The sequence below is a fragment of the Nelumbo nucifera genome, chromosome 2 (genome assembly GCF_055504915.1).
Source record: "Nelumbo nucifera cultivar China Antique chromosome 2, China Antique-T2T, whole genome shotgun sequence".
NCBI lineage: Eukaryota > Viridiplantae > Streptophyta > Magnoliopsida > Proteales > Nelumbonaceae > Nelumbo > Nelumbo nucifera.
Window position 1 is genome coordinate 36,165,711 of NC_142650.1, and position 72,089 is coordinate 36,237,799.

At 37.2% G+C, this 72,089-nt stretch overlaps 2 protein-coding genes across 4 annotated transcripts in view; both read right to left on the bottom strand.

Moving 5' to 3' along the window:
• The window catches only part of LOC104612388 (uncharacterized), a 4,513-nt gene extending 3,883 nt beyond the window's left edge, over positions 1–630 (bottom strand). The window contains exon 1 of the mRNA XM_088897824.1: positions 58–630. Within this exon, the coding sequence (XP_088753950.1) occupies positions 58–630 (573 nt within the window). The remainder of the gene's footprint in view (positions 1–57) is intronic.
• A 13,473-nt stretch (positions 631–14,103) lies between these two features.
• On the bottom strand, positions 14,104–44,791 carry LOC104612355 (WD repeat protein). 3 transcript variants are annotated; one of them, XM_010279743.3, is made up of 7 exons: positions 44,303–44,790; positions 44,020–44,082; positions 43,663–43,799; positions 43,147–43,184; positions 42,957–43,005; positions 25,754–25,918; positions 14,104–14,498 (listed from the first exon to the last, which is right to left on the bottom strand). In XM_010279743.3, exons 1-7 carry the CDS (start codon positions 44,737–44,739, stop codon positions 14,347–14,349), a joined length of 1,041 nt encoding a protein of 346 aa, XP_010278045.1. In that variant the 5' UTR covers positions 44,740–44,790; the 3' UTR covers positions 14,104–14,346. The 3 variants fall into 3 exon arrangements, with proteins under 3 accessions (XP_010278045.1, XP_010278046.1, XP_088755519.1); XM_010279744.3 differs by lacking the exon at positions 14,104–14,498 and adding an exon at positions 39,593–39,631 and having other exon boundaries at positions 25,780–25,918; positions 44,303–44,791; XM_088899393.1 differs by lacking the exon at positions 14,104–14,498 and adding an exon at positions 39,593–39,631 and having other exon boundaries at positions 25,815–25,829; positions 44,303–44,791.
• Positions 44,792–72,089: the final 27,298 nt, after the last annotated feature.

Sequence of the window (72,089 nt, forward strand, 5' to 3'; positions counted from 1 at the left end):
TGCATATATTCGGTTTAAAAAAGATAAAGGTTTTGTACTCAAAATGTTCGATCTAACAGTACCATAAACTGCACTATCAAGACCCATGAGGAATTGATGAATTTTCTCCTTTTCCCGCTCCAACGTCAGCTCGGTCGCCGCTCCACACTTGCATCCACTACACGTGCATTGTGGGTTCTTCACATACCCAGCCAACTCCTCCCACATGGTCTTCATCTTCCCATAATATGCGGATACAGTCATACCTTCCTGTTTGCAATTGGCCAAGTTGCTCTTCAATTGGTGAATCCGCAGATCATTCCCGATGGCGAACCATACCCGAAGATCTTCCCACAGTTCCTTTGCTGTCTCCATATAGGAGATCGTAGACCGGAGCCCTGGTTCTATGGTATTGAATATCCATGCTACCAACATGGAATTCACACTACACCAATCTTCCAATTCGCCGGCATCATCACCAGGTTTTGTCACATTTCCTTCAAGGAAAGCTAATTTCTTCTTTGCTCGGAACGCGTATTTCACAGCTTTGGCCCATTCATCATAGTTATCCCCTTTCAAGACGATAGGGGTCATGACCAAGCCGGGGTTGTCTTGCAAACCAAGGTAATAAGGAGATTTCGAATCAGCCATAGTGTAAGTATGGCTCTGATACCATAAGGAATTGTATGGATCAAAATTCAAAGGAATGGCTATTCTATCTCGTCTTTCAATGGAGGCAATCGCCCCATATATATACAATTACATCATGATCAAATTAGCAACTCTAGAAATTAGCAACTTCCTAAAACCATAACTTCCTAAACTCTATCCACAATATTAGCAACTTACAATATTAGCAACTTCCTAAATACAATATTAGCAACTTCCTAAATAATATCTTTCTAAATATATACAGTATTTACAATATCTCCATTATAGCAAAATCACTGGGTAATTAATACCAGACACTTGGCCAAAAGCCCTAGATAACTAGTTATATCCATACAGCAAAAGCCCTAGGTAACCAAATTCAAGCACGCAACAAAAACCCTAGATAACCAATCCCAGGTTTTCAACCAAAAGCCTTGGGTAACTAGTCCTAGGTATTTAGCAAAAACCCTGTAACCATTCCCAAGCATTAACAGTTTATTTCATCTCCCTACATCTTGATAAACAGAGTGCAAATGCGAACATAGCAACCACAAATTTTGCCCTAAACCAAAAATTGCAAAAGAGATTGACAATAGTGACCTCCAAATCCTGCCCTTTTCTCCCTATAAATAGAGAAGGCTCAAAACTCCCTAGAAGAGTTATTACTTTCTCCCTACATGAGTTTGGCTTGTTCGACTCCTCTTTGTCCTCCCTCTCTCCAATTCTCTATTGGTTCACCACCATTATCTCTGGACTATCGGAGACCAACTACCAGATTAGAGTCCATGGGGCCAATACCATACAATTCCAAAGCTAATGGAGCCAAACCCCTTTCTTCTCCAACTCCTTTTAATGTTTCTCTCTCCTAGATAGATGGTACCCCACTTTCAAATCCATGCAATAGTATTGTAGGTGCTTTACATTTTGTCACAATGACACGCCATAACATAGCCTTCACTATTAAGGCTTTCAACTTATGTAATCACCTACTAATGTTCATTGGTCCATTGTCAACATAATTCTCCGTTATCTCAAAGGGACCACATGAGACTCTATTTCTCACTGATTAACTCATTATTTCAGCCTTTAGGGATGCCAATTGGGTTGGATGCCCTAATGACTGTTGCTCGACTGGTGGTTATGCAGTATATCTTAGCCCCAATTTGATCTCTTGGAAATAACACAAGCAATCCACAATAGTACACTCCAACATTGAGTCTGAATTTCGTGCACTTATTGAAGTCATGGCTGATGTTGGGATCTCCACTCTTCTACGTGAACTAGAGGCGTGTCTCTCTCTACCCATCCAGTCGTGTGGTATGATAACACCAACGCCCACTTATTTAGTGGTTAATCCCATCTTCCACAATCTAACTAAACATGTTGAAATCAACTTGAATTTCATTCAAAGAGTCCCTTGTACCCAACGCTACTTGTACAACTACATAATTTCTCCATGAATAAATCTGGGCATCAACCATCATTATGAATATTCTTTTTCTTCTTGTTCTCTCTCTCTCTCATTTCTTCAAATTGCACCCTCTGTCATATTTATTGAAAATTTCAGATTTTTTCTTTCGTTCGTCTAAGATAATTGATGAGGGGTAATTTGGCCCTCTAGTGACATCGTGCCATGTGGCACTTCCAAACCGTTGCATGACACCTCAACATCATGTAGGCAATGATGTGTCCTTACCAAGTTAGTTGGAACCACCTCAGATTCATCTCAGAGCCACCTCGGACACACCTCAAATGTATTGAGAGAGCAAGCGCCCAACATCACCTCGGATAGGGCCGATGAGGGCATAGCCTTATGCAGCATACGCACCTTGGCAAAGTAAACTAGAGACCTTGGTAGGAGGGCTGACCTCCTATCGAGCACTCACCAACCTGACCGAGGTCCAAGATGGAGACCTATGTGATGTGGAGACCAGCTTCTGCTACGTGCGACTTATCTTCTTTGATTCCTCTGGGATCACATCCTCTGACCGAAAAACTAACTTTCATACCACCCGCTTCGGAGATAATCAGATAAGCCTTATGGCTATCTACTAAGCCTTAAGCATTAGAGTGTCCACCATGGGTACTCTAACATTGTTTTCTTACAGCTTAACCTGCTAACCCCACCAACCCGACATCCGAGTTGTCCTACAGTAAGGAGCTAACCAGATTGTGCACCATCAATTGGCACCATCTATGGGGTCTGCTACAAAAATCCAAAGTTCTTGTTGTCTTTCTGCTCAAACACACCCAATGGCTTCGATAAGCAACAACAACAACAACATTGATAATGTCCAGATCGATGATACTTCAGCCAGGGGGGTAGAATCTACTTGCCCATAATGCACTGAACCAAAATGTCCAGATAGGGCATATCTTCGTCCCATTGATGATACCAAGTATCTCGATGTTGTTAGGGCTGAGCAACCCAACATTACCCACTTCGACTATGCCTCCCTAGTAGGTCAAGCCCTCAGTTCCTCGAGCGAGCTGGGCAGAGAAAGAAGGTTGTAGGATGATTAGGGAGGAAGCAACAAACATAGGAAGAGAAGTCAATCTCCCCATTGCCAAACGAGATCCTGCCCCAGAAGAAGTAGCAAGTCATTGACCCGATGCTCTTAGACTCCCCTATCAAGATCAAGAACTACATGCCACTAAATTCCAGAAGGGGGTAAATCTTGAGGGAGATTAAGTCGATAGAGTATCTGAAGTGGCCGACCCCTTTGAAGGGAAACCCAACAAACCAAAATCAAGATAAGTATTGCCACTTCCATAAAGAGAGGGGGCATGACATTGAAAACTATTGGAACTTGAACGACAAGATTGAGGAGATGATCAAGAGGGTATATCTGAAAAAGTTCATCAAGAGGGAGGACCATCAAGATGATCAATGAAGGAGGGAAGAGGCTCCGTTGAGGAGAGAACAACCCTCACAGTAGTTGTAGGAGAATCATCCACTGATTCGCGGAGTGATCCACATGATCATAGGCAAGTTCATAGTAGCGGGATGTAGCACCTTTGGTGGTCCAACCTCTGTTTGTGAGCTGACCCATGAGGAGGAAAACCCGTTGAAGTGGCCAAGAGTAGAAGAATGATCTATTTCAGAAATGATGACACGTGTGGGGTCCACTACCCCCATGATGACGCCCTCGTGGTAAAGCTCGTAATCCATAACTATGAGGTAAAGTTTATTTTGGTCGACTCAAGCTGCTCAACAGACATCTTGTTTCTGGAAGCATTCAAGCAGATGGAATTGCATAGGAAGGACCAAATCCAGACCAACATACCTTTAATTGGCTTTAGTAGAGAGGTGGTCCAACCTCTAGGAAGGATAAACCTATCACTAATAGTGGGGTCTACGCTGAATAGGGTCATGTTTAATCATGACTTTCTAGTGGTAGCAACAGTGTCGCCATACAATGCAATCTTGGGCCGCCTAATTCTGCATGCCCTTAGAGCGGTGGTATACACATACCACCTCACAATGAAGTTCCCCACTAACTATGGAGTAGGAGTAGTAGTGTGCAGAGGCCAGCTCAAATCTCGCAAGTCTTACGGGGCGGCCCTAAAGGGCAAAGGAAAGCAAGCGTTGGAGGTAGATTTGGAACCGCTCCTAGAAAACGATGAAGATAGAGCTCGCTCGATGGAGGGCATCATCCAGGTGTTGGTGTCAAATACTAACTCCCAGAAGACAGTGTAAATCGGCTCTCGACTTGAGGAACCTCTATGCACTGAACTAGTAAGTTTCTTGCATTCTAATTTAGATATTTTTTCCTGGTCAGCTGTCGATATGCTCGGCATAGACCCCTTTGTTATTACTCATAAACTAAATGTTATCCCCCCTTATTAGACTAATCAGATAGAGGAAAATGAACTTCACCCAAGAGAGGCTGAGGGTAATTGACGAGAAGGTTAGGAAGCTCCTCGAAGAAGACTTCATTAGGGATGTTGAATACCTGAGCTGGATTGCGAATGTAGTGCTTGTGAAGAAGGCGAACAGGAAATGAAACATATGTGTCGATTACATCGACTTGAATAGAACTTGCTTGAAAGACTATTTCCCATTGCCAAGGATAGATCGACTGATAGATACGACCTTGGGGGTTCAAGTTACTAAACTTCGTGGATGCCTATTCCGATTATAACCAGATCTAGATGCATCCTACCGACCAAGAGAAAAGAGCTTTTGTAATTGAAACTGGCTTATACTATTATAATGTCATGTCCTTTGTCCTAACGAATGTTGAGGCGACCTGCCAGCGTCTTGTAAACAAATTTTCTTCCGATTTAATTTGTAATAAAATTAAAATTTATGTTGATGATATGGTAACAAAAAGCAAGTCTTCAAAATCTTTAATCGCTGGTTTAACCAATGTGTTTGCCATATTAAGTTTTTAACCTGAATAAGTTTGTCTTTAGTGTCACATTGGGTAAATTCCTCGATTACATAGTGAATCAATGTGGCATTGAAGCCAATTTTGAAAAAATCCAAGCCATCTTAGATATGCGACCCCCTAGGTACATTAAAGAAGTCCAAAGGCTAACAAATCGAATAGTCGCCTTGAACTAATTTATGTCCAAGTCGGTCAAGAGGTGCCTTCCCATTTTTAAGGACATTAAGAAAGCTCAAGGCTTTGACTGGACTGAAGAATGCTAGCTCGCATTTGATGAGTTCAAAAGATACCTTAGTTCCTAGCCCTTGCTAACTAGGTTAGAACTCGAGGACAAACTGAAGCTTTACCTCTCCATGAGTGTCAAGGTGGTTAGCTCAGACCTAGTCCAAGAAGTGGATAAGGTGCAATGACTTATCTATTATGTAAGTAAAGTGGTGTATGTTAATGAAAGTAAGTACCCTAACATAGAGAAGTTAGCATTATCATTAATCATAGAAAATCGCAAGTTGCGTCCATACTTCCAAGCCCACATCATTGTCGTCCTCACCGACAAGCATCTACAATAAGTCCTATAGAAGCTTGAGATCTTGAGAAGATTAGCAAAGTGGGCAATTGAGCTTAGCGAATACGACATTCGACTTGAGTCCCATCTAACAATCAAGACGTAGGCCCTAGTTGACTTCGCCACTAAGTGTACATTCAACATGTCAACCCCTGAAATTGGGGAACCTATGACCACCTCGACGGCCTCAACCAATGTGGCACCTATCTAGACCTAGGATGAAGAGCCCTAGATCCTCCATGTGGATGGTTCATCCAACCATAGAGGATGCAGGGTTGGATTGATCCTCCTTGAACCTAGAGAGGTCAAGTTGGAGTATGCTCTTCAGTTCAGGTTTCAAGCATCAAACAATGAGGTAGAGTATGACGCACTCATCACTGACTTATCCATGGCCAAAGAGGTCGACACAAAGCATGTTGTCATCTACCGCAATTCCCAGCAGGTAGTTATAAACTAAGTGAATGGGCAGTATGAAACCCGAGAGTTCGCCATGTTGGCTTACTTAGCCAAGGTGAGGAAGTTGCTCTCAAACATTCATTCGTGGAACATCCAATAGATCCCGAGGTCTAAGAACGCCAAAGATTATGCACTTTCTAAGTTGGTTGGTGTGATAGACAACACTCAGAGGACTATATATATCGAAGACCCGTTGTGTCCAAGCATTGAGAAATCGGTAGAGGAGGTCGCTCATGCCCTGGTAGCAGAGCCGAGCTAGATAAATCCACTCGTCGATTACCTACACCATGGAACTCTACCAACAAGCCACAATGCAACACAGAGGGTTGAGCTACAATAACTCGCTATGTACTCATAGGCGAGCAACTGTATAGAAAGTCATTCACTCTCCCCTACTTGTGTTATTTGTGGCCTATCAAGGCAAATCAAATGGTGGGCACTTGGGAGCAAAGACTTTGCCCAAAAATCCTTATGACAAGGCTATTACTGGTCGACAATGAAGGAAGACGCCATACAGCTCGTGCATAAATGTGATAGGTGTTAGCGGCACGCCAATATACCTCGACAGCCCATGACTATTTTTCCACCAGCAATCAGGCAGAGGAGGTTTCTGGTTGTAGCGGTGGATTATTTCACTAATTGGGTAAAGGCTGAGCCGCTGGTGTCCATCACGGCTAGAAATGTATAAGGCTTCTTCTAAAGGAACATCATCTACCGCTTTGTCCTTCCCCGCATATTGATCTCAAACAACAAGAAGAAAATCGAAGACATCAAGTTCTAGAACTAGTGCACCGAGTTGGGTATTTAGCAGAACTTCATTGTGATAGATCATTCTCAAGCAAACAAGTAAGCTGAAGTAACCAACCGAGCCATTCTGTGAGGTCTTAAAACTTGACTGTCCTAAAGTAAGGGTTTGTGGATGGACGAACTACCCAATGTCTTATGGGCATATCACATGACGCTTAAGATGGTGACTAGCGAAACATTGTTCAACCTAACATATGGTAATGAGGTCATCATTCCTACTAAGATCGAGATATCCACCTTCCAATCTGAAGCATATGAATAGGAGACTAACGATGACAAGCTACACACGAACCTAGACTTGGTGGAGGAGAAACCCCGATATAAAACCACAAGAGAAGTTCCTTCTAGAGTTCTTATATTCATTAATCGTCCCTTATCATGGAAAGGTTGATCTTGCTTTCATCTTCATCTGATCAACTTGAACCCTAAGCAAGTTTATCGCCCCTGTCAACTTTCCACGTGCACACCAAAGCTTGTCGTAGGTTTTGATCAGGTTCTCCTCGAAACCAAGGATTCGCCCATATCCACTTTGATCTATGAGTATGAAGTGCCACAACCTCTGCTCTTCCGGTGGTAAAACCTCAAAAATCTATTGTGATACAATATACTCCACACCAATGAAGCAAGGGCTGAATCATGCTATGTCCTGTGGCTGTACATAGGCTAAGGTGTAAGTGTGTCATATCTGCTTCATCAGCTTCATCCCTTGCAGCAATTTGGCCCCCCACGTTCAGCACCTATGTTCCCAATGTTTACGGCTTCTCTAGTATTAGAGCATTGCTGATAAGAGTACCAACAGATTGGTCACTCAATGTTGATGCTATTACAATTCTATAACAGTTCTCGTCTACTTGCAAAACGTACAGTGGGAAGATAGGAGAGAAGAAAAGACAAAAAAAAAGAAAAAGAATGAGGAAATTAACGAATTGTCATATATTTAACAAAATGGGTAATCTTGTCAAAATGCAATTTACTTTTCCACTCACCGAATTTAGTATTATTTTGAAAACATCACACTTGACTTGCAAATATAGAAAACTCTGTCATCTATCTATATCTATATATTAAAAGGGAATATGTCAAGTTGGCACTTTTCTTTTTGAAAGGCACTTATCTTTTTTTTTCTAATTTTAAAATTAAACAAAATAACTAAGTGGCCAATTAGCTTTAAGACTTTTATCTCCTCTCATTAAATCACCATTAACTGTATCTCTTCTTTCTAGTTAACTCATTTAATTATCTCCTCATTAATTTTGTGTATCTTTCATGGTGGAGGTAGTAATGTGCAACTCGCTCATGTATACCTTTTGGCTTCTTTTATTAATATTAGTAATTAAGCACATGTGTTGCACATGAGAAAATTTTTTTCATATTAATTACTTGAATTTTAGATATATCATAGTTAAGATAGAAATTAGAAATTAACAAAAGTAACAATATGATTAAAGATAAACTTAAATATTTATTATTCAATTATGACATCATGGATTTTTTTGAAAGGTTAGATCATTGTTCCACCATCTCTCATTTTTTTTTTACATTAATCAAATCGTATAAAAGAACATGAGACCAAATCGGTATGGTTCAAAAATTATTACACCAATTTAATAAAAATTCAGAAGAAACTCTTGTCCATGAAATTTACACCAACTGGAGAACAATAGAGATTGAGGGATAAGGAGATATTGACCGAGAGGAAGAGTGAGGGAGAGAGAGAGAGAGAGAGAGAGAGAGAGAGGTTTTAATTTAGCTATAGATCAAAGCTGAGAAAGTGGGAGAACAAAGGGAACGAGAGATCGAGAGATGACTGTGAGAGTGAGAGAGAGAAGGGAGGGAGATCGAGAGATAGAGGGAGTAGGAGAGAAACTTAAAACCTATTTTCGGTATAGGTTTTTTTTGTGTCAAACATGGACTAAGAGTTCATGTTGGCAACAACCACATAAGCCTCCAATGACATGGCGGGGGGGTTTTATAATTTGAAATGTAGAGACGGTTGTTAGAGTTTTGTTGGTTTCTGGACCAACCTGCAACCTAATTTTACATGTACAACCGACTTTAACTATAATTTTTCCTTTAAATTATATATTTTATTTATATTATATAAAATATTTTTTATTTATCACACTTAATTTTTGTTTGTCTATGGTATCATTTGACTCAAACCACTAGCCCACCATCTAAAAATAAAAATTGTTTGATTTCTAGGTTAACATTAAATTTTGTATTACATTTCCATCATTGATAAAATTATTTCTTATGTATAAAACTTATTTTTGTTTAATATAATGAATGCACAATATTAGAGATGTACCCAATATTATATTTTTTATAAATTTGTAACATTAGATATGTGCCCAAAATTTTTTCTATCTTTTTTTTTTATTTTGTGATTCTTTGTATTTTCTATTATTAAAAGTTTTATTATTCGACTATAACATCATTTCATTTCTAGGTAAATTTTGAATTCGGCATTCCATTTTTATCATTAATAAAATTCTTCTTACATTTCATAGTTATTTATTTAAATTTTATTATTTAATTATGACATTATTTATTAATCCATTTGACCCTAAATGGTCGAATTGCTTACTCACCACTGTAAGGGAAGAAAATGGTTTTGTTTTCAAATTACTTCAAAATATTTATTTTTATATTATTAAAATTAATATTATGGACTTAATTACAAGAATTTAATGATGAGAAAAATATATCTTAAATATAGGATTTAATTAGAGAGAATAGGAAAATATTTTTTATTTCCAATTGGTTTTAAATTTTACATTCCATTTCCATCATTAATATAATCATTTCTTATTTATCATACTTATTATTGTTTAATATGTATGTTAAAACTGTTCCCAATTTTTTTTAATGTCTATTTTTTTATCTATTTTATAATTTTATTATTTAATCGTTGCAACATGGATTAACCCATTTAACCCAAAATGATTTAATTTCTTACCACCACCTAGATGAAAACACTATTTTTGCTAGGTAGATTTTAAGAGTATAAGCTTTTATGTAATTGGAAATATTAATTTATTAAGTACAAATTTAATTAATAAAACTTAATGATGAGAAGAAATAAAAAATGACTTAAATATATGATTCATTGAACATGAATGCAAGTTAATAATTCAAATATTGGATTTAATGAGAGAGAAATGAATGCATTGAATATCTTTAAATTACTCCTTTTCAACTCATTTAATATCAAGAACCAATTTATTTGCCCTCATTTTTTATCCATAAATTTAAACATAGAGGGGTAAATTTTGTCCTTAGAAAATTCCAGAAATTTTCTTGAGGCTATTCGTGCTTTTTAAAGTAGTATATATATATATATACGGCGTTAGAGCATTGAGAGGACCGGGAAGGACGCACCTCTGGTGTACCAGTTATCGTGCCCACGGTAAACGCTGGGTAGCCAACTGCGAAGTGGATAACTGCTGAAAGCATCTAAGTGCTCTCCTATTCCGACTTCCCCAGAGCCTCCGGTAGCACAGCCGAGACAAGGGAATCAATCGATTTTCTGGATGACACAATAGAATATAGATTTCTGTAGATGAGACATCATGCAAATCATTTCTATACTAATAGAACAGAACCCTACTCTACTCTATTTAAATTTAATTTAATTTGAATTTATTTCATCAAAGTTTACATTTTTTTTATTAAATTAAATTGAATAAATCTAAACAAAGAGGTTCCGCTAAACACCCTGTCGAAGTAAGGAACCATGGCATATATGTTTGGAACAGATTCCATTTTGAGAGATTTGAAAAAGCACTATCTCGTTGAAAGGTTCTATACATCTGCCGTTTCTCAACGCATTTCTTTAGACAAAGACTCCATTTTTTCCTCTTTTCGGATGGTAAATATTTCTCAGAACATGGAGTGTGAATCAAACCCATGTTTGAATTGAAATTGAGATACTGATGCAAGTTCTTCCCTTCTGAATCAGATAGATTCATATCTAAAAGAGGTTGACAATAAGTTCTTTCAAAATTGACTATTTGTCCCTCTATTAGAGGTGTTCCAGAAATGTCTGCGATCGAGTAAATAGCTCTACGAACGAATGGATCGGATCGAATTGAAAAATGGAAAGATTTATACAAGTATAACTCACTCAGAACGTCTTTTAACAGATTACGTGGTACGATTGGATCGAATAAGCCCTTATGGAATGAATACTCAGCCGCTTGTGAATTATCAGGTATTGTATTCTTTAATGTTTGTTCAACTACTCTTTTACCCGCAAATGCAATGTAGGCGTTGGGTTCGGCAATAATGATATCTCCCAACATACCAAAACTAGCTGTCACCCCACCGGTTGTAGGAGATGTAAGGATTGATACATAGAATAACTTTTTATTTGATTGATAATTATATGAGGCGGAAGATATTTTAGCCATTTGCATCAAGCTCAAACATGCGCGCTCCTCCGGAAGCACACACTATAATAAGAGGTAAAGATCTATTAGTATCATACTCGATCAACCGAAGCAATTTACAAAGCACAAGCCGAAACAGGCGAAATCAAAGGACATTACTTGAATGGTACATGTGAAGAAATGATCAAAAGGGCTGTATTTGCCAGAGAATTGGGAGTTCCTATCATAATGCACGACTACTTAACGGGGGGATTCACTGCAAATACTAGCTTGGCTCATTATTGCCGAGATAATGGCCTACTTCTTCACATCCACCGTGCAATGCATGCAGTTATTGATAGACAGAAAAATCATGGTATACACTTTCGTGTACTAGCTATATATATATCATCAACTCTCTAGTTCAATAACTCATGCCACTAATTCTCTCCCTTCTTTACTCTATTAAATTGCCTAAAATTCATTTAATTTTTATATCTATATATATATTTCAATTTAACTATAATTTTATATACACTAAATATATTTATATTAAATTGTAATTATTAATAAAAATACTTATATTGAAACAGAGATATTCAATTATATATTATTTGGTTAAATAATCTATTTTCATTTAAAAGATAATTAATTTTTAAGTTAATTCAAGTAACTTGCATTTCACAATAAATATTATTTAATTTATTCAACAAATAAAACCAGTGTTTTATAAAGACTTAGGGGACGAATAGTTTTTGCCTCTAGCTTATGTGTCAACGGTCAAATGTTTGGGTTAGGCGAGTCAAACCATGACACATCATCCATTTGTATATGTATAATATAATATAGTATAATTACATTTTGTGTGTATGTATGTAATTTTAGGTCTAATTTGTACTTTTTATTTTAGTTTTAAATTTATTTATAAATTTAAGAGCCAAAAATTGAAATTAAAGGCCATAAAATATTTTTTTTTGTATAATGGAGTTGCAAAGACCATGAAAAGTTACCAAAATAAAAATAAAGATCACCCCAAAATTAGACAAATGAGCACAAAGTTAAGTCCTCAAAAGGTTTTCAATACATTGTATATTTTAACCTATGATCCGATGACTAAGGTCAAAAGGGTAAATGGTTCAATTAGGTCAAACAGAGTTTTACTTTGACCAAATCAATGGATTGTGACAAATAATAGGTTTTAAGAAACCTAGAATTAGAAATAAGGCCAAGTGATGATTTGAATGGTTTAACCGTTCAAGTTAAGGGTAAGTTGAAAACATTGAATGAAACATCATAAAAGTTATAATTCATTTATATTTCATTTGAAAATACTAAAAATTAATTAACCATAGTAAAAATAATTTATTAAAATACTTAAATAAAATTAAAATTAACAATATTATTATTGAAAAAAATATTTTTATTAATATAATAAAAATAAATGAATTAATAAAAAGTAATAAGATAAATTAAAAGTAATATTCATTTAAAATTAATTTAGATCTATTAGAAAATTATCTATCAATTATTAGCTTTATAATAAAAATTAAGAAGGATTAGTAAAAATAATAAATAATAAAAGCTTATTAATATTAAATATAGTTTAATTAATATAACAGCCCTATGAACCTCCCTTATATTTTAACTTTTAACCTTAACAAAAACCTCCCATATTGTTTTGAAAAAATGTGCAAATACTCTCCTTCCATTAGCATTCAAAATAGAAAATGTTGATGTAATGCATTATTTTTCTTAAATATCAAATTCTCCCTTAACCAACTTCATTCACACAAATTACTAAAATAACTTAATAAAAAAATGATTTTCTTTCTTTTACTTCAATTCAGCCAATACCTTACTTTGTCCAAGAAGAGTAGAGATTCTTATTGTTTAGATGTTAGGCAAAAGAAATCAGTGGAGGGTAAAGTTGAAACTTTAGATTGCGTATGGTAACACCTTAACAATGAAAGGGTGTTTTTATAACTTCAACATCTTTGTTACTGAAAAGCTATCGAAAAAGTGGTATTTGCATTTTCTTCAAAACACAAGGTTGGTTTATAGAATTGTTATACGAGTTTTTTTTATAATTTTACCTAAAAATAATTACAGGCCAATAAATTTTAAAAATTAATAAAAACAATTAGCATTAAAATACAAAAAATAATACAAATTTATCCAGAGCATAGGAAATTAGCCACCCTCACTCAAGCGCAACTTGAATTGTGATCTAATAAATTAGACATAACCCAAAAAATAATGCTTGAATTTGATTTAGATGAGCACCATTTAATTAGAAATGTTATAAAGCTCCTTCAAATTTTCTAAATAAAACCCATGCACCACATGGGGTCCGGAAACTAGTTCATTTAAATCTTAAGATTCAGGAAATATGTTCTGATGAAATAACGGATTTATATGTCAAAAGAAATGTCCTATCATCACCTTCAAACTAATTACTGGAGAAATATATGGCATGTCTTGGATACAAAAGTCCACTCAATGAAAATAACATATTTGCTGCCCAAAGCTGTCAGGTCAGAAGTCAGCACCTAGAGAAGAGTGCATGTTTCCAGATTTTCAGTGCAGATTCTCTTGAACACAAACATATGTGTACTTCTAATGCATCCTGATTCCTGTAAAGCTGATAATCATATCATGTGGCTTTGTACAAATCACAAGTACCATCCCTAAGACTAGAATTAGTAAGCATGTAGCTTCTCACTAACAAGAACAAGAAAACTCCTTTGTATTTCCCAAATAATACTAGTGTTTCTTCACTGTATCTCTTCTGCCGATTTTACAATTCCAGGATACGGTTCTGTCTGTAGAAACACTTTCTTGGGTAATTTTAGATTTCATAAAAATTCTCAAATGAATCTCCTTAGATTTGAACTTTCCTTTTTTCCTTTGATTCAATCTTTCAAATGAAGCTATTTTACAGATATTAAAAGTCCAAATTTGAACAATTTAACTACAAAACTATAGTCAGTCGTGACAAACAGAACATTTAATTAATGCAATTTCAGCATAAATTGATTTTTACTCAGCTTCTCTGAACAATGTGTCAAACAAACGAGTTAAATAAGGAAAAGCTTCCTTTCGGGGACTTCCTCTGAAAACTTTATCATCTTTTTACCATTAAAATCTCACCACATAATTTTTTAGGCACTTGCTCCAGTACTTTCCCTTCTTGCCATGCTTGCCCTACCATCACTCCAGGTCCAACATGGCGAACATACACAACAACATGATCATTGAAAGGCCATAGATGCTTAACTGAAAATGAGAAAAATAAGAATGATAAATTAGTGGTTAGAAACAACAAGCGGTACAGCAACAGATGCTTTATTGCTTTACTGCATAGAACAGGAAGGATAAAAGATAATCTATAATGAGAGGGAGTGCCCTGTCATGGATGAAGGAGCCTCATCCTTTACACCACAATTTTGAAAGAAACTATGGATCCGGGTATATGTACTAATATGAATTATGATATAAGAAAAATCTCTTGAAAGACCTTATTCTCCCATTTAACAAAAGTCATGTTTTTCTGCTAATGTATATTTTTATTGAACCTCTAAGTTCAACAAACATTATAGTATTTGGATTAGGATCAGTCCAACTCCCTTTTCGCATAGAGCCATTGGCTCTAATCAAAAGCAGAATGAGCAAATGGTGAAAATTTAAAAGTCATCAGGCTCAAAAGCACTACCCAATGATAGTCCAAGCTAACTGGAACAGACCTCCCTATGATATTGTCAAAGACAACATGCTTAAGACCTAGAGCCAAGTGAGAACCAGAATGGAGAGGCACTAGACAAATTACACATGCCCATATTTCCTTCAAAATTTATCACATTATCCCAGAAATTCAGCCCCAACGGTAGTGAATCAAGATGTAGACATGTGAAGCAGGGAAGATTGATGCATAGTGTATGCCTTTGAAATCCAATAATTGTTGTAACCTTTTCTATCATGAATAAAATATTCCTTTGTACAACCATGTGTCATGGGAAAGGTTCAAAATATCGTTACGTATCAGCCCGTATCAGCCGATAAGTATTAAACCGGGGCCTTCCCAATACGCCCCTAGAGGGGGTGTATCGGGTCAGGCCATTGTTCAGAGGGTAGCCAGGACTTAAACCGATCGCTCTGAACCGGTTTTGAGAAAAATAAATAAAACACAAAAAAAAACACCGATACAGGCCGATATGCCAGTATCAATATTTAGAACCTTGGTCATGGGTACTTGTTTCTGTGAATGCCCTTGATCTGCATTCTAGGGTTATGCCAATTACTGGTTTGAACCATTGACTTGGAGACATGACATAATCAATATGCAAACTAAAATGTTCTCAACCAGTGGCTAGACCTAGGGCCATTTAGCCTGACAAATTTGACATGTGAAACTTCCTTGTACCTAGGGCCGTTTAGCCTGACAAGTTTGACATGCAAATACTTCCTTGTAAGAAGGAACAATGTGTCTCTATCATCGGAGTTGTGACTCTAGGTATGAGCATAGATGTTTTATGAAACATTGAACTAGATCCCTTTCAGCTGACTCCTAGAGTTCATGGTCGGTGGAGTATTTGTATTGTTGCTTATGATCCTCGGACTTGATAATGATGTTTGTTTTGTTCCTGACTTGGTTGTATCTAACATCATTGACCAGTGAAACTCAATTGAAAGATATACCTGTGGAGTATTTGTATTGTTGCTTATGATCCTCGGACTTGATAATGATGTTTGTTTTGTTCTTGACTTGGTTGTATCTAACATCGTTGACCAGTGAAACTCAATTGAAAGATATACCTGGGTGTGTTGATACATCCAAGAAAAGAAGGAAAAAAATGATCATTGTGATAGGATCTACTACATCATTGGAGGGAATACTCTGTTATGTCTTCTCCAATGGATTCCCAATAAATCCTATTGACGAGTGATTTCAAAATGGTTTTGTCATATAGTTTGCAAAATATATATAAATACTTATATTAGTTTTCAACTTGATTGCCAAATGGCAAAGGACAGACATTAGATGTTTTTAAGGGAATAAGTCTTTTCCTATTATTCCCAGTATTGAGAATTGTGAATAGAAGGATCATAATGCAAGTATTCGATTGACATAATACCTGTTGGATACAATTTAGGTCAGACTAACATTGTTAGGCCCTGTGGGTGATTGGGCTTGACACAGCCTAACTCAAGAAAGTCTAGTCTAGAATGGGCCTCAACCAACTTGGACTCAGTACAATACTCTACAACATCATGTCTGTCAACACAATTTTCTTGTCTAAAAATCCAAAGACAGAAAAATGATGACAAATATCAATTCTTTGATATTAAGTAAAATGGGATACAGATCTTTTTTTTTGTATTCGAAACGGTAACTTCATTAAATAACTTTCCAGATTTAGGTACAGCTGTCAACCCCTAAGTAGGTGTTGAGCCCCCAGTAACCTTTCTTACAAAACTGCCCAGGACATACTCTCCCTCACAGTCCCTTGTTTAGCCAACATGTCAGCTAAACCATTAGCTGATCTCCTTGTCCATTTGAAGCATGCACCGATCTCCCTTGTTATATTGTGGATTTCCCTTGTGGACTGTCTATAAATCCAGGTTCCCAACTTACCAGATTGCAGCCACTCAATCAACAATTTAGAGTCTCCCTCAATCTCAATTTGGTGTAACCCCAAATGTTTTGCATATCTTACACCTTGAAGCAAGGCCATCACCTCCGCTCTCAATGAGTCCCCCACTCCTATTGGTCCTGAAAACAAAGCCATTCTGCCATTTTCATCTCTGAAAACTCCTATACCTGAAGGGCCCGGGTTACCTCTTGAACTCCCATCAAAGTTCAATTTCACTCTTTGTTGTGTTGGTGGGGACCACAATTCCTGCATGGAAGTTGTAGAAGCCACCACTTCCCAATTCCTGTAAATGTCTTCAGCTGAGAAGTCTTTAAACAAATCCAAAGTTTTCAATCAATGAATAGTGTCATTATAAGTTTCCTTTCTACAAATGCTTCCTTGGATTTCTCCACGCCTTTAAAGATTCTATTATTCCTTTCTTCCCAAACTGACCATAAGATAGCTGCTCTTGTGGCTCTCCACATTAATCTTCCATGCCTCTTCGGTTACCTGAAAAGGCTTGGGTCAAAAAGGCTTGCCACATCTAGGGGAGGTGTCCACCTACAACCAAAGATAAAAGAGAACAAAGTCCAAATAAAGCAGACAAATGGACAAGAAATCAATAGGTGTGTGATCGTCTCACCAGATCCCAAGCAGAGGCTACAAACATGGGGTGATAGGCAAACATTTGGCCTTTTTCTTTGCAACATATATAGAGTATTGATTTTTTGGATAACCACCTCCCAACAAAAAGCCCGAACTTTTGGGGGTACAGGCTGACACCAAATCTCCTTTGAAGGAAAGCTCCTTACAGGGTTTGATGATTGAATGAGGATATCAAAAAAGGAAGAGCAAGTGAACACACCAGATGGAGAAGGTTTCCAAATTCTACTATCCACACAAGATTGATCCAGGTAAGTTGACCCTAGAAGGTTAATTAATTCATCCACCATTGTCATTTCCAAATCCCTTAGACCTCTCCTCAAACCCAAGTCCCAAGAGTTATCAGTAAAAACTGAAGAGATCACTTTTCTTTTATTTTCAGAAAGTGAATAAATAGAAGGGAACCTTTCATTAAGGGGAATGTCTCCAACCCAAGCATCTTCCCAAAACAAGACCTTATTTCCTGCACAAGCATCAAATTTGACATAAGGAAGGAATGAAGGTAAAATACCATGAATAGCTTTCCAGGGAGAGCACCGGGAAGCCCTAAAGTCGACTCCTGCATCCCAACCATTGTCTGCCAATCCATGAATGCTAATAATCACTCTATGCCAAAGTCTGTCCTGTTCCAAAGGCAATCTCCACAACCATTTCCCAATAATGTTGTATTTCTTAGCCTAAGATTTCCTATTCCTAGTCCCCCTTCATCTCTACTTCTAGAAACCACCTCCCACTTCACTAGGTGGTCTCTTTTGGTGTCTCCTGGTTCCCAAAGGAAGTCCCTCATAATCTTCTCTAGCTGGTTTGCTACTTTCACTGGTATCCTAAAGGTAGATAGGAAGTACACTGGTAAGTTAGCCAACGTTGACTTTATCAGCGTTATCCTACCTCCCAAAGAAAAGTAGTTTCTCTTCCAATTCGCAAGTCTCTTTGTAAATCTCTCAATCATTGGATACCAAAAACTATCCATATTAGGATTTCCTCCCAAAGGTAGTCCCAGATATTGTAATGGCCAATCTCCTACCTCACACCCCAATATTCCAGCTAATCGAATCACCTCTTCACTCCCTAAATTTACTCCTGCCACACAACTCTTGCCCCAATTAATCTTTAGGTTAGAGATCCTTTCAAATTTATGGACTATCCTTTTTAGGTTCATAAGTTCTTCTATTTTCCCTTCACAAAACAAAATAATGTCATTTGCAAATTGTAAATGTGTAACCACTACTTCATCCCTTCCAACACTCCAGCCTCTAATCATATTGTTGGCATCTTCCCTTATGATCAACTCACTCAACACATCAGTTACCAGAGTAAAGAGGAAGGGAGATAGAGAATCTCTTTGTCTTAGGCCCCTTTTGGCAGAAAAAAAATCTCTTGCTGCTCCATTTACCAGAATTGAAAAATGACATGAAGTAATGCAGCCCTTCACCCATTCACACCATCTCTCTCCGAAACCCCTACACTTAAAAATCTCCAACAGAAACTCCCAATCCACCATGTCATAGGCTTTCTCTAAATCCAACTTGCACACCAATCCCTTTTGTTTTTTCCTTCTTCTATCCTCTACACATTCATTGGCAATAAGGATTTGATCAATTATTTGTCTCCCAAACACAAAAGCCCCTTGATTTGGAGAAATCATTGAGGGAAGAACGTATTTTATTCTTAGGGCTAAAACCTTGGAAATGATTTTGTACATGCTACCTATCAGACTTATGGGCCTAAAATCCTTCGGCTAGATTGCATCCACTTTCTTTGGTATCAAAGCAATGAAGGTTGCATTTGCACCTGAGTTAAATTTGCCCCTCTCATAGAACTCATCAAACACCTCCATCAAGTCACCCTCAATTATTTCCCAACAATCTTGATAGAAAGCCATCGTAAAACCATCAGGTCCTAGGGCTTTAGATCTCGCCGTCGAGAAGACTGCATTTTTTACTTCCTGAACCTCAAATTTCCTTTCCAAGGAGTCCAACAACTCTCTATTCCCAACCCTCCAATCCAAGTCCTCTAAGTTTTCTCCAGACCTCGTTGGACTCTCATAGAGTGTTTTGAAACAATTCACAAAGGCTTGAGCTATGTCCTCATCTCTCGTTAATACTTGCCCATTCCATTCCAATTTCAACACTGAGTTTTTCCTCTCTCCCATTTGCCAACATATGGAAAAAACCGGTATCGCCATCCCCTTCCCTAAGCCATTGACATCTAGATTTTTGTCTCCAAGTAACCTCCTCTTTTCTTAGGATGTCTTCCAAATCCTTCTTCAATCCCCATCTCTTTCTCCTCTCTTCTGAATTCAAACTTCTCTTATCTTCCTCACCATCTAGCTCCTCTATTCTACTTAGAATTTCCTGTTTTCTTTCTTCAATCTTTCCAAAACTACTCTTTATTCCACAACTTAATTCTTGCTTTCAACAATTGCAATAATTTCTTATAGAATGTATAGCCCTTCCATCTAAAATCCACTTCATCTTCCTCCCACCACTCCTTCACCTTTGGCAAGAATTCAGGGTGCAAAAGCCACATATTCTCAAATCTAAAAGGGCAGGGGCCACCCCGCCAATCTCTCTTGGGTCAAACTTATTGGGCAGTGGTCTGAAACTGGTCTTGGCAGAGCTATAACTACTAAGCCCCGCCAAGCCACTTCCCAGTCAGTTGTGAATAGACCTGTTCATGGGTCGGGTGGCCCGAAGGGCCGGCCCGGCCCGGCCCGATCCCCGGACGGGCTTGAACATGCTTATAGGCCCGCGGGCTTAAATTCAGGCCAAAAAGCCCGGCCCACAATAAATTCGAGCCAGGCTCGGGTTTTGTCAAAATAGCCCGGCCCGAGCCCGGCCCGGCCCGACCTAATATTAAACTTAAAATTAGTTATGTGATTATGTCCATTTGAATAAATTTTTTGATTTAAGAATGTAAAATTGTGTTTTAAAATATAAAAGAAAGGGAAAAATACCATCTTGTAGGCCCATTGTTCATTTAAATAGAAAAAAAAATACTATTTGAATTTTTAATTCTAATTTGAATAGGGAAAATTGTTTTTTTTTTTTCAATTAGGTCGGGCTTCGGGCTCGGGCTTGGGTTTCGGGCTTTTTACCAGGGCCGGGCTCAGGCTCGGGCCTAGTATATTTTCATTAGTGACAAGTGAAAGCCCGGCCCGAACCCGGCCCGGCCCGGCCCATGAACAGGTCTAGTTGTGAATAGGAATCTGTCTAACTTACAGCTAGTGGGAACCTCTTGAAAATTTGACCCAGTATAACTTGCCCTCTAAATAGGTAAATCCCACAACTCAAAGCTCTCTATGAAGAGGTTAAACTTCCTCATACTCATTGTAATCCGGTGATTTGGGTTGTTCAATTCACTCAAAAATCTTATGACATTAAAATCTCCTCCCAAACATCAGGGTCCCTCCCATAGACCTCTCACTGCTGCTAATTCCTCCCAAAGTCCCTCCCTTTCCTTATAAGAGGTGGGTCCATACACATTAGTTAAAACCCAGTCCTAGTCATCCATCATCCTCTTCAACTTAATGGACACTGAATACCTCCCAAGAAACTCCTCAGTACACTCCATCTCTACATTTTTCCACAAAGTTATAATTCCCCCTGAAGCTCCCCAAGATTGTGCGTATGCCCAACTTATGTCTCTTGCTGACCAAATACTTCTTACCCAAATCCTATCTATCTCAAACAATTTAGATTCTTGAATCAACATAATATCTGGTTTTTCTCTTCGCAACAAATCCCTAATCACTCCTCTTTTTCTTCACTCCATCTCTACATTTTTCCACAAAGTTATAATTCCCCCTGAAGCTCCCCAAGATTGTGCGTATGCCCGACTTATGTCTCTTGCTAACCAAATACTTCTTACCCAAATCCTATCTATCTCAAACAATTTAGATTCTTGAATCAACATAAGATCTGGTTTTTCTCTTCGCAACAAATCCCTAATCACTCCTCTTTTTCTTGAGCTTCCTAACCCTTTACATTCCAGCTAATCAATTTCATGGAGACTGTGACATAATACCCTTTAACCAAATAAACCACTCACCGCTTCTTCTCCTTTTTTGCAACACTCCCTTTATCATAATCCACCTCACATCTTAGCCTTTCCACCTCACTTAATTTTTTCTTTCTCTGCTTTTTTACACCAGTTCCTTTAGAACTAGGCTCCTCTAGCTTCTCTTTCCCCTCTTTCTTTCTATTTGGACCCTTTTTCTTTATTTTCCCCTTTTGTTTTTTTGACCCAGCTTCTGCATTTAATCTACCATCACCCTTTACTTCCTCTTCAACAATAAGATTATGAGTATCACCCTTCTCACCCCATTCGATCTGTTCAGCCATCTCTTCCTCCACCTGAATTCTAAGCAGTTCCATAACCAGCTCCCAAATTCTATCCCCGACAGATCTCTGAGATTTAATCTCTTTACAATGAGAAAAACTTTGATTCTTTTCTTTAAAGATTCAATCTAAGGGCTTGGAAAGCTTGTTCTCTAATGAATCTGGAAGTGTGCACAATCCAAGAGTTAATGAAACTTTTTCTTGAACAGATACTTGTAAATCTTGTAGTGGTTGTACCGTATAGATCTCTTATAGTGAAGCACTAAGCATTTCTTGAGTTGGTGAAGAACTTTGGAGGTCTTCTATAGATGGAGGTCTCTAGAGCTTTCTTTTTGTTCTCCCCAAGAACTCTTGTGAGTTGGGAAAAAGGTCCTTTCCTTGTAAACGAGAGCCTTTTTATAGAGGTATGTTGTTAACATGTGGCACAAAATTTTTATGTGCCTACAGCATCATCTCTTACTTTAAGTAGGACTTTATTGCAACCTAATTTCAAATTAGATGTTTGTCGGTTTGAACTAAGAACCCTACGGGTCCCATACAAACTGAGATTCACCTATCCTCTGCCCATTTTATCTTGAACTATTTCCTAATTAATTTGGATTTGTTTCCTTTTTTGGAATTGAACTGAGATTTGGGAGAAATCCCAATCCCAATTCAAATCCAAATCAATCTATACCCAAGTTGGAATTGGATGGCATATTATGTATAGGGTTTTGGTTTGCCCTTTACAAGAGAGGTTTTTTTATGAGATGAATTAAGTGAAACTATTACCCTAGCATTAAGGTTAAGGTCCAAACTAATCAAAACCTTAATTCCTAACCAGTAGAAACCCTAATTTCATTCTCAGAGCTTTTGAAGTCATTGGAATGAATGGGCAATTGATCTAGAATCCAAGAGAAGGAGTTGTATCACCTAAAACTCGGGTTGATCAAGGGATAACACCAGATTTTGGGTATGAACACCGTAGAGAGCTTCTGCACTTGTGGGAGAATTGTTTCTAAAGTATGATATAGTTTGGCCAATCAATTGATCCTATCCCAAAAGGGATTTTGATTGGAAAACAAGTACGGAGTTTCCTGCATTCATTATCCCTTTCAAAGACATCCAAAAGGAAACATGTTCTGACATAAAAACAAGTAGGAAGCTTCCAGCAAGGCATGACCTATTTCTGCCATATTTTTTCCATGTGAACGGATGATGTTAGAACTCAGAAACATCCATTCGGTGAGGGACCTTCTAGGTTGGGCACTTACCTGCCTAGTATTAGTGTTTTACCCTAGTAATACTGGCCATTATGTTGAGATTCTATGGACTGATCTTGCATTTATAGAGTATTTATGGCATTATTGTAGACTGGGTGTACTACTATATCACAGTACCATACTTTTTATGCACTAGATCATAGATGTATCTCTATGTATTTATTTGTAAGAGGACAGATTAGTCCTTATTCTTTTTTAAATTATATATGACATTCTGTTTTGGGTGATGTCATTCATCAAGACAATCCTGTACAACTTAGTGTCTCTCGTTTTCTCTTCTCAAGCTGCTTCTAACTTGGTATCAGAGCAGGTCAATCTTGTGTGATTTGATTGGAGGTTACATACTGCTATGCTAATTGATAAACTTATAGGCAGGTCTAAGGAGATACTTTGTCCCTCTTTAGAACACTTCTAGGACTGTTTTGATCAACCCTAAACTGCAGGTGTTTTTGAAGAGCATGCAACCAGATTTTCTCTCATCTCTTGATCTCTCTGGTAGGTGATCTGATCTTGATAAAATCTCAGATTTCGTGTTGCAAAAACCTAGTTTAATCTCTGGTTATATTTTATCTAGGATCAGACTTGTATTGGGAAGGTTTTGATCCTTTCTTCCTATTTTTCTCTGCAGTAACAACTTCTTTATATTTTCCCTTTTTGGGTTAGTACAGAAATCCCTTGTTTGGCTGCTTTCTTTGGTGTTGGATCCCATAGGAGTACTTGCTTATCCCTAAAAATTCTATATCATCCAAAAAATCAAGTACATATTTCATCTATGACAAAAAGATGCCCCATTTTGACATTGCCACTTTAATTCCCAAGAAATACTTCAAGTGTTCCAAATCTTTGATCTAGAATTGCAAAGTGTGTTGGAAGAGCAATTTTAAGAGAGGTATTGGAGATACACCTCGGATACACATACAAATCAGAGAAAAAAAATAAGATACACATGGGTACATTATAGATGCTTCAATAAATCATAAAAATATATCAATAACACTAAATATAAGGCTTCAATGAGGTATACATAGATACAAATTACATATTCTAGTGGGTTTCAATGAGGTATAATACATAGAAAAGAGCAAAATATTCACCCCAAGTCAGCCTATTGGAGTATGACATTAAATATGTTTGCCTCAAGTACTCAAATCATTCCATAGTGCACTGTTGATAACAAGGTTGAAGCAGATAACTTGATCCACATTCTCCAAAATCATTCCATAGTACTCAAATCTTTTTTTTTTAACCAACATGCTATCACCACCACCATAGTAAGAAGAGAAAAAGGATGTGGTGTGTGATCATAGTAAGAAGAGTAGAAGAAGGAAGAAGAGTGAAGTGGAAAAGCTGGTTAGTGAGATTGACTATGATAAGGAAGAGAATAGAAGGAGGGGTAGAAGAGGGGAAGGCTGTTAGTTCAGGCTCTCTTCTTTGGGTTCAGTTTTAGAGGAGGCATGAAGATTCTAACTTCTAAGCTGGAACTTGAGAGGGTTAGGGAGCACGAAAAAAAGAAGACTAATAAGAGAGGCTCTTAAAAAGGAGAAACCAGATGTGGTTTTTGCAAGAAACAAAAATTCAAGAACTGGACAGAATATGGATTAGGAGTATTTGGGGTACAAGGGGTCTGAGCTGGGCTTATGCTCCCTCTTGGGGAGATTCAAGAGGAATTCTTACAATTTGGAAAAAATGAGGAACTAGAAGGGTTAGAGGAACTAATAGCTCAACTCTCAGTGTCAATCAAATTTAGAAGACTGACATATGGCAAGGAATGGACTTTGAAAAATGTGTACGGCCCAAACTCTTACAGAGACAGGATTCAGTTGTGGGAAGAGCTAAGTGCAATTAGAGGCCTTTGGGAGGGTTCGTGATGTCTAGGTGGTGATTTCAATGTAATAAAATTCTCTCCACAGACAAATAATCCAATCTAGAGAGTAACCACTAGCATGAGGAAGTTTAATGAATTTGTGGACCTCTTTGAACCGAAGGAGTTTCCCTTGCTGCAAGCTAATTACACTTGGTCAAAATTCCAGTCTTCCCTAGTTTGCTCTAAGCTAGATAGGTTCCTTTTTTCGATGGATTGGGAGATTATGTAGGTGGATCTTTTTTCCAAAGCATTGGTTAGAGTTACTTTGGACCATTGCCCTATTTGTCTAGCTCAAGGAACATCGCTTGGAGGCCCCTTTCTGCAGGGGTTAAGACTAGCCCAGTATTGTGGTCTCCACTATATGTTAAGTTCAACACTTGCACCTAATAAGGCAAAGAAAATGGAAGTGGAAGGAACTTGTCAAATAATAAGAATGTAACATGCAAACAATTTCAAATGCTTGATTCATCAAGCATTCTGTAAGACAAAATTTTATTAGTCTGAAATAGTTTCACCAGTCCTTACCAAAAAAATAAAAATGGAAATAGTTCATCAGCATGGAAAATAATGTATACAATTGAATATAGAATAATAGCACTAATCAAAATAGTATTCATTTACAATAATCCAAATTGAAATAAAACAATAAGTAATCCTTCAAATATATAGAAAACTACCATAATGAAATGTCAGTGCAAGACCGTAATGTAAAATAATCAGCCTGTCCATATCCCTTTCAAATGAAACTTGAATCACAAAGTAGATAAAATACCTGGTTTTGGAAAGCCCAGGGGGTAGTCATGGAGATCTAGAAGTCCATCCCCAAATTCATATGCTAGATCACATGGCTGTTCAGTTGACATTATTTCATTAAGCTGTGTCACAGTGAAGTATAATGGACAAAAAGAATTTGATACTCCTGCTAAAACAGATCCACCTGAATATACATAATGTTGATTAGCTGAGCTATTTTACAAACAAAACGATGTGTAGATGACAACATTAACTGTATAGAGATGCAATCAGGATAAAGCAAGTAATATGCCACACAAAACAACAAATGAGAATTTCATTTAAAATAATTAATAAGCTCAATAGCTTTTCTTCAAGCAATGGGAGGAGTAGATCATCTAGCAGAATGGGACTAAAGCTAGGCTCCATTTTCACCAGAGCTCCATTTCCAAAGAGCACAAAAATAAGCATTCTCTCAGATGCCAAATTCTATCACCTGTAGCATACTTCATATTAATGATCTGTCTCCACAAGCTATCTGGATCCTCATTATATCTCCAGAACCACTTCCCAAGAAGTGCCACATTGAAAGGTTTTAGAGAAGCACACCTTGTTCTAGCTCCAATTTAACAAAGGACATAGCATTAAACAGAACAGCATGGTGAAACAAGATTCATGTAGCCAACCCCATATAGTTGGGATAAGGCTTAGATGCTGCTGATGATGATGATGATGATGACCTTGTTCCAACTCACTTAAGGGTGGAGGTCATCTTTCCATCCTTTCCAAAGGAAGTCTCATTCTTTTTTACATCACCACAGCCAAATTAGCAGGGATAGCAAAGAGAGGCATCATAGAAGTAGGGAGAGAGCCTAAAACACTCTTAATAAGGGTCACATTACCACCTTTAGACAAATATTTTGCCTTCCATCCTGCAAGTCTTCCATCAATCATTTCCATTATAGGGTCCCAAACTGATTTAGAGATGCACCTTCCCTGCCTTGCACCCCAAACCATTTCATAATAAAACTGAGATATTCCAACTACTCTTGAGATGCCTTAAAGAAGAAAAATTATCACCAACAAACTGTAAGAGAGCCATTTCCTCTCTTTTCCAACTCTAAAGCCCTCACTGAAGCCCCCATCAACAGTTCTATGAACCATCCTGCTAAGAGCACCAATTACACAAATAAAGAGAACAGATAAGGGATCCCTTATCTAATACCACTTGAGCTGAAGAATCTCCCTTGTGCTGTACCAGTAATCAAAGTTGAGAAACCTATGGAAGGGATACACTTTTGTCCAAGCATCCAATTCCACCATTTAGGTGTTAGGCCCAAAATTAAGTCTTTTCAACATATAATCAAGAAAGCCCCAGTTGACGTGGTCATACTGTTTCTCAAGATCCCCCTTAAACAGCACCTCAACCTCTCTACTTCTCACCCTTGGGTCCATAATTTCATTAGCCACCAAAATCTACCTTCCATGATGTAGAGAAACTGAGCCAGATGGGCCCTAGTGCTCTATCTTATTTCTTTTTCTTTTATATGTTATGTTACTGTTAATGGGCCTTGTCCATGTGGGCCTTTTAACCATCTTTTTTGTTTCTTTCAAGTTATGTTTAAGAGCTGGCCGCCCCATTAAGGGCAATATTGTAATTGATTCATAATTATTAGTTTAATAAAACAGATTAGCAGAATGGAGAGAGATCAGATGAACTCTCTTCTCCTTCTCCTTCTTCCTCTTCTACTGTTTCTCTTCTCTGCTCTAATTCTGTTTATTTTTCAGATTTCTATTCCAATTTTACAGGACTGAATCACATCTTGTTATCAAAGCAACTCTTTTCTTTTTCTTTTCTCTCTTAATCCCATACAAGGTTTAAAATATTGATACAGGCCGATACGCATATCGAAGCTTGCTCTCCTGGTCTTTTTTTTCTTTGAAACTGGTTCAGAGGGGTCAGTTTAAGGCTGGTCTACCCCCTGAACCAGGTCAGACCCCAATACAACCCCTATAGGGGTGTATCGTTAAGCCACCAATACGATACAATACACCTGATAAACCGTATGTCCTTCTCTTTGCTTCCCATGTTCCTATTAAATTTTGGGGAGATGTTGTCCTTACAGCTACATATTTGATAAACCATATGTCCTCCCAAGTTTTGGGTTTCAAGACCCCCTTTAGCCTCCTTTATCCTGATAAGGATCTCTTCTCTTTCCTCTTCGGGTTTTTGGATGTACTTGCTATGTGCATGTTTATAGCCACCAAAGGCACAAATTTGAGCCTAAAGCTCACAAGTGTATTTTTCTTGGATATGCCCCCACACAGAAGGGATATTGTTATTATGATCCAGTGCGTGGCACCCACTTTGTGCCTAGGGATGTCACGTTTGCAGAGTCTATTCCTTTCTTTGGAATTTCTCCTTAGGGGGAGAATCCAAAGGAGTTGTTTGTAGTGTCTTAGAGACCTTTGCTCCTGTAGCTGAAATGGCATTTGTTCGGGCTTTGTTATCATTGGTTGCTAGTTTTAACTGGGCAATCCATCAATTTGATGTTAAAAATGCCTTCTTGAATGGAGATTTGCATAAAGAGTTGTACATGTCTTTACCTCCAGTGTGTATAGGAAGGAAATGAAGGGGAAGGTGTGTAAATTGAAGAAGTCCTTGTATGGCCTCAAACAACCTCCTAGGGCTTGGTTTGAAAGATCCTGAGTTGCTCTTGTTGCTTTTGGATACACACAGACTCAGTCTTATCATACCCTATGTTGATGACACTATGGTTACTGGTGGTGATACACAAGAAGTGCTTAGCCTTAAGAAGTTTCTTAACTCTGAATTTGAGATCAAAGACTTAGGGGAACTCAGATTTTTAGGAATTGAAGTTGCTCGGTCTAAAGAAGGTATTTTCATTTCTCAACGCAAGTATGTCCTTGACCTCCTTGTTGAGACTAGAAAACTTGGTGCTAAACTGTCCTCCACACATATAGATTTGAATCACAAACTCTCGGCTACTAATGGTGAGCTTTGCCTAATAGGGGAGTGTTCTGGAAAATGCTTGCGAAGTTGTTGTATCTTTGTATGACTCGGCCGGATATTTCCTATGTAGTTAGTGTCATTAATTAGTTCATGCATTCTCCTAGAGACACACATATTGCAACTACTAAGAGAATTTTGTGTTATTTGAAAGGCATTCTAGGGAAGGGCGTTCTTTTTGCTAAGCATGGGCACGTGAAACTAGAAGCATACACTGCTGCAGATTGGATTGGATGTATTGATGATAGGAGGTCTACCTCGAGATATTGTACTATGGTGGTAGGGAACATTGTTTCATGGAGTAAGAAACAATCTGTAATGACCAGATCCTTAGCTGAGGCAAAGTACATGACAATGGCCTATGGAGTTTCAGAACTATTGCTGCTTAGATCCCTTTTGGGAGAATTTGGTATTGACTATGAGAAGCCAATGATGCTATATTGTGTCAACCAAGCAGCTATTAACATTGCACATATTCCTGCCCAGCATGATAGAACAAAGCACATAGAGGTTGATAGACATTTTATACGGGAAAGAGTTGATTCAGGGGAAGTTTGCTTGCCATTTATTGCCTCTGAAGAACAGTTGGTTGATGTCTTGACAAAGGGTGCTCCAAAAGGGAAACTAATACATTACACAAGCAAGTTGGGTATAATTGACATCTATGCTCAGCTTGACGGGGAGTGTAGAGAAACTAGGCTAGATAGGCCCTGGTGCTTTATCTTATTTCTTTTTCTTTTATATGTTATGTTAGTGTTAATGGGCCTTGTCCATCTGGGCATGTTAACCATCTTTTTTGTTTCTTTTAAGTTATGTTTAGGAGCTGGCCGCCCCATTAAGGGCAATATTGTAATTGATTCATAATTATTAGTTTAATGAAACGGATTAGGAGAATGGAGAGAGATCAGATCAAACTCTCTTCTCCTTCTCCCTTCTTCATTCTTCCTTCTTCCTCTTCTACTATTTCTCTTCTCTTCTTCATTTCTGTTTATTTTTCAGATTTCTATTCTGATTTTACAGACTGAACGACATTTGTCTATTATTCTTTCCTTATTTCTTTATTTTGTTCTTGCTTTAAGTTTCTACAGTTACTTTACCCTCTTATATACATTTGTTAACTGCATTACTTTGTTTATGAAATTAACTACTGCAGTTATTTAGTTTACTTGTTGAATCATCTTATATAACTGCATCTTCTAGACTTGGACACACCCCACCTTCATTCTGCAGGATTTAGTTTCAATCTCTTCAAGAAGACTTTGATTTTTGGGGGAAGTTTTCAGTTATACCCAATTCACCTCCCCTCTTGAGTAAAGCCATCAAGTCCAAAAGATGTTTAACAATAGCTACCTGAATTAATGCAATTAGGAGAAAAATAAATACATTGAAAATTTTACATTGCTTGAATGAGCTCTTGTGAAAGTTGATGATGTAATTGTTGAGTTGGAGGGAACATTTGAAGATTTGAACATGGGAGTTCATTGAATGTTTAAAATTCCATGTGAAGTTGAGCTGAGCAGCACTGGGGTTGAAGCACAGGATTTGAAAGTTGGTGCAAGAGATTGAAGATTAAAGCAAAGAGTTTCCTGCTCAAGGAAACCAGAATCAGTGGGAGACCTGCAGTAAAGATTAGATAGTTTAAGGCAGCATTAATGCTATTAGTGGGAGATGCAATATGTTGATTCAAAGATTTTTATGAGGGTATGATTTTGTCCAAAAAGGTTGGTGAATGAAAGGCAGTGAAAGAAATTGACGAAAGAAAATATATTGCCGAAAGAAAGAGCAATGCCATTGTCCTTTTGGAACATTTTTGGGTTGGGAAGAGGTAATTAGTTTGTTTTCCTAAGGGTAGGCTGAGATCAATGTTGGGCAAAAAAACTGAATTAAGAAAAATGCCATGACAAAAAACAGAATGTTTAAGGATTTCTCAGCTGAGGACATTCACAGAAACTGGAGAGAGATTGCAGCTACATCTTCCTTTAGGCCTAAAGTGCAAGGAATTATGGTTCCCACCAACACAATACAGAATGAAGCTATAACTTTGAAGGGAAAACTAGAGGCAACCCAGGACTGTCAAGAATTGGGGGAGTATTTAGAGATGGAGATCGTAAAATTGTCGCTATGTTTTCAGGGCCTATAGGAGTAGGAGACTCTTTGAGGATGGAGGTAATGGCTATTGCTTCAAGGTGTAAGATTTGCCAAACAGATGGGGAGTAAACCAAATAGAGATAGGAGACTCTAAAATGCTCATTGATTGGTCGAAATTGGATAGCTTGGGAGCTTAGATTTATAGACATGCTATCAGGGAGATTACCAACATAATAAAGGAGATTGGGGCTTCTGTCAAGTGGACTGGAAGATCAGCTAATGGACTAGCCCTGTTCAGGGGCTGACAGTTGTACTTAATATAACTTAATTGATTAATGAAGTTACCATTCCCAATCAAAAAAAAAAAAGTGCCACAATGTTGATTCAAGGGAAAAAGGAAAAGATACTAATGGCAAGTCATCTTGGAGTTATGCAAATGGCATTCAATAAAGGAAAAGAACATTGGGAAATTTCACTAGTAATTTCGGCAAAGGAGAAGATAGAAGACCGGTTTACTGTTGGTGAGAGCAAGGTTCAAAATTTTGATACAACGCACCCTGCATAGGGCATATTGTATTGTATCTAGACCTGTTACGGACCGGGCTTTGCCTTTTTATCAACAGGAAATGTCCAGGCCCAAGCTCGATCCCAGCCCAACCTTCGGGCCGAGATCTTGAGCCCTAGTCCGGCCCTTATATAAGGCCTGAAGCCCAATCTGCACATAAAATGTCCAATTTTTTGTGTAATTTAATAAACTAATATTATTGTTGGTTCGGCTGATTTAATGTATATGTTAGTCATTGCTGGGTCTTAAGTCATTAGTTATTGGGCCTAAACTTGTTTAATGTTTTATTTGTCTAGGTGTCCCATCACTAATCAGGGGCATTCTAGTCCATTCATGTAACACTATGTGATAAACATATATATAAGATAGTAGGGTCGGCTGAAAGGTTTTGAGCCACCATTCTCAAACTTTCTCCTCTTCTTCTTCTCTTCTTCTTCGATCATAACACTAGGTTACAAGTGTTATGATCCCGTCACCAAGAAGAAATATGTCACAAAAGATGTGGTACTTTTTGAGTCTCAATCCTATTTTCATTCTTCCCAGAATCCTCTTCAGGGGGAGACTAGTGGGATGGAAGAGGATTCTTCTTCCCCCTCCTTTTTTGTGCCTCTTTCTGCCTCGGACCTTCCATCTTCTCCACCTAATCCTCCTAGTTGTAGCATCCCGGGTGAACCTAACGAGGCTCCCATTGTGCCTGTTACCACTCTTGATGCTGCAGATGTTCCCGAGGACTCCAGTAAGCAACAAAAAGATATAAGAATCACCTACAACAGAAGGAAAAAGGGCCCTCTAACTCATGGCAGCAACCAATCGGACTCGGATCAACCTGCCTCAGCAACTCCAGGCAATCTTATCACACATACTTCTGATTTGGATCTTCCTATTGCTCTTCGTAAGTCTACCCGTTCTTGTACTATTCGACACCCCATTGCTGATTTTGTTTCTTACTCACGTTTATCTCCTCGTTATTATTCCTCTGTGTCTGCTCTCTCCTCCGTGCATGTCCCTACTAGGTACTCAGAGGCAATGTCTAACCCAAGATGGAAAGAGGCTATGAATGAAGAAATGAAAGCCTTAATGAAAGCAAGGACTTGGGAATTAGTGGATCTACCAGAAGAGAAGAGCACTGTCGGATGCAAGTGGGTCTTCACTGTAAAGCATAGGGAGGACGGGTCCATTGAAAGGTGCAAGGCCAGACTTGTGGCAAAAGGGTTTATTCAAAAGGAAGGGATTGACTACAAAGAAACCTTTGCTCTAGTAGCGAAGCTCAACACAATCCGGGTTTTATTGTCGTTAGCTGCAAACTTTTCATGGGAGCTACATCAGCTGGATGTGAAGAATGCTTTCCTAAATGGTGATCTACATGAAGAGGTATTCATGGATCCTCCACCAGGCTATGTTTTTGATAGGAAAGTGTGTAAACTGAGGAAAGCATTATATGGTCTTAAGCAGTCTCCTCGGGCTTGGTTTGAGAAGCTTTGTGGGGCCATTAAGAAAGTGGAGTACACTCAAAGTGGAGCAGATCATACCTTGTTCATAAGGAAACAAAATAGCAAACTTACAGCACTCATTGTCTATGTGGACGATATGGTGATTACTGGGGATGATCTGGAAGAGATAAAAAGATTAAAGGAGTTCTTGGCTTCTGAGTTTGAGATCAAAGACTTGGGTCATCTGAGATACTTCCTTGGGATTGAAGTTGCTAGGTCAAAAGAGGGCATCTATATATGTCAGCAGAAGTATGTTCTTGACCTCCTAGAAGAGACAGGCATAATGGGGTGTAGGCCAACAGATACTCCAATAGAACAAAACCATGGTCTACAGGAATCAGTAGGAGAGAACTACCTTCATAAAGAGACATACCAAAAGCTGGTAGGGAAGTTGATATATTTGTCTCTCACTCGACCAGATATTGCTTATGCTGTACATGTTGTCAGCCAGTTCATGCACTCTCCAAAGATCCCTCATATGAGAGCAGTGGAAAGGATTCTTAGGTACTTGAAGACTTGCCCAAGAAAAGGAATTCTGTTCAGAAAACACAATAAAATTGAAATTGAAGCGCATACTGATGCAGATTGGGCCGGTTCTGTTGGGGATAGGAAGTCAACTTCTTGGTATTGCACGTTTGTTGGAGGGAATCTGGTTACATGGCGGAGTAAAAAGCAGAATGTGGTTGCTAGATCAAGTGCAGAGGCTGAATATCGAGCTATGACTCATGGTGTTGCTGAACTTCTGTGGCTTAGGACCCTTGTTAGTGAACTCGGGATAAAGATCGAGTGTCCTCTCAGGTTGTACTGTGACAACAAGGCTGCCATCAACATTGCAAATAACCCAATGCAACATGATAGGACGAAACATTGAGATTGACTAACACTTCGTTAGAGAAAGAATAGTCTCAGGGGAACTCTGCATTCCTTATACACCTTCCGAGATGCAGATTGCAGATGTGCTAACAAAAGGGCTAGCTTCAACGAAATTCTTGGACTTACTTGGCAAGCTAAACATGACTGACATCCATGCTTAGCTTGAGAGGGAGTGTTGGTTCGGCTGATTTAAAGTATATGTTAGTCATTGTTGGATCTTAAGTCATTAGTTATTGGCCTTAGTTATTGGGCCTAAACTTGTTTAATGTTTTATTTGTCTAGGTGTCCCATCACTAATCAGGGGCATTCTAGTCCATTCATGTAACACTATGTGATAAACATATATATAAGATAGTAGGGTCGGCTGAAAGGTTTTGAGCCACCATTCTCAAACTTTCTCCTCTTCTTCTTCGGCAACTGTGTTCCAGCAAACAATTATATTAATTTGGTAATAATTTAATAAATTAATTCATATTTCCTAAATAGTAAATTAATATTTGATAATAACTTTATAAATAAATACATATTATATATAAATAATGTATATTTCTATTATATGTAATACTATCGGGTCGGGCTCGGGCTCGGGCCCGGGCCAGGCTTGGACCTAGGCCGGGCTTATTTGACAAAGCCCAAGCCCGGCCGAAAAATAGTTGGGCCTAATATTTAAAGCCCGAGCCCAAGCCCGCAAGCCTGAAATTTGTCCAAAACCGAAAAATATTGGGTCGGGTCGAGCTGGCCCGTCAGGCTACCCGGCCCATGAATAGGTCTAATTGTATCAAGAGCTCTTCAATAAAGCAATTTCAAAAAAAAAAAAAACTTACAAAAATGTTACCAAGTAGCAAAAAACTCAATGCACTTGTCCATGCATATCGGGTGTATCAATACTTTGAACCTTGGGTGAGAGGTTGTTAACAAATTGTTGAGATTGAGAGAAGCCTTAATGATGACTCCTTTTGATGAAAACAAAGTGCTTCTCAATTTTTTGGATGAGAAAGTGGAGTTTGTAGCTTCATTATTTCAAATTAAAGTCTACAAAATTCTAATCTCGAGATGTTGCTTAAGATCGAACTTGAAAATTTTGAAGGTAAAGATGGAATTACAATTAGGATTGGTTTGCCTTTTCATTTATAACAACAAAAAACCTTTCAATCAAACGCAACATTTTGTGGGGGATGCTTGAAGGGCTACTTTGTAAAGGGATCTACACTCAACGGCATTGAGGTTGGTAGATGTGATGTCTGGTCCATTCCCAATAAGTTTTTTTTTTTTTGGTGACGGATTGACTCACATAGTTTGGCTTGCAACGCCCATTGAAGTTGCTATGTGGAAAGGAGGTACAAGGTGGGAAATTACTCAAATGACTCACACAAACAGGTTGAAGAGGTTGAGTTACAAGACAGCTAAATTGGTTATTTTCAAATGTCCCGGTGATTTGAAAGGTGAGGAACATACTCTAAAATGTGCCTCATTTGGGTCCCAAGCACAACACTTTCAAAAGGCGCATAATTTGTGCATTTTTTCTATTCTTTTATGTCTAGCAATTGGGTCAACAAACCCCCAACCAAGCCCCTCGAAGCTCCAAAAACCCCATATTTGCTAATGTTGCTCATTCATTCATCCTAATAAAAGATATTTTTAAAAGGCACTTAAAGTTATAAAACCTTTATAGGGATTAAGAATTTAAGACCCTGATGTGGACTTGTTTAGGCTTGCCCGAGGGGCTTGGTACAAAGGCAGCTTGTAGAACCAAGAATGCATAATATTTAACATCACATTAGCTATTTGAAGTAATGAAATCGAGAAAAAGAATAAAGACATTAAGAGCTTTATGTGCTTGAATATGTTTTATATTTTCTACTTCATTTTATTTTTTAGATTTTCATTTTAAACATATTTTACATGTTATTTTTACGTATTTTAACTTGAGATAATAGGTTTTTTCAAAACATTTGTTTTAAAACTTAAGTTTATATTCTTAATTAATATTGTGTTTAATATTTTTAATATTTTGCATTTTTAATGTTTTGGCTTTTTCTGGATTGTTTAGCACTTTTTGCATTTTAACACCTTGCTTCAAAAAGGCATGCACCTCACCTTGTGCCTCAAGCCTCATGTGCAAAATGCCCCTTGCATTATTTTGTGCCTTGTGCTATTAAAACATTGGGCTAGGAAATTACTAGAATGAGGATTTGTGATGTTTAAACAGAAAGAAGTGCGCAAAAGTTCAAACTTTAGCTTTTCTTTGGAAGATGAAACACAAGAGTTGGCAAACCCATCGGGTATTCATCATTGGAGGAGATGAGGTGACAAAGGTTCCTAAGGTGTTAAGCAAGCAAAGGGAATTGAACACAGGTTTAATTAGGTGAATTGAACAAAATATGGTGACAAAAGGGCCAAGGGAGAGTGGACCAAGTAGTCAAGGGCATGAACAAAATACTTCAGACAAGTTCGTTTAAACCAAGATGAGTGGGTTGGACTACAATACATTAAGAAAATGAGGAAAAAACATCTATTCTTTGGACAATATGGGAAGAACATATGGAAGAATCTTCTAAAGCTGCTCCAAATATTAGGATATCCATGTTCCATGCCCTCGTTATTTTACATTGTCAAGTAGCAGTAAAAGTAGCAAAACAACTAGCTATGAAAAGCTTAATAATTAAAATAAATAAAGAAGAAGAAAGCCAGTCCAAGAATTTCTTACTTGTATAGCAAGAAAAATAAGGAAGAAGAGAGAAAGAGCTGTTCAAGAGAAAGAAGTTGGAAGAAAAGAGGAAGAGAAGAGTAGAGAAAAATGTCCCTCTCTCACTCCCTTACTCTATATATGTGCTGAATTAATTTAAAAGAAAAATTACATGGGTGCCCTGGTTAGGCAGCTGACCCAATAAACATAAGAACTAATGTGTTAAGGGCCCATAAAGACAGCCCATTACAACAGAAATAAAATTAAGCAGTTGAAATAAAGCAAGGCCCATTCGGCCACCAAACTAAGGCCTATTTGGCCCAATCTCTCTACACTCCCCCTCAAGCTGAGCATAAATAAATGTCAATCATGCCCAGCTTGCTTATATAGTGTTGGAGCTTTGACTTGGGTACCCTTGGTCAAGATGTCTGCCAGTTGTTCCTTTTGATGAGATAAAAGGGAGGCACACTTCTCCTGAGGCCACTCTCTCTCGTATGAAGTGCCTGACTACCTCAATGTGTTTGATTCTGTCATGCTGAACCAGGTTATGAGCAATGTAAATGGCAGTCTGATTATCACACTACAACATTAGTGACCTATCATAATCAATCCCATCTCTTCTAAGAGAGATCTGAGCCACAACAACTCCGACACCCCATGAGCAATAGCCCTATACTCTGTCTTAGCTGAAGATCGGGCAACAACTTACTCCTCCAGGAGACAATGTTTCCAGCCACCATGGCACAATAATCTAATGTGGATATTTTGTCATCTAAACTGCCTACCCAATCAGCATTTGTATATGCTTTTAACTTCATACGTCCATGCTTAGCAAAGAGTACACCTTTCTCAAGAGTACCCTTAAGATAACACACCCCTTTCTCATGCAGCCATATGTGTGTCTGTAGGAGCATGCATAAACTGGCTAATCAACCGCACAGCATAGGAAATGCATGGCTGAGTAATAGTGAAAAGTCCTCAACTTTTCATGAAGTCCAACACATACTTTCTCTGGGAGATGAAAAGTTCCTCTTTGGACCTAGCAACCCCAATGCGCAAGAAGTACCTCAACTCCCCCAAATCTTCAATCTCAAATTCAAAGTTAAGGAAGTATTTGAGATCATGGATTTCCTCTGTATCACTACCTATGAGTCTGTGACAACGTTGTCATCCACATACGCAACGAGGAAGGTAACATAAGAAGAAGCTCTCCTCTTCACAAATAGAGTGTGATCTAACCGCGTCTGTGTATAACCAAACCGAATAAGTGCAGTCCTAAATCTACCAAACCAAGCATAAGGAGATTGCTTAAGTCCATAAAGAGATTTCTTCAATTTACACACCTATCATTCCAAGGGGAAGGGACATATACACCTCTTCTATCAAGTCATCATTCAAGAAGGCATTTTTTACATCAAACCGGTAAAGAGGCCAATCATAATTTACTACCAAAGGCAAGAGAACTCTCATAGATGTCATCTTTGCCACTAGAGAAAAGGTCTCCATATAATCAATCCCATAGACCTGAGTATACCCCTTGGCAACAAGGCGGGCTTTATACCTCTTAATCTGTCCATTGGCATGGTATTTTATGGTATAAACCCATTTACAACCAACAGGCTCATTCCTAGCAAGTAAGTCTACAATATCCCAACCAAGTATTGTTCTTATGAAGTGCTTCTATCTCAGTTCTCATAGCATCCCTCCATTCTAACTTGGATAAGGCTTCTGATACATTCTTAGGGACAAACTGGGCTGAAATGGAGGCTAAGAAGGAATAGTAGGAAGGGGACAATAATTGTAAGAAAGGTGTTTGGAAATGCAATGAACAGTACATTTCCTTTTACCTTTTCTTACAGCAATGGGTAGGTCAAGGTCTAGGAATGAGGGTACTAGTTATGGTTCTATAGGACTTGTCCTCTCTTCAATGATTGGAAGTTCTAGAGGCTCACCTAGAGATGGGGGAACAAGATGTTCATGCCTTAGTCTTTGTCGTTGGTACCACCTTTGAAGAATAGGTGTAGTGAACATAGGAGGACTAGGAGGAAGAAGAGGTGCAGGAATGGAGGAGCCAAAAGATTCAACTACAGGAGTCAAAGGAGCTGAAGGAGGACCAATACAAGAGTCAACAGAAGCTGGTAAAGGTGGGGGAGAAGCAAACAACTCACTAGAGGGCTCCCCCTTAGAAGAATGGCTATAAAAGGGGGTTGACTCTACAAAAGTGACATCCATAGAAACAAACCGGGTGCCACTACTGAGATCGAAGCAACAATAACCCTTATGTTGTAGAGGCATACCCTAGAAAAATACACTTCCTGGACTTGGGTTCAAACTATGTCTTTGGGAACTAGGAACATGAACATGGCAAGTGCACCCAAAGACTCGCAAAGGAATGGAGAAAACTTCTTGGTTTGGAAAGAGAACACTAAAGGGAGACTTGAACCCCAAAACCCAGGAAGGCATACGGTTAATAAGATATATAGTTGTCATCACTACATCACCCCAAAACCTTATAGGGACATGGGAAGCAAAAAGGATGCTTCTAGAAATTTCCAGTGTCAATTCTTTCTCTTTGCTACCCCATTTTGTTTTAGAGTGCGGGCACAAGAGCTTTGGTGAACAACTCCAAACTTCTTAAAATAAAAGGCAAGATCCTTCTCAAAACATTCCTTAACATTATCTGATCGGAATATTTTGATCTAGGTGTCAAACTGAGCAAGCACAAATTCATGAAACTCTTGAACAAGTTTGGGTACTTCATGTGAATGCATAAGATACAACCAAGTGTAACGAGAAAAGTCATCAATTAACAAAATAAAATATTTACTCTCCCATACAAGGTAAATGGTAAGGCCCCCACACATCAGAATGAGCAATGTTAAAAGGAAAAATGGATCTTTTATTACTTGTTGTGTAAGAGCTTCTACAATGTTTTGAAAACTCATAGGACTCATAATGTAGATTCAATAGACTGACTCCTTCAATGCAGGAACAAAAACTTTAAATAAGAAAAAAAACAGATAACCCAAACGATGATGACATAACATGACATGACTAATTGACTCTAAAACTGTAGATCCAAAAGCTGATTTCTGAGGTAGTACTCGGCTCTATTCAGGCATGTCTAACAAATATATCTCATTTACCTCATAGCCACTCCCAATCACCTTCTAAGATTTCATGTCCTGAAAAACACAATTAGAATGAAAGAATGTTACACTATAGTTCAAAGGTTTAGTCAAATTACTAACTGAAAGTAGGTATTAAGTTTAGGTACATGAAGCACAAAAGTCAAAGTAAGGGAGCCCGAGGTTCCGATGTCCCCCTTTCTTGAGATGGGGGCAAGAGAACCACCAACGAGGGATATTTTGTCATGACCAAATAAGAGTTGGTAAGTAGCGAATAAAGTGGAAGGACCAGTCATATGGTCAAAAGCACCATAATCTATTATCTAGGGAATCCTATGATTACCTGAGATAGAGGCATGATTTGCAATAGCACAAATACCTAAGTGAGCATAGGCAGAGGTGGAGTTGTTACTGGGTGGAGCGAAAGCTGAAGTAGACAATAGATGACTAATGATGCGGCCATATTTCTCACAAGGTTCAAAATATCATTACGTATCGTATCGGGGCCTTCCTGATACGCCCCTACAAAGGGGTGTATCAGATCAGGTCATGGTTCAGAGGGTAGTTGGGACTTAAACTGACCCCTCTGAACCGGTTTTGAAAAATAATAAATAAAACATTAAAAAAAAGCATCGATCGACCTGTGTCAATATTTAGAACCTTGATTTCTCATATTTAGCCCTGACGGCTGCAAGTTGTTCCCCTATAGACTTCTTATCACATTGCCCTTCTCACCATCAGAGGAGGTGGCTATATTAGCCTTGCCTCCTTTCCCATTCCCACTCTTTCTGTCATTGTTATTATTATTCTTGAATCTAGCGGGTAAGAGCTCTGGATGTAATTTCTAACAGGCATCCTTTGTGTGCTTTGGCTTCTTGTAGTATTCACGCACAACCTCCTTTCTCTCAGTACCACCCTTTTGCTTTGTCCCAACATTAGCAAAGTGTTCCACTGGGATCTCCACAATCTAAACATGTCTCATGCTCTCCTCACTACTAACCATAGAATAATCCTAAGAAAGGGTCACCCCATCCTTAGCTAACACATTCTATCTTACTATATCATACTTAGGGTCATAGTTGTCAAGGCAACGCCTAGGCAACAAGGCACCCTTCGAGGCTCACCTCACCTAATCGCCAAGAAATTTTGTGCTATGTATTATAAAATACTTTTTTATTCTTTATTTTTTGACATTATAATTATAAAATAGGCACTATTAAACTAAAATATTCATTGTGTGTTTATATACTAATTTCTTTTTATTATTTTCTTATTTGTTAGGGTTTAATCAATACAAACATTGCTAATTGTTGTATTAAATCCTCAAAGGCTTTAAAACCTGAACCACTACTACTATAACAAAAATAAGGGTTCAGCCCCTATATTTTTTTTATTCTTCTTTTTCTTCTCATTAATATGTTGATTTTCTATATCTTAACATGAACTCTATACTTTTCTTTTGAAAATTATGAATAATTATTAAGGAAATACAGTTATGGTACCTAGGGAACTACCCTAGGATCTATGTTTTCTACATAAAAAAATCCATCGCCTAGGTGACTAGGCGACAAGGCACCCCCATGTTGCCTATCCTCGCCTTGGCACCTTGAAAACTATGCTCAAGATTGAGCCCGATTAGGAACTCAAAAACCTGATTCCTCTCCACCAATTTCCTATGAGTTTCAGCATCTGTTGTGCATCCTCATTGAACTGTCTCCATCAAATCAATTTCCTGCCACATAGCCTTCAATATTGAGAAATACACAACTAATGGGTTCTCCCCTTATCTCAAATTATTCACATCATTCTTCAATTTGCAAGCTCTAGCAACATTTAACTTCTGTGAGTGGGTCTCTTTAACAAATCCCCTACTTCCTTGGCAATCTCTAACCACAAGTAGTGTTGACTAATATGAGGTTGCATAGTGTTCGCCAACCATCCTACAACAATGTAATTATCTTGCACCCACTTCTCATAGGTAGGATCGTCCTCCTTGGGTTTTGTCTTACTCCCAGTGATATACCCCCATTTTCCTCTGCTACAAACATGAATTTTTATTAATTGAGACCATGCCAAATAGTTTGTCCCATCTAGCTTCACAGTAGTCACTACCCCACAAAGATTTTCTATGGACCCCTGACCACATCCAAAGTTTGTAGGGTATTTTGTCTCACCTCCAATATGCTCCATTGATTAAACGAAGGCAAACGAATATCAAAACAAGATACTATTAATCAAAAATTACTAACCTAAGATTTCCTGTAATAGAAAACTAGGGTTTCACAGCACCCGATATAATGAGAGAAAATGGGCGAGAGAGAGAGAAGAAAGAACTTGTGGCCACTCCTTCCAGGGACTCTAGAAACTTCTCTAGCTAGAGTCGACCTCCAAATGGGTCAGTAAACTCCCTTTTTAAGCCCCAAGTGCCAGCTTTAAACTCTCTCTAAACCTCTAAGTCCGATTTCTCCAATCAACTAGGGTTTCTAGGAAAAATCTCCAAAAACCTATCTTGGGCCTCAACCTAAATGATAAATCTTCTCTAGAAATCTCCCCTGACTGGGCAGCATCAATCTTCAATCAATCAGCAGCTTACTTACTTCTCCATACACACTGTCTAGGGGTCTAAGAGAAGAAAAGCAAGAAGCGGGAACCTGCTCTGATACCAAGAAGAAAACCAATCCAAGAATTTCCCACATATAACAAGAAAAATAAGAAGAAAGAAGAGAGAAAGAGCTGTTCAAGAGAAAGAAGTTAGAAAAAAAGAGGAAGAGAAGAGAAGAGAGAAATGCCCCTCTCTCACTCCCTTAGACTCTTTATGTATGTGCTGGATTAATTTAAAAGAAAAATTACATGGGTGCCCCTAGTTAGGCAACTGACCCAATAAACATAAGAACTAATGTGTTAAGGGCCCATAAAGACAGTAAACAGCTGAAGTAAAGCAAGGCCCATTTGGTCCAATCTCTCTACAAAGAGATGCACCCTCAAATATTTGGAACTGAAAATCCTCAACTTGATATTAAAATATAAAATTACACCAATACAAGTGGGATTTTGAATTTTATAATCATGTGAAAAACCTCCCTTCAATATATACCCATTTTAAATTTTACCTAATGATATATCACATTCAAAACCTACATAACTCTTTATTCATAGTAGAACATAAAGGAAATGGAGTTCACTGATAAAAGCAATATCAATTGGCCTGTTCACAAAATTCATAGAGATATACTGACAAGATTAAAATTCCCAAAATACAAAGACTGCCCCCTATAATCATTTAAAATTAAATTGTTTGAAGATGTTTAAAATTGAACAGCACTAATGCACATATGAGCCTCCTGACAACATAATGTATTCTCTCAAAAAGAAATGAACTTACCAAAAGCAATCCGTCCATAAGTCTTCCCATCCTTACAATGAAATACAGCCTGATTACATGCATAGGATGAAAAACTGAATCCATATAAGAAGCCATAAATGCACACACGGTACTACACAAATAGTAAGCAATATGAAATAATTATAGGTTTGGACATCCTGAAAATATAAAGTACAGGAAACAGGATTACCTTGTTGAAGAAATTTATCCAAGAGATAGGAAAAGGTCCTATTCAATAACAACATCAATGTCATAAAATACTGAGAAAATAAAGGCACAGAAACATAAGAAAGATATAAGAAGAAAGATATTAGGTTACAACTGTTAACAATTCTTAAAATGAAGTTGAATATGCAATAAGGTCAACAATATACAGCATGTTGACAGATCAAATTGAATGTGGTTTCTAACAAAACAAGAATAGAGAATCAATCAATAAATAAATAAATAAATAGAATTAAGAACTTTACACTGTATCTAAGAAAAGAAAAGCACCAAAAACAAGCACCTTAGAGGCAAATCCATAATAGGGAAATCATTCAAATGGGTGACTAGAAGTGCAAATTCCGGAGCTGACTCATTGGATAGATGATAGAGAAGGGACAACAGAGGTCTGATGTGCACATGAAATGATTGTTCTTTTAATTGGATGAACAATTGTCAAAATCATACAATAGATCTACACATGCATATGTTAGAAATGTACCTCCACTTGTTCTGCAGTCCCAGACCTCAACTGGCACTTCACTATCTTCAGTAGATATCAAGCTGGAAGCACTTTTCTTTGCTAACTTAGAATCCTCATATCGTGTTCCTGCTATTTCCCAAACCCTTGATATAAGTCTGCATCACAATTGAAAAATACATCATTCCTTAAAGATCATAGAATAACTTGTTCTGCTTATTTTCGTCATAATGCAGCACAAAGCCCAATGGATAGATTTAGTTTAATCATGTTTAATCAAAACATAAATGCCCTTTCAAGAAAGCAGAAATTGCATTACATGGGAAACAGTTCAAGCACAATTAGAATACAACTCAAAGAGAATCTGAAAGAAACAACCTAGGTTTCAGCAAGTATATCAGCCGATGTCGCCTTTCCTCTGGAATATCTCCTATTTTTTTCCTTGAGATTACAAAAACGAATTTTTGTCAGCCCACAGTAAAAATTAGACATATATGTAATAGAATGATCAATATTCCAAAAATAAAAAATTAACATCCATTCTCTCTCTCAACCTCATAATCGAAGAGAAGCCAAGCGATATTAACCAATTTCAGCATGTCAATTTATGCTACGCCTGAACAATTTTAACGAAACATCTATAATCAAGATTATAACTCACCAAAGATAGACAGCAGGATTGTATGAAGCTGGGTCCAACGGAATCAACTCTTTCGGAGGATCGAGAAACGTCACAATGTCCTGCTCATCAAGGTAAGCTCTCCTTCCCCCCGGTAACAATTCATAGGGTTTCTCATCCCCTGGTGACAAACTTTCCCCTTTGCTTCCATTAACAGCCCCGATTTCTCTACGAGTGTCAGAAGAATGCCTCAGTTGTCCCAATTCTTGACCCCTTATAATCTTCCATTTTTGTGTTCTCCCATCTGCAAAACCTGAACAGTCAACAAAAGTAGAGACTCTGGTTCTGGGGAGCTTACAGTTGAATTGTAACGGTAATACTCCTGAGAGAAACTTGATTTGGCGGGAATGAGTAGCGGAAACCGTTGAGAATGAAGAAAGAGGGTTAGAAGTTGTGTTTTTGCAGGTTATCACCTGCATTTTCTACTTGGAGGGAGGAAAGGGTTTTTCAGAGGTTTTAGCAAGAATCCTCGGCAATTAATATAACGGTTTTTTGCCGTTGTCTGGTCTGTGGGGAGTGTCGGCTTCTGGGCAGTGGGCTCAATGGTCACTGCCTCAATGCGACCGGATCTGCTCCTCACCTGGCGCCTCACACGCACATCCTACCATACATCGGGAACATCTCCTGTACTTATTTATGAATATTCACGGGAGATGTCCCAAATACATGGTGGATGTGCCTGTGAGGCGCCCATTTGTGAGGAGCAGATCCCATCACCTCTCGGTAGTGAGTAGTAGTCCGGATCTACTCCTAAAACCAATCTCACAACGCCTTCTAGCCGCACATTGGGAACATCTCCCAATATACGGTGGGATAGGGTTGTGAGGTCGATGTGAGGTGCGCTCCCAATTTGGTGGGTAAGCCTCATTAAAGAGGTTTTGGACGCATATTTCTTAGTAGCCTAAAGACGAGCTTTTCATTTATAATTGTGAAGTTACATCCATGTAGATAAGTGGTAGTACATTCTAAAGTTTTTTGAATTTCAAGTCCAAGTTATAGGTTTTCCACCAAATTACTCTAATTGATATTATAAGGTCCATTGCATTAGATACTTTATAAGGTCCTTCTTAGTTGGGTCTAAGGTTTCTCAAACCAAGCTCAAGGACAATGACTTTTCTAAGGATGAGGTTATCTTCTCGAAACTAATATCCTTGGACTCAAGAATTGTAATACGAAGCAATCCTCTATTAGTAGAAAACTACTCTGATTTGAGCCTATTCCTATACCTCTTCTACTAGGTCTATGTTGCCTCTAAACTCCTCATTATTCTCTACTTCAATGTAAACATCAGTCCTTAATTGATGGTTGGTTGAAGGAAACGTTGATCTAGACCGGAATGACAACCTTAGTGTCAAAGGCGAGGTTGAAGGGTGTTTCATTGGTGGCAGTTTGAAGTGTGGTTCTATAAATCCATAACACACCAGGAAGTTCTTCAACCCATAGGCCTTTAGCTCTACCAAGTCTAGTCTTTAGGTCATGCAATAAGGTCATATTGATCACCTTGGTCTTGATGGTTTATGGGTAATCAATTGAGGTGAATTATTGCTCCTCTCCATGGTTTGCACAAAAGTCTAACTTTGAGTCATTGAATTAGCGATTGGTGCCTATGATTGGAGTATGATGAATATTGAAGCAATAGATGCTGTTTTTCAAAAAGTACTAATGTTTCTATTTGTTATCTATGTCAAAGGTTCGGTTTCGACTCTCTTCATGAAATAGTCAATGGTCACTATTAAGAACTTTCTCTAACCCATAGCGAGGGAAATGGCCCCAAGATGTCCATTTCCCACTATGTGAAAAGCCACGGACTATTGGTGGACATTAGGGAGAATGTAGGTTGATGTGGTACATCGGTGTGTCTTTGGCATCAGTCATACTTTTAGATGAACTGAACCAGTTAGGGCAATATACCACTCTAATGAATGGTCTTGAGTAGTTTGTCTACTTCCTAACCAACCACTTTTCATCACTTTGATGCAACGTTCATCTTCTTCTACTGAACCAACTTACAACCCAGCTCCATGCTTAATCTGTGAGTCTTGACCGAGGGGTCAATTCCTAGCATATCAATAGTAGCCCAAATGTCAGTGTTGGCTTGATGAGGCTTACCAATTTGGAGTGTGTATCCTCTAGGAGAAGGGACCCAATAAGTATAGTCTTCTTGAGTTCAGCCTCATCTAGTGGCATAACAATAAGGTCCTCTACAGGTTGATCTCGGCTAGTCTTTAGTTCATCCCTAAGGCTTAGTTTGGAAAGAGTACAAATACATACAAAGTAATACAAAATACAAGGTTTTGCACTATAGATTTTTGTATTTGTGCTCATTCCAAACTAAGCCCAAGGTTGAGCCCTTCCACAAACAATGTCTCCTTTGTCTTCCCCTTAAGACCTATTACATAGCACTACCTAGCTAATTATTGGTTACCCCTTACCACTTTAATGTCATGGACTGTTGGAAATTTAATCACTAGGTGGTACGAAGATACCATTGCCTTCTTGAAGTGCAATGTTGGTCGGTTGATGATCGTATTGTAAGGCAAGTTGACCTTAACAACCTAGAACTTGATTGTCAAATATTCCTATTGTGACTAGTTGGGTGATCTTTCCTTTTGGTCTGATAGCTGCCCTGAAGAGACCAAGGGGACGTTGGTTGGCTGAAGTCAATTCGGGGTTAGCCTCATTTTCTTAAACACGTCATAAAAGAGGGTATCAGCTAAAGAGCCATTTTCAACCAATATTCTTTTTACTTCATTGTTAGCGATTGTAAGGTAGACCACTAGCGCATCATCATGGGGGAGTGACAACCCCCTATAAGTCTTGATTAGAAAAGGTGATGGCCTCCTCGAGGTTTTGCTTTATTTTGGAGCTTGTGTTCGATTTGTAGTTGTTAGGTATGTGTTCTTAGCAGATAAACTTTCTCTACCTGTTGTTGGACCACCAAAGATAACGTTGATGACCTCAGCCAATGGAATATTAGCTAGATGGTCGGCTAGCTCTAAGGTTAACCTAGATGCCTAATCCTTTTTGACAAAGTCTTATAGGTACCTCTTTCTTATGAGGGCTTCTATTTCATTCTTTAACTTATGATATCCATTTGTGTCAAGGTTTACACTATGGTGGTACTTACATCACTTTTCTTGGTTTCCTTAATCGACACGAGGGTGTGGTTTCAAGAGGCATTTAGAGGAGTGTAGCTTTTATACAAAGGCAAAGTCTGTTTGGATGGACTTGTCCTTCTTGCCTTGTGATCCATCAAGCCTCGACTCATCTCTATTTTTTCTCTTCCTATTAGCTCGTTCATCTCCAATTGAACACTTGCTAGCTTCAATTTGTTTCACATTTATATATTTCTCACATTGGGATAAAAGTTCTACTATGTTTTGAAGCAATTTCTTCAAAAGGGAGAAGATGAATGTCGATGATATTAAGCCATTGGTGGCAACCACTACTACAATGGCCTAGTTGAGGACTTTCACCTCTAAGACCTCAACATTAAAGCATTGAGTATAGTCCCAAAGTAGCTCATTTGGTTTCTGTCTAATCGCCATTAGTGTAGTCAAGGTCTTCTAATATTACCTACTATTCAAAATGGCAGGCACGTTACATTAAGGTTAGGTAACCTTTTTGAGTGTGGATTGGAAGGCACGTTACATTGAGGCATCGGAGAATCCAATGAGTAGTATGATGGCATGGTAACTTTTAATGTGATCCTTTGGGTTGATGGTGTTGTCATAAGTTTCCAAGTTAGGAGCATTGAAGTTTGGGGGGAGAGACAATGAAATGATCTCATTAGTGAAGGCTTCCATCCTACTTGTCAAGTTATAGTGACTAGAGGATGTGTCCACTTTAACCTCCTTTACTTCTTTAATATTAACATGAATAGCATCAAGGTAGGTTGACTACAGGCCTATGAAAGATCTAGGCCGTTATGAGAGTATCTTGATACTATTGGGTTGGCTCCTCTTTGTACGTGATGATTATTGAGGTGTTCATCCTGGTTTGACGTTGGGATGGATGGGGTTAGATGACGATCGATACTTCTTTAATGACCTAAGGCATGATTATTGATGTGGTAACCAGTGTATGTGCGAGATTGTTGGTGGCTACCTAAGAGGCTAAGGCTTTCCACCTTTGAGTTAAGTTCATCCTTTAAGTGATTGCCAAGACGTTGGCCCAAAGGTAGATGATAACTTTGTATTTTGATGCCTTAGCGGGCATCATTTTAGGGTTACCTAGGCCTTAAAATAGTCAAAATTTGTCATTTTCCCAATTAAATTCAATACTATGACCTTTGAGGGTCCCTATGCAAATCATAGGAAAACTGTGAAAGTTTTAGGGCTAAAATGCAATTTTCGGGAAGTTGGTGTGAATTCCAGCTGAGAGATGGGGTGTTTCTATGAAAAATTGAGCACAAGAGGGCGCCTCCCATTTGCCAAACCCAGATAGGCACCCCTCCTATTGTATTAGCATACTCCCCTCTCCTTAGGAAACCCTAGGGTGCCTCCCCACTCATTCTTTTCACCTTAACAAACCCTAGCTGCCCTACGCTATTAAATCTCCACCCTCCACTCTCTCCTAACCTCTAATCTCAACCATCCAAGCCTTAGCATCCCTTCATACCCTTAGATTTATCCCTAAATAGCATCCTAGTCTTACACCTCAACCAATCACCTTAGGGCACTACATCACATAGACCAATCACCTTTCTCCAACTATAGGCGCCCAAAACTGCACCCTCCATTCTGGGCGCCCAAATCTCAGCCCTACATAATATTGGGTGCCCTCTCATCCTCTTTTCAGCCTTAGGATCACCTTAGAACAATTCTAACCCTCCATTCTTAACCTTAGGGGGCCCATATTTCTACAAAAACCCATTAGCCGCCCCTCTTTTTCTCTCTAATCCCATTTTTGTTCACCCTTCTCTATAAAAAGGACCCCAAGGGCCCTGGATAAGGGGTTGGTCAATTCACCTAATTTACAAGGCTAAGGTTTCTTGAGGAGTTCAAGGGTTGTAGAAGGGAAGGACGCCCAGATCTTGTCAGGAGAGGTTCCTGCAAGCAGTCCAGTCAATCTGCAATTACCACCACTGGATTTGATCAACCATCCCTTTTGTTTTCTTTATTTTCTTTTAGGTTGGATTCTACCCCCAGGTAAGATGGAAGACTATTCTTGAGAAGTTCAAGGGTAGAGGAAGAGGAGAACGCCCAAGCAAGAGGAGGGGTTCCTACATGCAGTTCGCCTAGCCACTACTGCCACCTCTGGATCCGGATCCCAACCAGTTTCTCATAGTTTTAGATTTACTTTTTATGCGTGTTTTCATTTTCAGTTCTTTAATTTATAGTTTTTATTTTATTTTTACAATTTATCTTTATCAAATTTAACTTTTATCTTCCTTTCTACAGATCTGAAATTTGGCCAAGTAAGATGGAAGGCCCAACTCGAGGAGTTCGAGGGTCAAAGGATAGATCCAGAGACTGCTATCTCTGGCCGAGTTGAAGATTTTTTATTTAGTTTTTTTTTATTTCTGTTATTTATTTATTTTTCTGCAATATTTACTTTCAGCATTGTTAGAATTTTATTTTAATAGACTCCAATTCAGTTAATTAAATTTTGTGTTTCTGCAATTTGAAATCTTGTTATTTTGTCCAGATTGAAGTACGTAACAATTTTTCCCTTGCTTCCCTTTGGATACGACCCCTTTCTCACCACTAATTGGGTTTTGTAGGTATTTTGAGAATCGAAAAATTTATAAATATTGAAACTGGTGTTCCGAAGTGGTTAATGAGACGCTTCCGGACACACCAAGTTCTTGGCGCCGTTGCCGAGGAAGCAACGGAGAAGAAAATTTTTATTTGCTTTATTTGTATCTATTTCATTATTTTTTTTTTATTTCCGTTTGATTACTTGATCTGTAATCCCATTTTAATTCTTGTTTCTCTTTGATTTTGCATGACGTAATAGCAAAAGGTGGGGTATCGAAGCATTGCTAGACTACTGAAGAAAAAAGAAGAGAAGAGAAATTGGGATTGTGATTCAGGTGTAGTCGTCCCAATTTAATCACTTTTTTTTGTTTTTATTTTTGAATTCTTTTTGGTAAAGTAGTGTTTTTGAAGTCTTAGTTAATTATTTTTATTTCTTGATAGATCCGATTTATTTTTTTATGATTTTTTTTGTTTCATTCTTAGATATATTTTTTTCTAGGATTGTTAGGTTCTGTTTTTTCTTTATTTTCAAATTAGAAACTCATTTCATTTCTTGGATTTTTATGCTGCATACTCTTTTTTTTTTGTTTAATCTTTAGAGTAGCAAACTCCCTTCTTAATCTTCATTTTTGTAGTATTAATTTTTTGCAAACTTAGTTCCTTCATTTTTCTATTTTCTGTAATTAATTGCTCCCTTAATTAGTGGATTAATTGAATAATTGATTGTTAACTAGGAAATCATTCAAAATTTCGAATTTGAGTTTAAATTTCAAAATTTGAATTTCAAATTTTGAATTAAAAAAAAAATAATATTTTAATTTTTTTTTGCATTTGCATTCCAACATTTAGGGTTTGATATGTTCTAGAGCATGCATCATATAGGATTATTTAATATCTGAAATTATCTTGTTAGTTATTAATGTGTTAGGGTTTTTCATTTTTAAATGTTCATTTTGCTGAATTAGTTTGTTTTATTATTTTATGTTAAATTGTTGAATTGCATATTAGAGATAACTGTTCATGCATTGTAATTAGTTGCATTTATTTTGTTTATTATGTTTTTTCGTTAATCCATTTAAGGGCAATTCAATTTAAATAAGATAAGGTGGGGATTTCATCACCCTTTCTTGGCTCAAAAGCCACCACCCTTTCACGTGCAATTCACCCTAAACCTTAATTTAAAATTTGGATAACAAGATCCTTTAGGGGGCCCTACACATTTGGTTCAAAAGTGTACTGAATATTAGGGAAGCTTGTGATTACTTTCCATAACCGGTGGTTGGTGTCTAAGGAAAAAGGTTCATCAGCTAAGCCTAAGTGGGTTTTGTGGTTACTTAATGAGGTCTTTGCAAGAGCAAGGGGAGCCTCCCACATCCCGACCTCTTACTTGGCTAACCAAAGGAAGTGGTGTTATTCCAAGTAAACTTAAGAGGATTCACATTGGTTAAACCACTAGTTTAGGAAACCTTAGGTCAGCCCCTAGGCCGTGTGTGAAATGCTTGCATTTTTTTTAATTTTAAAATTCAAATTTGAATTTAAATTTTAGGAATTTAAATTTCAAAATCTAAATTTTAATTTTAATTTCAAATTTCAAAAAAAAAGAGAATCAAAAAGTTTAAAATTCAAATTTTAGTTTAAATTTCAAAATCTAAATTTGAAATTAAAATTCAAAATTTAAATTTAAAATTAAAATTCAAAATTTAAATTTCAAATTTCAAAAAAGAAGAAAAAGGGACTTTTGAGTTGTATATTGGAAAAAGATCTCTGAGGAAAGAAATAGTAAAACCCATACCTGAGATAGAGAGATACCTCCATCACCAGCAACGCAACCAAATGGTCAGGATCGATGATGAACAGCCCAGACAGTTGAAGAAGTATTTCACTCTGACCTAGTATAACCCTTCATCCTACATACAGTTGTCGAATACCCAAGCCTTGCAGTATGAGATTAAATCAAGCACAATCCAGATGCTCCCCTCTTCCCCTCTTTCTATGGAAACCCGAGTGAGGACCCATACAAACACATATATGAGTTTCTGGAAATCTGTTCCACTATAAGGATCCAAAACTTTAATGGTGATGCCCTTAGATTAACTCCTTTCCCCTTCTTCTTGAAAGACAATGCCAAGCATTGGTTGGGAACTATAGGGAGACCTACTAGAACTTCGGAAGAAATGCAACAAGAATTCCTTAGAAAGTTCTACCTTATAAGACAAACCAACACCGTGAGAAGAGCCATCATTGGATTCACCCAAACACCAGGTGAACAAATTCACAAGTCTTGGGAGAGAATGAAAGAGTTGTTAAGAAAGTGCCCACACCATGGCCTGCCCAAGTGGCAAATTGTCCAAGCCTTCTATGAAGGTTTGACTGATCAATACTAGAACTTGGGCAGAAATGTAACAAGAATTCCTTAGAAAGTTCTACCTTATAAGACGAACCAACACCATGAGAATAGCCATCATTGGATTCACCCAAACACTAGGTGAACAAATTCACAGGTCTAGGGAGAGAATGAAAGAGTTGTTAAAAAAAGTGCCCACACCATGGCCTGTCCAAGTGGCAAATTGTCCAAGCCTTCTATGAAGGTTTGACTGATCAATATAGGAAAAAGGTAGATGCATCCTATGGGGGGGCATTTATAAGTAAAAGTGATGATGAAGTGTATGCTCTTTTCGAAACATTGAGGGAAAACTCCATCAACAATACATCATTATATTCCTATGAGAGGTCGGTGGGATGCTCAAAGAGGACAGGGCTCTACAAAGTCAAAAACAATATAGAGCCCGAGGCAAGAATGAACTTGAATGCAATCTCTAGAAAATTGGATAAGGTAGATCTTCTAGCCTAAAAGCTTGATCAATTTTTCACCTATAACCAACAACCAGGCCTATCTACACCTTATCCTAAAGTTTTTTCCATTTGTGCCAGCCCGGCCCCACCAAGTTGATGATTGTCCAATAGCAGCCTAGTTTCTGTCGTTTATCTAAGAACAAGTTCAGGTAGCCCAGAGTTTATCGAGTCCTAATAATGACCCATTTTCAAATACTTACAACCTTGGGTGGAGAAATCACCCTCCATCTAACTCCATGGCCCAGCAATTTCAGAGGCCACAAGTGCAGAGCCAATTCCAGTAGACTTACCCTAGGAACCAACCGGTCCAACCTTATCAGGTTTACCTACAACCTCCTCAGACCAGTACAGTTGATGACAAATTCATGTAGCTTCAGCAACTGATTCTAACTTAGCAACAGTCCATCGCTAAATTATAGAGCCAAATAGGACAGCTAGCCGAAGCCAATGCGAGGAGAGAAGTAGGGCAACTACCGAGTCAACCGGTTGCGAATCCTAGAAATCAGCCACTGGGTTTTCTTCCATAGCAGATTCAACCACCTCATAAGAACCCTCAGTTTGAAAATGCCAAGGCTATTATGACCTTAAGGAGTGGGAGGATTTTAGAGGACCTGTATGAGAAAAAGGAACTTGAAAACATTAGTGAAGAAGAAAAGAAGCAAGAAGACCATAAGTTGGGGGGGGGGAAGAAAAAGGAAAGGAAAATTTATAAGAATAACATATAGTGAACTGACCTGTAGTTCCCTTTCTAGTCGTATTCATAGTCGGGTCGTTGTGAAAGATGAAAGAGACTCGCAACAAGGAGATCCGAGAGTTATTCAAGCAAGTCCATATTAGCATCCCTCTCGTCGACATGATCCAACATGTCCCAACCTATGCCAAATTCTTGAAAGATTTGTGTACTCAAAAGAGAGAGACACGATCGGCCCCACAAAAAGTGATGCTCTCGGCAGATGTTAGTGTGGTTCTCCTAAACCAACTCTCCCAGAAAATGAAAGACCCTGGTACTCCTTTAATAAGTTGTGTCATCTCTAGAATTACTTTCGGTCGGGCCCTATTAGATCTTGGGGCCAGTGTAAATCTGCTCCCCTTTATTATTTATGAAAGGTTCAGGATTGGAGAGTTAAAACCTACCCCGGTAATTGTGCAACTCGCTGATCGGTCAGTCAAGACTCCTCAAAGTGTTATTGAGGATGTCATTGTCAAAGTAGAGTATTGCTACTTCCCATTGGATTTTATCATCTAGACATGACTCTAACCGATGAACTAAACCATAATCCGATAATCTTAGGATGTCCATTTCTAGCAACTGTCAATGCAAATATCAACTGTAAATTAGGAGAAATTGACATTTCATTTGGGGAGCAGAAAGGCTAATTAAATTTATTTAGTGTCACTAAGTATCCAAACCTAGGGGAAGATGATTTCAAGGTAGAGGTAGTGGACGACCTTGTAGATGCCCTGTCTGTGTAAAAAAGAAAGTGAGTATGAAAGTATAGATGTGAGAAGTGAATGAATGCGTTTGGCTGAAAACGTAAAACTTAGCGTTGGTTGGGAGGCAACCCAACATAGTTTTCAGTTGTTTTTATTTTTTAGGATTAGAGTTTTTGTTTCTTTTCTTGATTTGAGACCATTTGGCAGACCTTGAACTCCTTAGGAAAACCTTCTTGATTGTTCTCTTTGGCCTAAGTACCTTTGCAACATTCTAGTCAAGCCATTAGGGACAATGGCATTTAAGTTGGAGGGTGAGGAAAGAGAGAGAAAATTAAAAAAAAAAAAGGAGCTAAGCCTTTAGAAATGCAGAACTAAAAATTTTACTGAGAATTTTTATGTTTTTTCATTAAAAGAGATTCCCAAACAAAAAAAGTTGAAGAAACTGATAGAAGAATATTGACTTTTGTAGAAATTGGTAGTAAGTGATATGAGTCAAAATTGGTCTTATTTGAATATCGTCGAAACCCTTTAGAAATTGGAAAATACTCCCAAGTTTTCCCCTGACAGGATAAAAATTATTCAAGTCATTAGAGATAGTGGACTACCCTAAATAGTGTTTCAAAAAAAAAGGGTCAATGGACACCCTGGACTTAGTAACTGGGTCTCTTCACCTAAGTCAAGTATTGAAATTCGCATCAAGCTGAAAAGGGAATGCCAAAGACAATCACCTAATGCTTAGTAACCGGATCTCTTCACCTAAGGCAAGTGTCGAGATTCGCATCAAATGGTGGATGGTAGCAATAAAAATAAGTGTGTGTCTCAAAGTTGAAGGGTAGAAATCCATTGTCAAAAAAGGTAAGAAGAATACCTGTCCGATTTTGAAATCAATCTCAGATTTTCTTGACAAACTACAAATGGAAGAATATACAAGATTTTTAAGCTATGTTTATGAAATATTCAAAACAAGACAGTTTTACCCCTTAAGTTCGATATTGATCTTCTGGAATTATGATACTTAGCTAATTTTGTCATGGATGATCTTGCAATGGGAATGATCTTTTTACTCAGTGTAATTTTAAAGTTGCATTGTTAAGGGACTAGCAATGGTTAAGTTGGGGGGTGTGATAACTTTGTATTTCGATAACTTAACAGGCATCATTTTAGGGTTACCTAGGCCTTAGAATAGTCAAAATGTGTCATTTTCCCAATTAAATTCAATACTATGACCTCTGAGGGTCCTTGTGCAAATCTTAGGGAAAACTGGGAAAGTTTCAAGGCTGAAATGCAGTTTTAAGGAAGCTATTATGAATTCCAACTGAGAGAGGGGGTGTTTCTATGAAAAACTAAGCACAGGAGTGCGCCTCCTATCTACCAAACCCAGATAGGCACCCCTCCTATTGTATTAGCATACTCCCATCTCCTTAGCAAACCCGAGGGTGCCTCCCCACTCATTCTTTTCACCTTAACAAACTCTAGCCGCCCTAGACTATCAAATCTTCACCCTCCACTCTCTCCTAACCACTAATATCAACCATCCAAGCCTTAGCAGCCCCTCATACCCTTAGATTTCTCCCTAAGCAGCATCCTAGCCTTACACCTCACTCCTTAAACCTCAACCAATCACCTTTGGTCGCCACATCACACAGACCAGTCGCCTTTCTCCAGCTATAGGCGCCCAAATCTGCACTCTCCATTCTGGGCACCCAAACCTCAGCCCTACATAATATTGGGTGCCCTCTCATCCTCTTTTCAGCCTTGGGATCACCTTAGAATAATTCTAACCCTCTATTCTCAAACCTAGGGTGGCCATAATTTTGTAAAAACCCACTAGCCGCCCCTTTCTTTCTCTCTAATCCCAATTTTGTCCACTCTTCTCTATAAAAAGGACCCTAAGGTCCCTGAAGAAGGGGTTGGTCAATTCACCTATTGCACAAGGCTAAGGTTTCTTGAGGAGTTCAAGGGTTGTAGAAGGGAATGATGCCTAGATCTTGTCAAGAAGGGTTCCTGCAAGCAGTCCAGTCAATCTATAACTACTGCCACTGGATTTGATCAACAATCCCTTTTGTTTTCTTTATTTTCTTTTAGGTTGGATTCTACCCCCAGGTAAGACAGAAGACTGTTCTTGAGAAGTTCAAGGGTAGAGGAAGAGAAGAACGCCTAGGCAAGAGGAGGGGTTCCTGCTTGCAGTTCGCCTAGCCACTACTGCCACTTTTGGTCGGATCCCAACCAGTTTCCCATAGTTTTAGATTTACTTTTTACGTTTTTTTTCGTTCTTTAATTTCTAGTTTTTATTTTATTTATGCAATTTAATTTTATCAAATTTAATGTTTGTCTTCCTTTCTGCAGATTTAAAATTCAACCAGGTAAGACGGAAGGCCTAGTTCGAGGAGTTCGAGAGTCAAATGATAGATCCAAAGACTGCTATCTCTGACTGAGTTGCAGATTTTTTATTTAGTTTCTTTTTTATTTCTGTTATTTATTTATTTTTCTGCAATTTTTACTTTCAGCATTGTTAGAATTTTATTTTAATGGACTCCAGTTCAATTAATTAAATTTTGTGTTTCTGCAATATCAAATCTTGTTATTTTGTCCGGATTGAAATACGTAACAATTTTTCCCTCGCTTCCCTGTAGATACGACCCCTTTCTCACCACTAATTGCATTCTATAATTATTTTGAGGATCGAAAAATTTATAAATATCGAAACTGGTGTTCCAAAGTATTTAACGACATGCTTCCAAACACATCAGTAGACTGTACCTCATTAGTAAGGAGAGGCATTTGTTCTAATAGCTTCTGAAACTATTCCTAGGTGACATGGTTTTGAAGTGAAGGAGGAGGTGAGCGATTTCCCGTCCTTGAGTTGTTTGGCCATCATAATTCAAACATTTGTCGTTTCCCCAAGTCAGTCCATGTGAGACAAGAGCAAGAACAAGTGTGTGGATTATAGAGCATAAGAAAGCTACTTGTGGCTCTCGACCCTTATAAGGTCCCATTATTGGTCCTGATATGGGCTGTTTAGGGCTCTATTTGTTAAGGTGAAATGAAGACCAAAGCCATTAAGAAGGTGATCATGTAGCCAAGTATTACTCTGGCATTAATGAATTAGAGGGCTCAATGGAGGTCATAACCCTCTTAGAACACCTCACTATAAAGGCTGGGGATGAAGTTCCAAGGTTGGCTATAAAGGCACCACGTGTCCTTAAAAACCAAGGTAGGTATTTATAGCTATATCATTCATGATCGTAATGAAGCAAAAGTAAAAGACATAATGATGTTTGTAAAATTTTTAATACCAAAAATACAACTCATTTTTGTGAGCGTTCTCTCCAAGTCCTTGGAGACCCAAAACACGACTCAAGCATCCACCCTTATACTAAATGTATTTGGAGACCTAGAAGGATCCATCCTCTCTCAAATCTGTTCACATTGTCCAAAATATGTTCACATCAAATCCTAATTCATAAAGTCCTCACCTTTGGTCCATCCAGTAGTCTCTAATAGGGGTGTCAATGGACCGATTTTGGATTGGATCCAATCTAAAACTGAAATTAATTAAATTGCATTTACACGATTCTATTAGATTGGATCAAATCTAAAATAAATTGGTTTATATTCCTATTGGTTTGATTTGAACCTAAGTTAAATCTCCGATAACTGATCAATAGAACCCAAAACCCCTATCTAAGGAACCAAACCCTATAAATTTGGAAGTCTGAAACAATGAAACCCTTGATCGAACTTTGAAGGTTTGAAATTTGAAACCCTTGTTTAAAGGCTTGAAATCTCAAGAGTTCAAATCTAAAACCCTTGTTTGAAGGCTCTCACTTCCAACTACCTTTCTCTCTGGCAAATTCTCTCTCTCTCTCCCTCCCTCCCTCCCTCCCTCCCTCCTAGTGGCGTTTCTCTCTCTAATGGCATATTGCAGATAGTTTTTCCCATTTTTGGAGTTCTTTAAGCTAAACAAATGAGCCCAATCTTTTAGTAGAACAAGCAACGGGTTTTCTTATATTTTATGGTTTAACTGTTATCACGGTCTAGAAATTGAACTTTTCTTCACACTTATGAATCTCATTTTCAACACTAAGCATTTGATGGATCTATTTTTTTTCTTATGTGTTTTAGCTCCTAATAGGATTTATAATATTTCATTGTAGATTTTACGACCGTTCTTTCTAGTATTTGTTATGCTCTAAAGATGAACAGATTTTTTTTTCTTTTAATGGGTGCTTCTTACAAACACCAATGTCATTATTTAAATCATGCAAGAACTTTTGCAATATTTAAAATAATGTATCTTTTGTTAAGGTTTCCAAATTATCTAGTTCACTTAATTCTTGTTTGGCTTATAATCAGAATCGGAATTAGAGCTTAGATTTAACCGGAATGGAATTTCATTCTAATTGAGGGGGAGGGAATGGCCATTCCCTCAAATGGGGGAATACCATTCTGCTAAGAATAGGAACGGGATTCTGATTCCACTTAACCAAACAATTGGAATCAGAATGGCCGATTTTGGTTCTGATTCTTGACCCCTATTCCCACAAACCAAAAAGGTCGTTAGTATTGCTTCATTGGGGATCCTCTATTGGCATCATTAACCAAGGATTAAATGCTTCAAATATGGAACAACAAAGTTTTAAGTCCCATGTTATAGTGATTGAAGTGACTGAATTGAACAACTTATTGTTTGGTCTTTCAAAAGATAAGTTATTAAGGAGGTTGTGAGATCCTTAATCATTGAAGATGAAATTGTATTGTACCCTTAATTCACTTAACAATGCCAGTCTTTCAATTCAATCACTTTAGCTGCTGAAGATAAGTTATCATGAGTCTTGATTTTCTAGCTATTGTTTTAGCTTTTAAGGAATAGGAGTGGATAATGAAGATAACTATAAGAAATATCTTATTTTAAGTGGTTTATTAATAGGAATGCTCCTATTTTAATCTTCTTAGTAATATAATATGTACCTTTTATTCCCATTTCATCTTATTAGTTGAATGTTTAGATATTATAGTTATGTATCTTATTTTTTGTTGTCATTTTATCTTGATACGTCAAGGATGATTGAACTTGACATTGAAAATGCAAACAACTTTGAAATATCAATAAAACATTTATGGCATCAAGTTCTATTTGAAGAAGGAATAGATCTAACGCTTGGGAACACTTTAAAAAAATAAGATTGGATTTTGGGGAGGAGAAAGCTGTTTGTAAATATTGTGGAAAATAGTATATGGGAGGAAATAGCAAAGGCACGATCCACTTATTAAGGCATTTACCAAAATGTCCTAAATTGAAGGAAATGGGCACTAGTGAACAAGAGGTTGAAGGGGGCTTTAAATTTGACTAAAATAGGAGCCAAATGGATTTATCAAAGATGTTAATGAAGCATGGGCACCCTTTTAGCATAGTCAAAAAAGAGTTTTTTTATATATTTATTAATAATCTTCAGCCACTATTTCGGTTTGTTTCGAGAAATATAATAAAAAATGATGTCACAAAGATTTACTTAAATGAAAAGGAGAAGTTATATAAATACTTTGGTGGTTTGTCTTGTTAGATTATCTTAACCATAGATATGTACGTTTCATAGCAAAACTTAGGGTATTGTTGTTTAACGACACACTATATAGATAATGGATGGGAGCTAAAAAAGAAATGTCATTTATGGCAACTAAGTATTCCAATGATGAAAACACTATGTATGCAGTTGTTATGGAGAGGCTTTTAATTTTGAACATTGATAAAAATGTATGTTCTATTACAGTTAACAATGCCTATAACAATAATGTTATGGTTAGAGAGCTCAAGAATTGACTCTATGTTAAGGGTTTGCTCCCATTGCATGGTGACTTATTTCATGTGAGATGCGATGATTGCATCTTAAATCTTATTATGCAAGATGGGTTGAGAGAAATATCGTCATTATTATATAAGATCCAAGAAAGTTATAACTATGTAAAATTAACACCACATAAGAAGCAAAACTTTGACAATGCAAGAAGCCAATCAAAAGTACAACATAGGAGAGGGGGGGTTATTGATTGTCCAACATGATGGAACTCCACATATGACATGTTGGACATAAGTATAAAGTTGAAAGAAGCATTTTTTTGGCTAACTGAGCTCAACCATGACTATAAGAGTTTTTCATTTGATGAGGAATGAGAGATGGGGGTAGTGATACATAATTGTTTGCAACTTTTTTTACATTTGTAAACAAAAATTCTCAAGTATTAATTCATTAACTTCAAATGTATTTTTTCCCGATATTTTCACAATCAAGTTTTGTTGCTTCAGTGGCTAGGTAATGAGCATGAGTATGTTCAATCTATGGAAAATATAATGAAATAAAAATTTGATAAATAGTGGGATGCATGTTGTTTGGTGCTTGCAATTGTCATTGCATTTGAACCAAAGTTTAAGATGGATATTGTAACATACTACTACAATCTCATTTATGGAGAGAGAGAGAGTGTGTTAAGAGGCATATTACAAAAGTTAGAGAGAAACTGAATGGCTTATATTTAGAGTATGTGGGTATTTATACAAAGGAGAGGTTGCTTGTAGGTTCTAGTATTGCATTTCAGCTAGTAATTAAGGAATCATGGTGTTGTAAATTTTTTGAGCGGTTTTGATTGGTGGTTGATTGAAAATCGTTTAGAATATTATCTAAGGACTCAAAAGTCAAAGTTGGATTTGTATCTTAAAGAAAAACTATTTCTTAGAGGTGAATAGTTTGATATTTTGAGATTATGGCAAGTTGATGGTCCAAAGTTTCTAAAACTTTCTACATTGGCATGTGATATTTTGGAAATTTCAATATCTACTGTAGCATCTGAGGGAATATTTAGTATTAGGGTAGAGTAGTCGATTAGTATTGTACTTCATTACTTCCAAAGACTTTGGAGGCTCTAGCTTGTAGGCAATATTGGTTAGAAGCTCCAACTACAAAAAGTTAAAAATTTAATCTTGAAGCAATTGCTACCTCTCCTATATCTTTTTGTTTATTTAAATGGTTCTATTTCTAATATATATTTTTGGTTGTGTATGATTATGTTTTAGAATTGGATATTCAAGCAACTGCTACTTCTCCTATATGTGTGGCTTCTATAATTAATACTAACAGAACATATAAGTTATAGCAAATGGTTTATAATTAGTTTATTGATTTGCAAAATGTTAGTGTTTATCTAATTTGATTGGGCAAAGGATTTATTTTAGGATAATGGGGGCATAAGCCATACATTTAGTTTAGAGATTTTTGCTTTACAAGTTATATTTTTGCTTATAACCTTTTATAAAATATTTGCTTATAAAATTTAGATTGGATTGGACTTAGTCAATCTGTAATGGTTTATATTGGACTGGGTTGGGTTGGACCAATATATAATCTATTGATAGAAGATAAGTGTGGGGTGTCAATAGACAAAGTTTGGGTTGGACACAATATGAATTAAAACCAATTTGAACAAGTTGGACAATCTAATAAGACATTAAGTTGAACCAGTCCAATCCAGTCCAGGTTCAACAAATATTTGGTCCATTGAATTGGACTAGTCCAACCCAATCTAGGAAGATCAAATTTAATTTAGAATGAATTCAATGAGCTTTAAAGGATTAATTAAAATTGCCCTAGTTTGTTAATATGAAGTGTTGTGTTGCTTGGGTTCCTTGTGTACATCTATGATGCTTTTAATGAAGAGTGCCTCCATTATCTGAACACTTATTATTTCATTAACATTCTCACAAGCTATCCATTTTGTATTTTACAGGTTTTATTTGGCAGAGCATTTATGGGGGAAATTTTGTAGGAAAAAAAGCTTCTTGCTGAGATCAAGAAGCTTGATAGCCTATGGTCAATATGATTTTGCGTGAACAACTCAACTTCTAAAGTTGTAATTCTAAACATGATTCAGCTTTCTTGATAGTACTATTTGACAAGAGAGGGATCTCCACCTGTAGTTATGAAAATCTTTGTTCGGATACTTGATATAACTATATGTTTTAAAACAAACTATAGTTACAAGGTTGTTGATTGTAGAAAGAACGAATTTAAGGAAACATTTTGTGAAGTTTTGATTTTAATGTGTCAAAATTTCTTCATTTTAATATATTTTTGTAAAAATTTTAATATATTTTTTATAATTTTTTATATTTTTAGTTCTTTATATAATTTTTGATATTTCGTTCAGTTTGAATTGAATTGGATTTGGTTTGTATTGAATTTAGATTGAACTGGGTCTGGTCCATTTGTAAATGGACTTATATTGGATTGGATCATATTGGACCAAATCTAATCCAATTGACAACCCTACTCTCTAAGAAGAGAATAAAAGTTGTATGATGTGGTCAAGATTGGTGGTTTATGTAAGCTTTGGAAATGTGGCTATGTGAACCATAGATGATATGGTGTGGCGTTCTCGTATAGTGCAGCAATAGGGGTGCAAAGTCTAAGGGTGAGCATTGTTCGGTTATAAATGAAAAACTGAACCAAAGATTTTGGTTTTGGTTCAATTGATTCAGTTTGTTAACAAAAATGACCAAATAAAATGTTCGGTTCAATAATTTTGGTCTTGCCTGAATTTGGTTTTGGTCTATTCAATTTGGTTTTAAACTGAATAAATCGAATGCTCACCTCTATGCAGGTCAGGTCAGGTTCGAGTTCAGGTCAATCCAAATCCAACCCTCCTTTGTTAGCTAGGTTGGATTTGGGCTGACCCAATTTGTTCACTTAATTTTGCTAAAATGATTTTATTTTTTGGGTTTAAGATTATTGTGTTTAATTAGGTTGGTTGGTTTTCATTATTGTATATTTAGGATGCAAATCATGGAGATCAGTTACATTAGATTGAGGTCAACTCTAACCCAAGACGAGTTATTGAACCCTAACCCTAATCCAACATGACTTTTTTAGGTTAGGTTGGGACCAACTTTAATTTGAGTCATTGGCTCAGTTTCTTTTTATTTCATGTTATTAAAATGTTCTTATTTCATATATTCAAAAAACACAAAAAAAAAGATCTGCTGATTTTATGGTGTTTTAGGAGTACTGTACTTTTAACAAACGAGAATTTTTTTTTTCCTTCAAATTTAAAATTGTTAATACATGTACATATATTCATAGATGTATGGTTAAAATTACATAGATGCATAGATACATGAACACAAACTCATTTGGCTCGTCTTTTCACGCGATCTGTCAGCTATTTACAAGCATGTCAGACTGCCATTTGGTCTTTTCTTGTTTGGTTTATGGTAGATCTAGCCGCCAAAAAGACGTAAGAAGCCCAAAATGGGCGATTTTTGGAAAGCTCCAAATGGAGCTTTTGTATTTGTTTATAGTCCCCTTCACATGGAAAGATGTACGAAAAGACACGCCTTAACCAAACGGGCTTCAAGCTGCTCAAATTTTAGGCAACGTTTGCTTTTCGGTAAGTTACTTACCCTGGTGAATGTACTTACCCGGGTAAGTGTTTCCCAAGAAAGACTTACCCAAGCAAGTGCATTTACCCATATTCTTTTATCTCCCATGTAAATAAGGCAATGACCATTTTAGCCATAAAAATTTATTATTAAAATGGGCATTTTTGTCCCATTCAAGTGTTGACAATTTCCCCTAGGTGGAAAAGTTATTTACCCACCTAGGAAATGGGTATCATTTACCTGAATAAGTGATACCCATGAAAATAAACTTTTCTTGATCCCCACATAAATCTGAAAAAAGAACATGGTATTCTTGGTCAATGAAAATCAAAATCCCATTGACCAACTTTCCCTCCTCTCAAAATCCAGAAAAAGAACGCCCCCTTAATACAAAAGTTCAATACATCTTTTGATTGTCAGAACTAGTAGAAAACCTTCATGAAAAGACTTGATATTTATACATATACAAATATGAAGATATGCCAAGTCCAAGTTGCCTAATCTAATCTGAAAATGAATCGAGGTTCATATTTTCAGTCAGGGTTACCTGACTGAAATCGTATCCCTACCAGAAAGCTGTTCTTATGGGTCCTGAGGACAAGCTATGAGGGAGAGGGGATACATAGTGGGATGGGCTTCCCATGAAGAACTGTTGGCCCATCAGGCGTCAATGATTTTCTGACCCACAACGGATGAAGTTCAACATTGGAGTGCAGTTTTACAAGAATTCCAATGGTCTATTGGAAACCAGATTCAGTTAGTCCATTCGAATAATTATCATAGCTTTGCATTGAGAATATCTCTCCATGAAATAAAGCACAGAAATATGGAGTATTTTCGATGCAAGGCTGTAAAAGCTGTTTGAATGGTGTTCAAACAGGCCTTGCACTGACTGAATCCGATCTCAGTCTATTGGCCCAACTTCGTAGAGCAGCTGCAGTTAAACATCAGATTTGTTAGCAAGTGTGCAAGGTAAGTCTAAATATGAAGGATAAGTGCTACAGATTGAGGTTGGTGAAGTTAAACAAGGATGGAGACTGATGGGGCAGAATGAGTTTTAAGAGAAAAATAAAAGATTTAATCGTATCGAACTTAATTTGGTGGTCTACATTTGACAGCCTAGCTCTTGCTGCTCACAGGGCTCTCCCTGCATCACACATTATATGAATGCCAATTTTGGAGGGACAGAGTGCATCAATGACAACATACACAAGTAAGCGTGCAGCTGTAGCGTCATGTAGCCATGTAGCTAGGTAGAGTCTTTTGTGAGCAGGAAATCCAGTCTGGTCAGATTCAGCTTCTTTGAATAACTAATTCTGAACACTTAAATTGAGCAGCTAAATCAGTTTAGCTCAATCTTCATCTTCAGTTCAGCCCTGAATTTCATGCTATGGTAATGTGCCGAAGGCGTGACTGTATGAACTAGCGTGTCATGTGGAAGAGTCTTTGGATGGCACATTCTGAAACATGGACGGCCAAAGTTTTTAACAGGAGTTCAGATCTGCTACCAACCAAACACTCCTAACAAGCCACTGCACCCGTATATTGGGAACATCTTCCCTGAATGACAAGGGAGATGTTCCCTATGGACAGTCTTGAGAGTGTTTTGTTGGTAGCAGATCCCAACCCTTTTAATGGAGTTCACACTAGACATGGCATTCTGGACACAGCATATCTCGACTCGCTTAAAAGGTGAAAAACCTCAAGTTGTTCTGCAAATGCAATAATTTGTCTTCCATACAACTGTGAGCAGCTTGACATGACTTGTAAACTGACTGATCAAAGAGAATTTATCATTACTTTGTGAAACAAAGGGTCCATAGATTTTCCTTGGAAGCACTATGTACTAACAACATTTTTTATTTTTTTCTAATGGTGTCTTGATTTCCTGAAAAAAAAAATGCCAACAGGCACTTTTTTAAATTTATAGGGAGATGTTCCTAATGTTGTTCTCAGTGTATTTGCACAATTAGTGCTTTTAGGAAATTTCATAGTCATAGTTTAAAACGCTAAAAAAACTCTCATATTTTGACATATGTGATTATATTATTTTTAAATATAAATTTGGCAAGAGGCTTTGAAAAAAAGAAGATTCTATCTGCATACCAATTAATTAAAAAGATATTTGAAGATCATTGATGTTTAGGAAAAATATAATTTGATGATTCTTTTATAGTTTTTAACTTTAAGTAATGATGATATATGTGAAGTGAAGTAAATAATGATATATAACTAAAATTTATATTAAAATAAATAAAAAGTCAACTAATTAATTTCACAATTGTAGTGCATCCAATTTTACTATAAAGCCAAAATAAAAGATAAAAAGTGAAAAATATAAGTGAGAAGACTCAAACTTGAACAACAAGTCCAAGCTTGACTAAACTTACCTGAGCGGCTGAGCCCATTTTAAGTTATATTAGGTTCAATTGCGTTGGCCAATCCCAAGGTTCATAATCCAGATTGATCTAACCAGACTTGAGAAGAGGTCCTTATGAGCATTGAGGAAAAGTTACTATTACGAATTTTTGTAGTTTTAATTTAAAAATAAATAAACCACATGTGCAAGAATAAAGAGAAAGAGGTCCTCATGAGTATTGAAGTGAATAGGAATGGCAACGGGGCCGGGTTCATGGCGGGGATCATATTCCTCATTCTCAACCCCGATCCCCACCAAGGATAAAAGTTGACATACATCCTTGATCCTCAATGGAGGCGAGTTCCTCAAGGGGACTGAATTCCCAAAGTTTTTTAATTACAGATTTCTTTGACAAATAAATTTATTTAAAATAAAAGACAAATTTAAAATATAAATAATATTTTGAAATATATATATAGGTCGGAGCGGAGACTTCATTCCCATCCCTGACTCCATTGGGTTGGGGAGGCAGGTACCCAGCAGGGATGGGGAAATTTCCATCCCAAGAGGTTAGAAGACTCACGTCCTCCCTCTTTCCTCTATATAACATAGATATTGATTTTTATTGTTATTATTTTTAATAAAATAAGGATATTTTGTCACAATGACTGTTTCCTGAAAGTCATTTTCTCAGAAAACAGTGCTGCATAAGCATGTTGTTTTCTCAAAACCTTTTTCTCTCATGTTTTCTATTTAGTAGCATTGATGTTGCTGCCACATAGGTGTTTTTCAATGCCATGTCAGCATATTGCTAATTTTTTTTTTAGAGAAAACAACTAATCAAACAACAAACGTTTTTTCCCAAAAAATGGATTTCTGATGTGACACTGATGTGGTGCCATTTTTTGAGGAGATGGCATTGATGCCAAACACAGACTAAAACAACACCATAAACATAGCGAAATGACATCAGAATTTGAAGAATCAGTGTCTTTTATTTTCTTGTTTGGTTGGTCAATTATGCAGATTTATGGGAAATCCGCCAAAAATCAATTATTGAAGTCAGCACTTTGCAGGGATTACCTTTTCTCATGATTTCCTGATTTTTAACTGATTCTGATTTTTTGAGGATGACATGGCATCCAACATGACATTGAATGATAACTCTAATATAAAAATAATCAGCTCTTCAAAATCAGTACCAAACATACACAAAGTTGATTTCTCAAAAAACAGCTTACATGGCATAAATGATATCAAACAATAATTTTTTATGATTTTTCAAAAATCACTGATTCTAAATTTCTGAATAATCGACAAGGAGAATCATCATCGATGACAAACATCACCAAAAAATACTCTTCCTATTTAAACCCAAACAAACCCACCCATTTTAGGGGTGTTTAACAAGATAATTGTTTTTATTTTGTTTTATTTTAATCCATTGATTTTTCATGTAGCAGTCATTTTTGTTTTAGAATACTAGTCTCTTTGGAGAGTTGGAAATGGGGGAGTTGATAGATTTAAGTTGGGTAAAGGGTACCCAATTCAAATCAAAATAAATGGAACTAAATGTATAAACACTAATTTTTTATTGTAGAAAAAGGTCCACGGACCGGATAGTTATGGTCTTTGAGTTTGGATAAGGATATCTGTCATGATCTTTGATGACTAAAATATAACGTGGCATTTATGTCACCTTTAGACCTAAAGGAGCTACTAAACTTCATCACAACGGTGTAGGAACCGCTCAATTAATGTGATGGATAACATTTAGTGGGTTGGGCTATGGCGGATTTTGAGTTGAGTTTTAACCATTTAATGGGTTGTCAGGTTAGATGGATGGGTTGGAGCTCAGCCCAAACTCAACCTGCCCAATTGCCATTCCTGTCTACTAATGGTTGCTACTTCAAAAGTGTTAGCACGTGGCAACAAAACAGATCCTAGGACTTCTTTTATTATAATTTACCCCCTTCTCTCTCCCTGATCCATTTTAAGATTACCCGGCCACTTCTCTTTAGTCTTATCTCCCCCATGATTCCATGATTCCATATGGATGATCATCATCCAATTCTTTTTCACTTTTCTTTTTAACTTTGGCTAGAAATTGAATCTTCAAGAAAGCTTTTATTTTAAATAAAAATTTTAAAACATTGCAAAACAAAAGTAAAAAAAAAGAAGAAAGAAAAAGAAAAGAAGGAAGAAAGAAAAAACTTCAAACATGCTCCCGAAGGGCATTATCATCTAACATTGATAACGGGCATGATCCAATTGAATGATTTGATGTTTTAGTACAAGGGAGATGAATCCAGAATGATTCTTCAAAGATAAAGATGCTACCGAATTTCTACTTACAAATCTAAATTGACTGATTCCATCAATTATCTGGCTTTAGGCATATACTGTTTTGAAGGAAACAAAAGATTGAGGGTAAATTCTTAGACCAAGATGATTGATTCTGTTCTCTTTGTTCTGATCATTATCTCACCTTTACACAAGTAAACAGATTTTTGTAGTGTTGTACAAGGAAAAGGAAAAAAGAACATGAAAACAACAAAATGATGATAGAGCATGGGCCCCAATATCATCAAGAAATCCAAAAAAGTAACAGAAAGCAGGGCTATAAAGGCGTGAAGTTTCTTACGTAGCAAACCTCTTAAACAGCTTTCTTTAATTAAACCTCCAATTTGTAGTACCTCAATAAATTAATATTACTTTTTGAATCCCATCTGTGACGGAAATTGAGTATCAATAATTAGACCCCACGTATCGCATGGGCTCAGTTATTAGTAAAGTGAATATATAAAGGTACTATATATTAGTAAAGCAAAATCACCTTTTTTGCTTTATATAAGTTTCAACTTCTGTTTTCAATGATCAAATTTACATATACTAGCTAAAAATGCGTTTAAAGTTAGTTGTTTGGTTTTAAGGGTGCCATGGTATTTAAATTACCAAGACTTGTTTTATTTTAAGTGAGCAAAGAAAGAAAGATTAATTTTGTATTTCATGGTTTATCTGTGACTCCTTAATCCTTATAGCTAGATATATAAATTTTATTTTTTGTATTGAGAAGGTAAACACATTTCATCAGGAAGATCAAAGATATTCTTCCAAAATTTACTTCATCTACAATTTTTATGGATATAATCAATAATCTACTTGCAAATTCATAAATGCTCCCCACCCCCCAAAAAAAAATAAAAAATAAACTTGCAGTTATATTATGGTGTAGCAACTGACACATCTATATTCCATATTCCATTAAATAACACAAAAAAGAAGAATCAAGAAGACAAAGTAATGAAGACTATGTAGAAAAAATTCAACCCTTTTTTTTTATTTATTGCCAGGATGAGTCAAATGACTAAGAAAAGAGAAAATTGGAGTTGAGGCATTGGGCTTTTCATGCATAGAATAAGCATGACCACTTTAATTAGGTCTACATGGTTGCATAGGAGGATAAAATAAAGCATCAATTTAGAAACTTCTCTTCACATTAATTATTCTTTGTCTTTATCTGTTTTAACTCATGCTTACTTGATCCATAGAAACAAAAAACAAGGAAAAAACAAAATATTTCGATCAAATGTATATCATTACATTTTTCCTGTTTGTCTATGAGTGTTAGTTATCCATCAAAAAATAGATCAAATGGTAATTAGGAAGGGGCCCACTTCAAGCTCAAACAAAGAAATTAAAGAAGCACAAAGCAGGCACGAAACTGAAAATTATTGATAAAGATAAAGAAATATTCCTTGGAGTAAGCTTACATGAATGAAATATCTAGTAATGAAGGACATTAATTTTAGTTAATGCAAATTTAATATAAGGGTTAGCTTGAATACTTTCAATAAACTTTAGTACTTGACAATCATCTCTGTTTTGAAGATGCCAAAATTCCTGTCAAACCAGCAGTAGTTGAACCTGTCATGATAAAGTTATTTTGTTTGGATCACGGGAAGAAATTATATCCAAAGCAAACAAGCCAGATTTCTGTTTTTCAATGCATATCTACTACTGGGTGAAAACTTGCCATGTGGAATATTGAAAGCGATTGTCACCAGAAATAATGAGACAGAAGACCATTCTATGCAGCTCCTTTCAAACTGAATTTTATTTAATATGAGAATGCGTAAGACGGGGGGGTATGGGAGAAAACTGGGTAACCTGATAGGGTGAGGATAATAATATAGCAAGTAGGCATGTGTAGTTGCAGTGGTAGGAGAGCTAAATGTATGCTGTTAATGGTGGGGGGAGAGAGAGATACTTTTTGTTCTCTAAACATATTCAAAGCTTCAATAATGGCTTTAAGGCAGGTACAAACCGGCTTTCATTTTATTCTTTTTGGGTAAGCATAATAGATGGAGAAACATTGCTAAAAATCTGTAGGATTTTTACTTGTTTACTGCAAACCAGAACAGTAGTAGCATATATTAAGGGGCCAACCACTAATGCAATATATGTTTGGTTTGAAGGAAAAATAGGGAAAAGAAAGGAAAGGAAAGGAAGGGAAACCTTTACAAATCTTATATTGGTTTCTTTGCATTTCCCTTCCTTTCCCTTCTCTTTCCTTCAAACCAAACATAGCTTAAGAGAGCAACAAATCTAACTATTACAAACTGAGTTTCTTGTATGAAGTGTTTTGTACCATCATGATATCAGAAGTTTCAGATATAATATGGTTTCATTAGTTTATTAATTAGAATATTAAAGGATGTAGATTAGACTTTAAAGCTATGTTTGGTTTGAAGGAAAAGGTATGAAAAGGAAGCGAAAGGTAAGAAAATCTTTATAAAACTTATATAAATTTCCTTTCCTCTCCCTTCCTTTCCCTACATTATCCTTCAAACCAAACACAGCGTAAGAGTGCAAATTAAAATTAATTAGAAAAGTTAAGAGACAAGTTGACTTTATTGGACCATGCAGCAAGTTGAAGGTGGAGTAAGCTACGAAGAAATTTGTCACAAATCCAACTTCACTCCCTTTTGCCTTCTATTATCTTAATATTATTCTTATGCATGGTTGTTGCTTTTGTCCTTGTTATTGTATTATATTTTATAATAGACATACGAGAACAAAGACAGAGAGAAAGTGGTCAAATTAGAAACAATAATCTATTTAGTGTTTGGCTCTCTAACTTTTTGGTTCACCAAAGCAATAGCCGAAACGTGGCAATTTTGTGGAATCAGTACTGGAGACTTTTTTGCCATCTTATCTCTATGGGTCTATCTGGACCTTTTTATATATAGCTGGAAATTTCCTAGCATCTTATCTTGATGGACCTTTTCTGGGTTTATCTCAACTTTACCAGAAAATCAAATCATTCAAATCTGGCATGCAATTTTGGAGTTGTCTTGCATCCATATCTGAAGAACTTTTGTTTGGGAGAAGTCCTTTTAAGATTAGAGTGGGAACTTTTGGTTGAAAGAATAATGGTGGTCAAACCTCTATGAGGAGGTAAAGGAATTGGAGGATTTCCATAATCCTTGTGATGACACAAAAAGGAAGAAATTATATGATTAAATGGAGTATGGTCCATGCCAACCAAGAAACACTAATAGTGTTTGTGGGAAAGAAGACAGAAAAGGAAAAGAGAAAAAAAAAACAGAGACACTATTAGGTGTTGGTAGGTTTATATTAGCACTAAACACATGTAGGTGTATGTATGGAGATGTGGATGTATATGTTCAAATTGTGTCCTGAAGGAGGGAGACATTTGACTGGAGGCAAAGGTAAAGAAATGGGCCAAATGACCCAAGACTTTAATCATCATGTTGCTACATGCATGTGCTGAGCATATGCAAAGACTTAAGCTAACTTTCCATTTTGCCACGTGGAGTTGATGGCTCTAAGCTTAGTAGTAATAGGGGTGCAAGTTGGATTGGGTTGTTGATCCCCCAACCATAACTTTAAATTCAGGGCTCATATCAGGTAAAGATTGGCCTGATTTCTCAACTTCCTTTTATCAAATATTCTTATTTCTTAGAT

Bases quoted from the DNA above. Each gene is read 5' to 3' on its own strand.
- LOC104612355 (XM_010279743.3), bottom strand. From the start codon at position 44,739: ATGCAGGTGATAACCTGCAAAAACACAACTTCTAACCCTCTTTCTTCA. The intron at 43,800-44,019 runs GTTGTTTCTTTC...ATTGTGATGCAG, and splicing joins ATATACTTGCTGAAACCTAG to ACTTATATCAAGGGTTTGGG. The intron at 25,919-42,956 runs GTAAGTTCATTT...ATGTATATTCAG, and splicing joins TTATGGACGGATTGCTTTTG to GTGGATCTGTTTTAGCAGGA.